At 40.8% G+C, this 60948-nt stretch overlaps 2 protein-coding genes across 8 annotated transcripts; one reads left to right on the top strand and one right to left on the bottom strand.

Moving 5' to 3' along the window:
- Positions 1-597: 597 nt before the first annotated feature.
- On the top strand, positions 598-36286 carry LOC129514537 (suppressor of cytokine signaling 6). 7 transcript variants are annotated; one of them, XM_055333182.1, is made up of 4 exons: positions 602-715; positions 6062-6254; positions 6380-6566; positions 33823-36286. In XM_055333182.1, the coding sequence occupies exon 4, from the start codon at positions 33948-33950 to the stop codon at positions 35553-35555; it is 1608 nt and encodes a 535-aa protein (XP_055189157.1). In that variant the 5' UTR covers positions 602-715; positions 6062-6254; positions 6380-6566; positions 33823-33947; the 3' UTR covers positions 35556-36286. The 7 variants fall into 7 exon arrangements, with proteins under 7 accessions (XP_055189164.1, XP_055189157.1, XP_055189162.1 ...); XM_055333187.1 differs by having other exon boundaries at positions 6058-6254; XM_055333184.1 differs by lacking the exon at positions 602-715 and adding an exon at positions 1191-1311 and having other exon boundaries at positions 6058-6254.
- Positions 36287-40391: 4105 nt separating this feature from the next.
- Positions 40392-40763, bottom strand: LOC129514462 (60S ribosomal protein L31-like). The gene is made up of 2 exons (XM_055333038.1): positions 40587-40763; positions 40392-40508 (listed from the first exon to the last, which is right to left on the bottom strand). Exons 1-2 carry the CDS (start codon positions 40761-40763, stop codon positions 40392-40394), a joined length of 294 nt encoding a protein of 97 aa, XP_055189013.1.
- Positions 40764-60948: the final 20185 nt, after the last annotated feature.

Below are 60948 nucleotides of genomic sequence, written 5' to 3'. Positions count from 1 at the left end.
ACGCAACTTTCCATCGCAACGACCCTGAGATCCAGCGGCGAACGGCCGCGCACCGCGGGGTGGAACGTTCGAGCCCCGGACGGAAAGCAGCGGGCTGGGGGCCAGCGGTGAGCTCCCGCCGGGCAGGGACTTCGCCATGGAGCCGGAGCAGGGGCGGGGAGGGAAGGGCCTCCCTCCCGAGGCCCCGGTCCCGCCGGGAGCCCGCTGCGCCCGGGCCAGGGCCGCCGCCAGGTGCGCATCGCCCCCGCGCCGAGGGGGAGCCGGCGCCCCGGGCCCCGAGGGCTTCCCCGCGCTGGGAGGGGGAGGGGGAGGGGGAGGGGGAGGGGGACGGGGGAGAGGGAGGGGGAGGGGGGGCGCCGGGCCGGACGCCGCTCCGACCCCCGCGCGCCCTCGGCCGCCCCCGCCCCGCCCCGCCCCCCGCGCCCCCGCGCGCCCTCGGCCGCCCCCGCGCCCCCGCTCGGCCCGCCCCGGCCCGCCCCCCGCGCCCGGACGCCCGCCTGCGCCGCGGGCCGAGTGCAGGGCGCGGGGCGGCCCGCTCGGCTCCTCCGCTCCCGCCCGGCGCTCGGGCCCAGCCGCCGCCGCCGCCGCGCGCGCCCCTCCTGGAGGAGGAGGAGGAGGAGGAGGAAGGAGGCGGGAGGAGGAGTTGCGGGAGAGGAGGGACGAGCGCGGCAGTCGCGCCGGCGCTGGGCGAGGAAGCGGAGCGGGCCGCCGCCGGGTGAGCGTCCGCGGAGCCGCGTCGGAGGCTGCGTCTGGGCTTCGCTTTCCGCTGCGTCGGCCGCGAGGCCGGGGCGGGGGCCGCTTCTCCCGTCGCGCGGCCCGGGGGCTGGGGAGGCCGCCCCGCGCGCCTGCAGCCGAGGTCCCCGCGCGGGGCCCGGCCGGGTGCGCGGGCGGGGGGGGGCCGGCCGGCGGGGAGCGGCGCGCGGGGGGCCGGGCCGGGCGGGGGCCGGGCGGGGGCCGGGCGCGGAGGGCCGAGGCCTGCTTCCGCCGAGCGCCGCGCGCCCCCTCGGCCTCCCGGTCCGCCGCGCGCCGCCCGGGCCTCCGCCTTTGTTGCCCGCGGCCCCGCCGGCGAGAGGCCGGGGCTCGGCGAGGCCTGGGACGGCGGCGCGGGGCCTGCGCGGCTCCCCCCCGCCCCCCGCCCCCCGGGAGGTCGCGCGGGCCGGGGGGAGCCGGGGGAGCGGGGGGAGCCGGGGGGAGCCGGGGGAGCGGCGAGGGCGGCGCGTGACGGGGCCGCGGGACCCACAGGCCTTGGTTTTCAGTCCGCTCCCGGAGTTGGCGACTTGGTGCCACCGTGGTGGCTCGTCTCGGGCGCAGGTACCGACGTTCCCCGGCGGCGGGTCCCGGCGCAAAACTTGGGCTGCGCGCGGCCGGCCGGGCGCCAACTTCCCGCGTGGGGGTGCGCACCCCGGCGTCGCCGGCCCCGCTTCCCGGGATTAGGGGCCGGGCGGGCTGTGGGGTGAACCTCGGGCTTCCGGGAGCGGCGCGCGTAGCGTTGAGGCCGGCCCCACCGTGTTTCCCGGTGTCTGCCTGGACGAGGCAGCCCGCGGCGCCGTGAGGACCCGAGGACCGAGCGGTGACCACCGAGCGGTGACACCGAGGGACACCCGGGCGCTGCCAGACGCGGCTCCCGTCGTCCGTGTCTTGGAATCACGGTCCGTTCGCGACCCGACAAAGTGGGCGCCACCGCCTTCGGGACCCCACGTCTGAGGTGCTCGCCACCGTGGGAGGCCGGCCTGGATCCTGACTTAGAAGCCCAGCACGGTGCAGCCTGAGATCCACCGCGCTCACTTGAATGAATGGATTCTAAAGGGAACACCTAGTGCCGTGGGGAGTCGTTATTTATTTCATTTTGTGAAGGTTTCATTTATTCATGAGACGCCCAGAGACACGGGCAGAGGGAGAAGCAGGCTCCGTGCAGGGAGCCCGGTGCGGGACTCGATCCCGGGACCCCAGGATCATGCCCTGGGCCGAAGGCGGGCGCTCAGCCGCGGAGCCACCCAGGCCTCCCGAGTTATCATCGTTGTTTGAAAGCATCAGTGGGGGCAGCCCGGGTGCCCCGGCGCTTGAGCACCTGCCTTCGGCCCAGGGCCTGGTCCTGGAGACCCGGGATCGAGCCCCACATCGGGCTCCCTGCATGCAGCCTGCTTCTCCCTCTGCCTCTCTCATGGATAAATAAGTAAAATCTTTAAGAAGAGAAATAAAAGCATCAGTGGTATTGTTTACAAGCTTCCCAGGTAGCCTGTGGTACTTCTCTTTTCCTGTGTGCTTTCTAGTTTTCCTCACTGCTGCATCACCTGGCAGTGGATGCGGTTGACTTTCACCGTCTGCCCCTGTTCTAAGCCCCGCGGGTCACCCCAGCCCCTTCTGTACCTTCCCTGGTGTTTTCTCCTTGTCTTTGGGGAAGCTGGCTCACCCACCGTCCCTTGATAACGGTTCTCAGAAGAACTTACTCTCTGGGGTTTTTTTTTTTTTATTTATTTATGATAGAGAGAGAGAGAGAGAGAGAGAGAGAGGCGGAGACACAGGCAGAGGGAGAAGCAGGCTCCATGCACCGGGAGCCCGACGTGGGATTCGATCCCGGGTCTCCAGGATCGCGCCCTGGGCCAAAGGCAGGCGCCAAACCGCTGCGCCACCCAGGGATCCCACTCTCTGGGGTTTGACAAGTACTTTCCACTGTTTGTTTTGGTTAAGGATGAACCTTTACCCTTTAAGGGTCTCCAGGGAACATCTCTTTTGAAATACTTTTCCCTTTTATTAGGCTCTTTAGATGCCACCTAAATTGGTACCTGGCACTGCCCATTTCCCCATCTTTTAGTGACAAGATAGGGGCTCCCCAGGACTTAGGGGCTCACCCTCAGTGTCACGTGGTACCCTCCCAAGGCAGCACCTTCCAGGGAGTGAGAGGGAAAGGGTTTGGGTGTCCCTGACCTAGGTCGCACCATGACCTGGGAGGACAAGGTCTGCTGTGCTGCCTGGGGTCCTACTCATTTTGCCATCTGAGTATCCCTTTCAGTGGCCTTTTTGGGGAACAGAAACAAGGGTCTGCCTAAGACTGTCTTGTGTAACTTCTCAGAGAAAACTCTGGTAGTTTTCTCCGTTGTGATCAGTTTTCAGGAAACGTTTGTGTTATTAATAGTAAATATCAGGTGCCTGCATGGCTCACAGTTGAGCATCTGCCTTTGGCTTGCATGATCCCAGGGTCCTGGGATCGAACCCTGTGTTAGGCTTCCTCTCCCTCTGCCTGCTGCTCCCCCTGCTTGTGTTTTCTCTCTGTCCAATGAGTGAGTAAAATCTTTAAAAAAAATAGTAAATATTTTTTATTTTGCTCGTAGAAGTAATTGCATGATCTTATTTAAAAGTCACAATATAGTCTGAAAAAAGGAAACGTTATGTCCATTTCTGAATTTGTGGTAGTTACTGTCTTTCTCTCAAGAATATACCGTCATGTGGAATGGGTTGATAAACAAGTATGTTGACTGTGAGGTCAGGCACCCCATGTTATTTATATGTAGTATAACTAGTAGTGTGCATGCATTGATTTTGACGTTTAATAGGGTAGGTAGGTAAGTAAATGACCAAGCTAAGATCACCTTTTTCTGTTTTGTTTGTTGCATCTTTTATGGGAAGTGAAGATTATTTCAGTTCTTGGTCCTCATCCCTAATCTTTTTCCAGTTTTGGAAATGGCACATCTGTGGTGCCTGAGTATTTTTGTAAAATTACTGCTTTTACAAGGGAGACATTTATAATACTAGTGTATGTCATAGAAAGGGGGAACTTTCTTGTATGACTAGACAGATCGAAAGAGGAGTTCAGGGGATCCCTCGGTGGCGCAGCGGTTTGGCGCCTGCCTTTGGCCCAGGGCGCGATCCTGGAGACCCGGGATCGAGTCCCACGTCGGGCTCCCGGTGCATGGAGCCTGCTTCTCCCTCTGCCTGTGTCTCTGCCTCTCTCTCTCTCTCTGTGACTATCATAAATAAATAAAAATTAAAAAAAAATTAAAAAAAAAAAAAAAAAAAAAAAAAAAAAAGAAAGAGGAGTTCACACAGTAAAAGTGAAACCGCATTGGGACATATTTTAAATTGTATTGACAGTGAAATTGTCATTAATGTTTTTGTGGTTAATTTGGTATTCTGTAGAGTACACTGGTTTAGCAAACAAAAAAGTGAAGGCATTAGAACCAAGGGCACATTTTACTTGAAACCCACTTGAGGGTCTCTGATGACACATACAAACATGAAATTTTTCTTGATTATTTTTTGGTGGCTGTTGGTCTTACTGATGTTTGAAGAGTAGACATATTCAGATAAAGTCCTTTAAGGTTTGAATTCTTGTGTTGCATACTGAGGACTTTTTGGAGGTGTTTGATCTTCAGTATACATTACTAGCTTTGTGACCTTGCACACATTCTACCTCCTCTCCGAGCCTTAACTTCTTCTGTGGGGCTCAAGTGAGGGTATTAAATCTGCCTGACAGAGTTGTTGTGAGCATATATTGTGTTTAAAGTAAAATCCAGGGCAGCCCTGGTGGCTTAGCGGTTTAGGGCCGCCTTCTGCCCAGGGCGTGATCCTGGAGACCCGGGATCAAGTCCTACGTCAGGCTCCCTGCATGGAGCCTGCTTCTCCCTCTGCCTGTGTGTCTGCCTCTCTCTCTCTCTCTCTCTCTCTCTCTCTCTGTCTCTGTCTCTGTCTGTCTCTCTCTGTCTCTAATAAATAAATAAAAAATCTTAAAAAAAAAAATAAAGTAAAATCCAAACTCTCCGCCATGGGCCATGTGATTTCTGCCTAGTTCTTCAGTTCATCTTGACCAACTCTCTCTTCCTCACCACGGAGTCACCCTGTAGCCCTTCTGCGTTCTCTCACATTCCGGGCTGCTGCTGGCTTCCTCATCTTTGATAGGGTAGTTCTGTTTGCCTGGAACATTCTTATGGTTGATTCCTTCTCAGATCTTAATGCCAGGTTCACTGCATCAGGGAAGTCTCTCCTGGCTACTCCTCATACAGCTCCTTCAGTGGTCCCATCTTCCCTGTTTGTATGTTTTCATCATAACATTTACCGCAGTCTGTATTTTTTCTTTTGGTCTTTCTCCTTATGTAAGTCCTACGTGGGCAGAATGTGGTCCGCGGTTCTTCTGTGTCTCCCTAACACATCCTGTGGGGACACGATGTACAGAAAGTTGTATTTACGTTATTATCTACACATTAAAGGCAGGGATGTGCTGTGTAGATGGTGAGAAATCTGTTGGTTTTTTTGTGTTGCTTATTTATGCCATTCTGAGCTGATCTGCTCACCTGAATAAATCACAGCATGAATAAGACCAAAATTATTATAACTTTAGGCCCCAAGTCACCCTACCTACACGCAGAGAACTGTTGTGTTTTTTGTTTTGTTTTGTTTTGTTTTTTAAGTCAGCTCTGCTTCCGGCAGGGCTCCCAAATTCACGACCCCAAGAGCAAGAGTTGCATGCTCAACTGATGGAGCCAGCCAGATATGGCCAATCAGACATGGGGCTGATTGATTTACATGTCCAACTGGCCGTTCACGAAGACCCACAGGCCTTTGTCACTTCTGGAAGCATAGTTATCTATAGCGTGTGGAGAGTCACAGCTCCAAAGCACATTTCCCTTGATGTTAGCTCACATAGCTTGGTAAGGCAAACCCTCGGTTATCTGGAACCTCTGGCATCCTCAGCTACATGTTGCGGAATTCAGCAGGAGGAAAAAAGCCTCGAGAAACCTCAGTTGGAATCAGACAAGTCGGAAGCTTAGATAACTGACTGGCTAGTGAAGGCAGTCTTGAGAAGGCTGCAGATCTAGCTCTGTGACTTCATAGGGTAGGTTTTTAAAATATATTCTGTCCAATTGCTTTATCCATAAAATAATAATGCCTTTCTCAGCATTGTTGTGGAAATTAAATGAGAAAATGCATGTAAATGTATGGGTTCAGTGCCTGGAATATAGTAAATGCTAATAGTAATAATTAGTTTAAAATAAACTGAATAGTTAAAGGGAGCAGTCTGGGTAATCGGTAACATGTGTGTAAGACTTGGTTTTTCTTGTTAAGGTAGTCTTGTGTGGGGAAAGTGCATAAGACCAAGGGGACAAGAAAAACGAAAATAAAGGAGGAAAGACAATGGGAGCCCACAGAAGTATTAACGGCGCCAGCTACTAAAATCGGGAAGGTTACAAATGTGAGCAGCTATTGAGTTGCTTGGCACTGGGTCACTGCAGTCAGGTGATGGAAGATGTAGAACAAAAAAGGTACTGCTCTCAGCCTTCTGCAAAGCCTCAGGCTCTTGTTTTCACACTCTTGTGATATATATGTATTTTTTTTTATCACTGTTAACAGCCATCACACTGAAATGTTCTCTTAAAATTATTAAAAGGGCATCACACTTGGAGACTATGTTTGGGGAGCGGTGGCTATCCCATTGTCCTTGGGAGCAGACTGTTTAGTAGAGAAGAAAGAAAGAAGAAAAGACGGCATATCTCTGAAGGCCCGGGAGACAAACCGTTATCTGAGCATCAGTAAACCTGAAGACGTCACTATGCCATCCTGAAATTTTCCAACAGGTAAATTTGGTCATTTGTAGAGGCATCTGTCTATATATAGCACTTCAGTGACAGCATGAGATTATATTGGATACACATGCTTGTGTTTAAGGGTTCCCTTTGAAGAGAACAGAGGAATATATGGCTCCTAATAGGAAAGATTTCCATCAAAAACAATTTTAAGAATTTGATGTTATTCTGTAGGATGATTTAGAAAAGGTGTATTTGTCACGTGCTCTGGATAGCCTATTATTTGGCAGTGCTGATGGTGGTTCTCCTAGCGATAGGTGTTATTCTGGGTACCCCAGAAGCACTGGATGGTTGAAGCAGCAAGGTGAATACACCTGGAAGTAAGATGAATTCTCTTGGGGAGACTGTTACTTTGTATGATTTTCCTTTTGCAAATTTTGTTTTGGTGTTTCTAGTAATGAGATGATTCTTACTAAAGCTTAATTTTGGTTTTAAAGGAAATGTCATCCCCGCGACAACAGTCATTTTTATCTGTTGACATTGCGTTTGAAAGTGGGAAAAAATATACTTGGGGAATAATATTATTACCAAATGTCACAGACTGTCAGGATATGTAAGCATGTAACACACATAGAATTGTTTTAGGATTTTAGGATTGTTTAGGATTTGCAGAATTATTGCATCTTAGAATTATAAGGAAGCTTCTGATTCATCCTTATATAGATGTTGGGGAAAGAGACTAAGGGTGATTAAGTAATCAGCCCAAAGTCCTATTCCACATTCTAGCAGGTTTTAGAATGGAGCCTGAATGTGCAGCTCTTCTTGTGGTTGGTGCGGATGTTTTCATTTACTCCTTGGAGGTGGGGAATTTGGGTTTGTGTCTTCATGGAGGAGGTCACCATTGACCTGTGTTTGGGAAGAGCCGTGGGCGGCAGGGACTGTATCTCAAACAGGCTGAGCAGCTGGAACTGTAACATCAACCTACAGATTCTTTTCTCCTCTTTCCTAAGTGAGGTGAACTACATTCTGTTTCTTACTTTACTTCCTTGATTTGATGGAGCTCATTCTCTTAGTAACTTCCTGAGAAACGTGATGAAGAAGTTGGGTTTTTTTTAGACCTTGTCAGAAAACATGTATGTTCCAAATGTGTAACTTACAGTCTGGCTGTGTATAGAAATCTAGATTATTGTTTCAGTCAGGATGGAATAGGTGATGCTGTGACAGATTAACTCTGAAATTTTAGTGTGGAAAGAGAGGTTATTTCTTGCTTTCACCAAGTCTGCACTAGGCCTGAGGCTCCTCTGGCGTCTTCCTCGGAATCTGGTCTGCTTTCACCTAGAGTTCACCCCATGACGAGGAGTCGCTGTGAGTGCGTGCCATATTGAAAATAAATTTTCTCTTGGTATTTTGAAGACGTTGTACCACCGACTTCCAGCTTTCAGTATTACTAAGTTAGTAATGCTGTCTGTTTCCTAATCATTTGTATGTTATTTTTTTCTCTTTTTGGAGAAGCTTTTAGTACCATTTTATTATCTCCTAAAAATTTCATCACGGCATGCCTGATTATCGTTTGTTCTCTGTATTGAGCCTTCCATGGATCCTTTCAGTCTTGAGCTTTGTTGTTCAGTTACAGGAAAATTTTCAAGGTTTCTTTTATCATTTCTTCTCTTTCATTTTCTTCTCTTGACTGAAGCTCTTCTTCATCAGATATTGGACCTCTTGGATCAATATCTTGATTTTTTTTTTTTTTTAAGTTTTTTCCCTCAATGTGTAAAGCCAGATGAAAAAAAGCAACAGACATAGATCTTTGGGCCTTACTTGTTACTAGTTTTTTAAAAAAAGAAAAATTTCAAAGGGTCTTTTCTACTGGGTACTTTAACCAATGAGTCCATTCTGTGTCATAGGCAGTAAGAGTTGTGAAATTGTTTAGGAACTTGCTCAGTTTTTAGCTGTTACATCGGTAAGTGTCTAGACAGGTATAAAAAGGTACACGCTAAAAATTTAGTATGTATATACCTAATAGTGATAAACTGGTATATAAGTCTGCTACCTTTTTTCAGTTTTTAAATAATATTTTATTTTATGTATTTATTTTTTAAAAGATTTTATTTATTCATGAGAGACCGAGAGAGAGAGAGAGGCAGAGGGAGAAGCAGGCTTCATGCAGGGAGCCTGATGTGGGACTCGATCCCGGGACTCCAGGATCATGCCCTGGGTCGAAGGCAGATGCTCAACCACTGAGCCACCCAGGCATCCCAATATTTTATTTTTTATTTAATCTCTGCACCCAATATGGGGCTTGACCTTATGACCTAAGATCAAGAGTCACATGCTCCACCACCTGAACCAGCCAGGTACCCCAAGTGTGCTTTTTAAATCTTTAAATGTTAGGGCAGCCCGGGTGGTTCAGCGGTTTAGCGCCGCCTTCAGCCCAGGGCCTGATCCTGGAGACCCGGGATCGAGTCCCATGTTGGGCTCCCTGCATGGAACCTGCTTCTGTCTCTGCCTCTCTCTCTCTCTCTTGAATGAATAAATAAAGTCTTTAATAAATAAATAAATAAATAAATCTTTAAATGTTAAAATCTGAATTAAAAAATTAAGGAGGAGTGAATTTATTTTCATTAGTCAATTCTTATAAGCCAGTTCCCTTAACATTTTGAATGATTGGATTTATAAACATTTTCATGCTCAGCTTAATAGAAATGTATTGAACACAGTTAAAAAGATGCTTAGAAATGCTCATGTAAAATTTTGTGCTCTGCAGGTTAAAAAGTCTGCATATTTTTATTTCTGCTGAATCAGATACTTTTAGAGCTAGACATGCTTTAGATGTCTACCTCTTTATTTTATGTAGGAAAACAGACTCACCAAGGAGATAGTCAGTGTCAAACAGCAAACTAGTGCTATCCTATATTTTTGTGTCAGTAGCCTACAGAGTGGGAGAGAATCACCTGAAAATTTATTAGAGCTGTAATTATAAATTTATTCTTAATTCATTAACTTTTAAATTAAATAACAATTTTAAGTCCATTTTTCTTAACTTGGTTATCTTTGAATTTCTTTATTTACCTTTGTAACCATGCAAATATTCATGTTTTAGTTTACTTTTTATTTTTATTATTTCTTAAAGATTTTATTTATTCATGAGAGATAGAGAGGCAGAGACGTAGGCAGAGGGAGAAAGGAAGCTCCATGTGGGGAGCCTGATGTGGGATTCAATCCCAGAACCCAGGGATCAGGACCTGAGCCAAAGGCGACGTCAACCACTGAGTCACCCAGGTGTCCCCAAGATTTTATTTATTTGAGAGAGAGACAGAGATAGCGAGAGCATGAGCATGGAGGAGAGGAAGCCTGACACTGGGCTTGTTCCCAGGACCCTGGGATCTTGACCTTAGCCAAAGGCAGATGCTTAACTGACTGAGCTACCCAGGCACACCTCATTACTTTTTAAAATAACACTTATGTAAGATTTGGAGACCCTAAAAAGAAGTCAAAGCAATTCTATTACACTTACTATTTTTCATTTATTTTTATTTGCATGTAGTTGTTAAGAACTGTGATGAGTAGGAGATTTCACCCAGTGTGCAAGCCTGGCAGTTTCATGATGTTGCCAGAAGATAAGATGCTCCTGGGTCAGAGAGATGGGACTTCATTACTCGGCACTATCAGCATTTGTGCCAATTCCCTAAGCACCAGTGCCATGTGGAGAAAAGCATGGAGGGGCCAAAGGAAGAAGCAAGGAAACAAATTGGGAGGCAGTTAAGTGATGCAGATGAGAGAGGATGGTAGCATGGGGCGGCGTGCTGGCAGCCACAAGTGATTGGACTCTGTGTGGTACATGAGACAGGACACTGGGTGTGATGTGTGAGAGAGAGGAGCCATGGATGATTGTGGAGGTTTTGATCTGAGCCGTTGGAAGAACGGAGTAACCATAGACTGAAGTGGGAAAGGCTGCAAGTAGAGCAGGTGTGGGGCTCGGATGGAAAAGATCCAGAGTGTAGTATTGAGCGTGTTTAGGCTCAGGTATCCCGAAGACCATGAAGACCATGGCAGTGTCAGGAAGGGAGTGGACTTAAAACTAGTCTAACTAGAGATGTGGATTTGGGAGTAGAGGACACATCAGTGCTATTTCAGGCATGAGATTGAGTGAGGTCACTGGGGCGTGAGTGTAGTTGGGGAAAAAATGTCCAGACATGAGTGCTGGGCTGTCCTGCGTGTCGTCTGAGAAGGACTGATGAGCTGTGTCCCATGCTGCTGGGAGAGCATCTCAGGTAAGACCCGAGAATCGTTGCCAGATTGGCAGTGGACACGTCACTGGGGACCTTGACTCGAGTAGTTCCTGTCTCTGATGTGGGCAGAAGGGAAAACAGGAGGAAAGGAAGAGTAGGCCTCCAGTAAGCACGTCTTTCCCAAGGTGTTTTGTTGCAAAGGGGATTAAAGAGACAGAACCAGAGTTGGCAGGGAAGGTAGGGTTGAGACAGGTTTGTTCGTGTATCTGAGAAATGATGTTTTTAGAAGCGATACAGTAGAGAGGGGGCCTTGGGAGGTGAGGGAGATCTAGTACATGAATGGAGGGGGCCCCGAGGAGAGGGGCATGGATCGCTAGAGCAGCGGGATGGTTTTGTCCAAAGTTGTCTTCCCGTGTCCTGATTTTCTCAGTGAAGTAGGAAGCGAGGCCACGGGCTGAGATTAAACAGAGAGGGGATCAGTGTTACGGCGCCAGCAAACACGTAGAACGGGACGGTGGATGCATCAGGGAGATGTGGTTTGACTTCCAGGCAGCCTGAAGGCTCCACCTGACGTGGAGCCATGGTCATGACTTTCAGTGAGACCAGGCAGAGTGGTGTGTGTTTGTGCAGCCACACTTCCCTGTGCGGGGCAGGCGTGGTGTGGGCAGAGCCGGAGTTCAGCGGTGTTGTCGTTTTGCCAAGACAGTATTTCAGAGTAAGAGTGGGAAAGGGAATTGAGGGTACTTGCTAGGGAATGAAGACAATTGAGCGTGGAATAGAAGCTGAACAGGGAGTAAAGATGGTCATTGAAAAGCTGGTGAGTTTATTACTCTTTTAGGGTTAATATTTAAATAGTAAGTCTGTATTAATTAGCTCTATGTTGATGTCATACTTAGACTGAGTATTTCAGGCCAGGCCCTGACTATATACACACCAATCAAAATAAAATGTCAGATTGGCAAAGACTAGTTTTGGGTGGAGTGAGGAGAAAGAAGGCTGCCTAGGTTCTCCTGAAAAAGAGAAAATACAGAATTCTTAACTATTGATTTATATTTCTGTTCAGCCGTGGCCTAATTGAAAGCCAAGAAAAGGCCTTGCATTTTGCTTTAACCTGATGGATTTACTCAGCTATTCCCTTTAGCAAAGTAACTAAAGAACAAACAAACTCACAGACCTCCTTCTTATAAAACCTCCATATTTACAGATTATTTTGAAAATAAAGTATTGAAAGTAGTATTTACAGAGCATTCTGTGGCCCAGATGGTGGTTCTGCTGCATTTCTTTCTGGTCTGGTGTGCCTCCCTATTCTTCCTACATAATCGAGACCACACTGTACATATGATTTTGTTTCCTGTGTTTGCACTTAACAAATGAACAATATGAACTTTTCCCTCATGTTATTTATAACCGTGTATAAATATCAATTTTAGTGGTTCCCTAAGGTTCCATTGTGTAGATGTGCTGGCATTTTGTTGACAGTTCTCAGACTGTTGGAAATTAGAATGTTTCTTTCTTTCTTTTTTTTTTTTTTAAAGATTTTATTTATTCATGAGAGAGACAGAGAGAGGCAGAGACAGGCAGAGGAAGAAGCAGGCCCCATGCAGGGAGCCCCATGTGGGATTCGATCCCGAGTCTCCAGGATCACGCCCTGGGCTGAAGGCAGACGCTTAACCGTTGAGCCACCCAGGAGTCCCATGAATATTTTCTAATTCTTAAAATGAAAATTTATTTTTGTATCATATGTGATAATGTGGGGGACATTGTTATGCTTTTGTTTTGTGTTATTTCTTTAAGAGTTACAAAAACAGCATTATTGGGTCAAAGAGTATGAATATTTTTAAGAGTTGCATAGAACCAAGTTTTTTTTTTAAACTATATTAAGACATTTTCAAGTCATCATTTAGAAGAATCTCTGCTAATTTGAGTTGTGAAAAGTCATTTCTATTTTAATTTGCATTTTTTTAAATTCTTATCAGGGTCAGTATTTTTTTTTTTAAGGTTGATTTATTAATTTTGGAGAAGGAGGGAGAGTGTGTGTGAGTGAAGGGGGCGGGGCAGAGGGCGAGAATCTTTCATGCAGACCCCCGTGAGCTGGGAGCCTTGGGCAGGGCTCGATCTTAGGGCCCATAGGATCATGACCTGAGCTGAAACCAAAACTGAGGTTTGGAGGCTTCACCGATTGAGCCCCTAGGCGCCTCAGGGTCAGTATTTGTGTGTATGTGTGTGACTGTGTTAGGCCAGTTGGTTGTCCACGTGAAAAGATGGGAATTAACCCTTACCTTCTATAAATCAATACTAAATTAATCAAGGGCTTACATGTGAAAAGCAAAACTTCAGTACTTTTATAGGACATACGGAAGAGTTTATGATTTCAGTATTGGGAAGATATCTTAAGAAAAAGCGCAAACAATAAAAGGCTGAGAGTCAGCTAAAATAAAATGAGAAACTTCTCAAGGAAGAGTAAAGTTATTATACCAGCACCAGGCAGCTGGAGACAAAGGAAGTGGGTTACCTGCACAGATTCCTAGGAGTCTGACATGGACCTGCTATATCTTAGATCTCTTTGTTCTATGTATTTAGCCACATATTTTAACTTTTTTATCAGAGTAAGGAAAACAGAAAAAAATGTGTAAAAGTCAAACTGTTCTGCATTCCCTGCAGCGATGTACGGAGGTTCCAGTTTCTCTAGTACTTGTCAACATGAGGTGTGGTCTTTCGAGTGGGTGTGTAGTGGCGTCTCTACAAATTAGCTTGTACAACTTCTTTGGTAAAAGATCTATTCATGTCTTTTGCCCATTTAAAAAATTAGGTTGTCTTAGTTCATTTGTAAGAGTTCTTTATTTGTTCTGCATAAGGATATTATATCAGATATGTGATATATGAGTATGTTTTCCTAGTCTGTGACTTGCTTTCTCTTGATATGTTTTGGATCGTAAAAATTTGTAATTTTAATGAAGTTCCAAAGTTGAGTGGTTTTCACGAATATGTTTCTTAGTTCTTACATGCTGTTAGTTTATCTCCAAAGTGCTAAACTGGTTGCTTTTGACACAATTTTGTGGTCGCCTTTTGCAGAGAGGATTTATCAACCTTCTCATGCCATCGTGCCTTCTCATGCCATCATGCCAGAAGGGAGTTCCCCTGGGTAGTTAAATGTTTGATTTCCATGTTCAGGTGATAAAACTGAGGCATGGATGCCCACGGTCATTAGGGAAATGCTGGCTGAGATTGGAACTCAAGACGGTGTGGCTGCAGGATTTGCATTAAGCTCTGCCCTGCCTTTCCCCATGTTAAGCTCATCATCAGAAAAGGAGGCCGTTTCTAGATCATTCACCATGGGTCAGCATTCGTGTCTGTTTCTTGGCCCCTTCCCTTGTGACTTTGGACATATTGTTAAACTTTCTTTTTCTAAGATTTTATTTATATATTAATTTTAGAGAGAGCATGCTCACGAGTGGGGGAGGGGAAGAGGGAGGGAATCCTCGGGGAGACTCTGCACTATGCGCAGAGCCTGATGTGGGGTTTGAACTCATGACACTGAGATCATGACCTGAGCCAAAACTGAGTCAGATGCTTACCTGACTGAGCCACCCAGGTACCCTAAATTGTTAAGCTTTCTAAGATTTAGTTTCCTCTTCTATAAAATGGAGATAGAGATATAAAGATAGTATCTTCCAGAAAGAGTTCTTATGAAGATTCAAGAAGATTAATGTACATTTTTTAGGATGTAGTCACCTCTGAATGGGCGGTGGTTGTGCTGATATTGGTAGTAGAAGTCGTATGGGAGCAGAGGTAGTAACTGGTGGCAGGACACCTCCCTCTTTTTGGGTTTCTGTCCTCTGAATGGGGGTAGCATCCTAAATAACTCTGTGCCTTTGCAGCCTTTTCCTCCGTCTTCAGCAAATGTCTGCTTATAGTCTGTCCTAGATCTGAGGTCCTTGAGGGTAAGGACTTTGTCTTTCATTGCTGTGATTTTACGGAGGGGTGGCAGCATCCCCTTATAATTTTCAAGGAAGTGCTGTTGTTTTATCAGTGTCAAGACAAGGGTGTCTCCTGGAATGATAAATAAGGCGGGAGAGGAAGGCACAGAGGTGGTATGAGTTCAGGAAGCTTACGGAAATCCTAGTGAATGGTGAGAAGCACTTGCTGTATGGGTGAGCCCCAGGGTGCCAAGATGGCCAGACATCAGGGATTTGGGTTGCAAAGATGTCCATTCCCGGTACGCCTGGGGAACAGAGCTGCTGGAGGTGTCCCACTTACGAGCAGGGAAGCAAAGGACTGAAATAAGAGGGTGAGGTACATGAAATGGCACATCACGAGATGAACAGCTGGGGAGAATTGAGAACAGTTTGGGAAGGTTTAGGGAGAGATGGGTTTAGGAAAACTGTTGAGACCTTTGACCCTGAGCGTATCAGAGTCTCCTGCTTTTCCAGATAAGAGGTGACTGAAACACACAGGTGCATATTTTACCTACATTGCCTGTTTCCTTTTCTCTGTGTGCGGTGGGGTGGTGGTTTTGTAGTAAAGTGAAGTGCGCTTGCTGGTTACGGAAAGATCTAACACAGGATTCCCCCAGTCTGAAAGCAGAGCGTTCCTGTGAAACCCTTTAGGAACCAAAGCCTCTTCTGGTACGTACAGGAAAGAAAGTTACTGATCTATATGGATAATGTTTTAAGCAGTTCCAGACCCAAAAAATAACCTGTTTTAGGCTTTTCTGAGACCTTAGAACACATCTTGCAAACGGATGCCCAGAATACACCGGGATAAAGCACACACACTCCGAGACACGGTTCAAAGTGCTGGCGGCTGGATGCCCAGATGCCGCGTGCAGTTCCGGGGAAGGAGCTGCTCGGGGTTGGTGTGGCCTCCCACCTGCTCGCTGCAAAGCAAACACTGAATGCTGTTTTTTGCTTTTTGCCTTTTCCATACAAGCAAAAATCCTCTTTGGATTTCTTTCGGTCTTCAAAAACAGGTACTGACGTCGGTCTTTTTGTCAAAGCAACATGGCATAAGGCGCAGTCCAACAGGCAGAGGATGCCTGGGTAGGAAACAGGCTATTAGGCGTCCTGACTCGTCTCCTTACCCACTAGGGTTGCAGTCATTGATAGTTGGTTATTCTTTGAGACATTTACTATGTATATGCAGGGAAATAAATTCACAAACGGGATCATGTTTGCATTGCATTTTGTTTTGTAGCTTGTACTTTACCAACAATGCATCTTGGACCTCTTTATCTACGTGGTAGTCCGTCGTATTGGTAGATGATAATTTATCAAACTAGTCCACTGGTTTTTGTTGTGTATCATTTTTGTTTCCTGATATTAAGGTTAACTCCGCATTTTTGCCAAAATAAATTATTTAGTAAATGTCTGAATAGTGAATAAATGGGCCCATTTTGTAGAATCAGTTCTTTGATCTTAAGCGTACCCTTAATCTCTGCCTTAGCTTCCCATCTTTACAGCGGTAATATTACTGGTTTTATTACTATTTTAGCTGCAAACACATATATAGCCTAATATGTGCTAGGTGGTGTTGTGAGAACATCACATATATTACCACATTTAAACTTGCAACTAATTTAAGTGGTACATACCGGTATTTAGAAGATCACACAGCTGTTAAATCATGGACCCAGGAAATACATGAACTCATGCTTTCTGGTTCCAGAGAAATGCTTCCCACTATGTTGTACTGCTTTGTTCATAGTACCAAATTTAGAGTTATAAGGATTCAAAGAGATGCAATATTTTCAGAAGGCTTAAACCAAACCTGGCATATACTAGATCCATATGTGACCTGTATTTACCAGTACTAGGTAAATGGTCAAGTAATACTAGCTTTTAAAAATTTTAATGCTGTAGGGAACATCATTTTCCATATATCCTTGTTTTTGGCATGAGTATAGATCCAAAACACAAATCCCTGATCACATAATTATATCGTTAAAGCATATGTGAATTCAAAATTTTGATAAATATTTCCAAATAATTCTTCACAAATTGTACCAATTTATACTTCAGTAATGAGTTACGAGTGCTCAGTTTTTCATACCCTTGCCAACATTGTTATTAACTTTTTCAAACTCATAGATAAGAGATATTATCATTTTGTTTTCCTTTTCAGTGCATTTTTAAAGTTGGGATAGAAAATACCTACAGGGAGGGAGGGGCACCTGGGTAGCACCTGACTTCTCTTGATTTCAGGTCAGGTCACAATCGATTGCAGGGTCATGAGTTTGAGTCTTGTATTGGGCTCGCGCTGGGTGTGGAGTCTGCTTGTCCCTCTCCTGCCCCCCACATTCCTGAGTGTATGTGCTCTCTCTCTCAAATAAAAATCTTAGAATATACCTACATGAAAGTCAACCTTTTTAGCTTGTAGTCTGTTGAGTTTTAACAAGTGTATTCAGTCATGTAAACACTACCACAATCAAGATACAGAACAGTTCCCAGCACCCCAGATTCCCTTTGTTATGAATGAATTGAGAATCTTTTCGGTGATGATTGGACACTTGAATTTGTTTTCTTCCTTGTTTGCTTGATTTCTCATTTTCTTGCCTTTCTTCCTTCTTTCCTTCCTTTCTCCCGTTATTCTTTTTGTGTGAACTGTTCTTTATATTGTGGCCTTTTGCTTATAGGATTGTGTGCCTGTCTCATACTGATTTCTAAAAGCACAGTATGTGTGACAGAAATTAATCCTTTGTCATATGTTTGCAGTTTTCCTCCAGTTTATCTTTTGGCTTTAAGTTATGCCATTCTTCTGGTTCTCCAGAAATTTATAAATTTTGCATTGTTAGATTGTCAGTCTTTTCCTTTGTGGTTTCAGGGCTTTATGTTATGCATTAAAAAGGCTTTCTGAAGTGTAAAGGTTTGTTTAAAGATTTTTCTCCAACTTTTATATTTTTTAATGTTTGCATATTTGATCCTTCTACACAGTATTTTTATATAAGAAAATAAAAGCCTTGCTTTCTCCACCATTCTCAAATGGTTATGCAACCTGCTCTTCATCATTTCTTGAATAATCCATCTTTCCCTCCAGTCAGTCGTCTAATGTGTCCTCTTGGACACATACACTTTTCATATGTGTTTTGGTCTATTTCTTGACTTGCAAGTTTTTTTTTCCCCCCTCCAGTTTTAAGCTGTGTGTTTTCATATCTTGGATCACTCATTCTCCCTCAGTTGTCCTTTAGATTTTTTTCTTACCCTACCCTTTTCATTGTTTTCATGTCCAAATTAATTTCAGTATCACTTTATCTGGTTTCTTTTTTTTTTAAATTATTTTATCTAGTTTCTTGCAAAAGTGTCATAGATGTTTTCTTGAGATCTTGAGTTAATGTTTCGACAGGATTTGTTTTATATAGGAATAAGATGTATCTTTTTATGTATGGAAGACTGTTATGGTCCTCTGAGGAGTTTTAAAGTTTTTCATGTAGTTCTGGACATTTAAAAAAAATTAATGTCATCTTTTTTTGGAAACTATTATAAGTTGAATCCGGTCTCTTATTTGCCTGCAAGCTTTTTAAAAATAATTACTAGTGATTTTTACATATGAATTTTGTAAGCAGTCACTAGAATGAATTTTTTTTTCTTTTTTTCCCCTAGTAGTTGTTCATCTGCATCTGTTGTATTTTAGGTATTCACTCCTGTCATCTGTAAATAATGACAATTTGTATCCTCCTTTCCAATATTTATACTTACTTCTTACTCTTGCCTAATTAATTAGCTACTGTGTTGAAAATAATGCTAATTAATACTTGTTAATTGGCATCTTTGTTGCTGTCTTTCAGCATTTCTTTATTATTCATATGACTGTTAATTTTGTTATATGTTCCATGTTAAATGTCCATGTTTTTCTATTTTATAGAACTTTTTTGAGGGGGTTAGGATTGATGTTTTTTTTTTTTTTCTGATCTTTTTTTTGTGATTTATAGCTGTGGCCGTATAATTTTGCTCCTTTACCATAAATTATGGTAAATTTACAAATAATCAGCTGTGCTGGCAATTCTGGGATGTACCTCACCTGGTTGAATGATTTCCCCACACCACTCCAATGTTTGCTGATATTTAAGATTTGTTTTCAGCATTCATAAGTGAGATCAGTGGAATTTTGTTTTGTTTTTAACGTGTTGTCTTTGTCCAGTGGTGGTATCAGTATTCTTTGGCTTCAGAAATAAATTTGGGAGATTTCTTTTTCTATGTCCTAAAGTATAGCTTAGTAAGTATTGTATTTAATGTCTTTAGTGACTTGTCCCTTTTTCTCTCTAAAGGAAGAAGGAGCCATGGTGGTTCCTTGAGGACCTTCTCAGGTTATTTGACAACTATTCATCACTTTTGGGTTCCTGCCTCTTCTGAGGCAAATTTTAGTAATATATATTTTGCCACAAAATTACCCATTTCATCTGAATTTCACATTTTTTAAAAAGGATTTTATTTATTTATTCATGACAGACACACAGAGAGAGAAGCAGAGACCCAGGCAGAGGGAGAAGCAGGTTCCCTACAGGGAGCCTGATGTGGGACTCGATCCCGGGTCTCCAGGATCACACTCTGGGCTGAAGGGGGTGCTAAACCGCTGAGCTACTCGGGCTGCCCTGAATTTCACATTTTTACTGAGTTTTCAAAGTACTCCTATATTTTGACTTCTTGACTTCTTGTGGATCTGTTACTTCATTTCTAATTCATATAAATGCATTGTCCCTTTTTCTTGATTAAATGACAGCTAGTTCATTGATTTTTTGTGCTCTGATCAAAGAATTAACTCTTAACTCTTGTAATGTTTACTACTGCTGTTTTTTTTTTTTACTGCTGGGTTTTTTATTTATTTTTTATTTTTGGTTCTCATTACTGACTTCTGGAATTGAATGCATACTTTAATCTTTAATTCCTTACTGTTTACTTTTGTAAACCTTTAAGGCTTCGAAGTTTTCTGTGAGTTTTAGGGTCTTGCAGAATTGCATAGATTTTCATCTGTAGCATATCCATTATTAATATTAGTTTAAAATGTACCATTTTCCCTTTGAGACTTCATCTCTTTGATTCAAAAGGATGTTCAGTGATTTTTATTTTTGTTTTCCTTTTCAGTTTTATTAAAATCATTTGGTGAAATATTTTCTTTCTTTTTTTTAAAAGGTGGGTAAGGGTCAGAGGGAGAGGGAGAAAGAATCTCAAACAGGCTCATTGCTCAGTGGAGCCCATGATCCTGAGATGACCTGATCCAAAACCAAGAGTCTGACGCCTCTTGAACCAACTGAACCACTCAGACATTCCCTAATGAGATACTTTTCATTATGAGATATCATTATGAGATATTAAATTTACTGATATCTTCATTGTGACTTAACATATTGTCACATTTAGTAACTATTCCATAAGCTCTTGAAAAGCAGATGTGTTTTCAGTTTTTTTTTAAAGATTTTATTTATTCATGAGAGAGAGACAGAGAAGCGGAGACACAGGCAGAGAGGGAGGAGAAGCAGGCTCTATGCAGGGAGCCTGCTGTGGGACTTGATCCCGGGTCTCCAGGATCATGCCTTGGGCCAAAGGCAGGCGCTAAACTACTGAGCCACCCAGGGATCCCATATTTTCAGTTTTTAAAAAAGTTTACAGAGTCCCATATAGCTAAAAGATAAAATTATATAATTTAAATCTGCTATATTCTTCATTTTTGTTTATTTTCTTGGGCTGAAAGCAGTATTTTAATATTCCATCTCGTGTGTAAAGTTTTTTTTTTTTTAAAGATATATTTATCTTGGAGGGAGAGAGCAAAACCGGGAGAGGCAGAGGGGGAGAGAGAGAGAGAATCTCAAGTAGACTGTGCTTAGCATGGATCCGGTCATGGAGCTCAGTGTCCCGACCCTGACTGAGATCATGACCTGAGCTGAAACCAAGAGTCGGATGCTAAACTGTCTTTGCCACCAAAGCACCCCTGTGTGTAAAGATTTTGGGCACTTTTATTTTCTTTGTGGATTATACCTTATGTGTGATATGCCCCTTTTTATTTGTATGACCATTTTTCTTGAATGTAACACTATCTTACTGTTACACTAGGTTTCTTGTGTTTTTGTTAGCATACTCCTCTTTTCATTCTTTTCTGTTAGAGGATTTTTCTTTCTTTTTAAAAAAATCTTTTTTTATTTATTCGTGAGAGACAGAGAGAGAGGCAGAGGCACAGGCAGAGGGAGAAGCAGACCCCATGCAGGGAGCCTGATGTGGGACTCGATTACAGGACCCCAGGATCACACCCTGAGCCAAAGGCAGACGCTTTAACCGCTGAGCCACCCAGGGGTCCCTGTTAGAGGATTTTTCCTGAAGCAATTAAGATTGGTGTTCATCAGTTAATTTAAAAACTTCACCTAACTATGGACTCATGTATTTTTAAATATTTCATTTTTAATTGAAAGAAGTAAATATGTGCTCTTTCATTAATTTCCATATATAGGACCAGTGTCTTTTTTTTTTTTTTTAAGGTCTTATTTATTCACGAGAGACACACAGAGAGAGGCAGAGACATAGGCAGAGGGAGAAGCAGGCTCCCCATGGGGAGCCCAATGCAGGACTTGATCCTAGGACCCTGGGATCATGACCTGAGCCAAAGGCAGAAGCTCAACCACTGAGCCATCCAGGTGCCCTACCAGTGTCTTTTATTTAAATATCCATTGACTGAACTCTTACCAGTCTGAATTATGTAAAATCTGCCCTTAAATAATGCATTATATGTGATTTCCAACTTGGCACTTTTTAAGTAGAATTAGAAGTTAATCACACTTGCAAAGCAATCTTTCTACAAAGGCCTAGATTTTTTTTTTTTTTTTTTTAGATTTTACTTATTCATGAGAGACACACACAGAGAGAGGCAGAGACATAGAGAGAAGCAGGCTCCATGTAGAGAGCCCAATGTGGGACTCGATCCCAGGACTCTAGGAGCACGCTCTGGGCTGAAGGCAGGTGCTAAACCCCTGAGCCATCCAGGCGTCCCAGGCCTAGATTTTTATTTAAAAGTCAAATTTTCCTAGGCTTTTAGAGTGATTTTATTTATACTTAAATGCAGATGTCTAAAAAAATTTTCTGTGGAATTATTTAGTGTTTATAAATCAGCTCACTATTTTTGTAGGAAGAACTTAAAAAAATAAAACTTACCTGTTTGCATGTTTAAAACATGCAGTGAATTTAAATTCAGAAAAGTTTGGATGAGCATCAGCCATATGTAGGAGGTACCTTATGTGATGGAGACATAGCCAGGGGTGATGACTAATAATATTCCTGATTTCAAGGAGAATAGATGTAAATATGATTCACTTGATGGACTAGGATAATCACAGGAAAGCTGAAGAAGAGGGTCGTTCAGTAGTGGCTAATAGAGATTTTATGGTATTTTGAAGCTTTCTGAGACCACTGTTTTTAGTGTGTTTCCATATATGATAGGATTTTTAACACCAGACCTGAAAATCTTTTTTCTAATAGTTGAGTTTATCCCATTCGTATTTATTGGCATAACAAACCCTGGGACCTTATTTCTATCATATTTCATGTTATATTGGCCATTGCCCATCTTTGCTTTTCTAGTATATGATCTCTTTTCCCTCTTTCTCCTCCCTTTCTGGAAGGATTTTTGTATCTGTCCTTTATTTTTCCTTATTTTATAAAGTTAATGGTGAGTTATACACTGACAGATTCAGGAACAATGGAGTAGAATAGAAGGAACTGAAATGGAAGGGCATCAACGGTGGCTTGCTAAGAAACTGGCAACATTCAGGGCAGAGACAATAGTGAAACTCATCTTGCTAATTCTTCTGTGGATGTCTTACTTGCCTTAAAGTCTTGCTCTTTGTTCTTTTAAACTGTCTTCACAGATAGTTTAAGCTGGTGGTTCTAAGTATGGTCTGTGGATCCCCTTTGATAATGATGCTAAAACATGATTTGCCATTCCTTGAGGGTGCAGAAGCAATGGTGGATAGAATTGGTGGTGCCCTTCCCCTGCCAGTCAGTGGCACCAGCTGTGGTTGCTTGAACTTGCACAGCAGTCTTCTGTTCTTTACCTCTAAGCACTTGTAAAAAGAAAATCACAGTTACATTTAAGGATGTCATTGAATGAGGCACCTGGGTGGCTCAGTCTGCTGTCAGCTTATGTCATGATCCCAGGGTCCTGGGATCAGGCCCCGCGTCGGCCTCCCTGCTCAGTGGGCAGGCTGCTTCTCCCTCTCCCTCTGTCGCTCCCCCTGCTTGTGCTCCCTCTCTAGTTCTCTCTCAAATAAATAAAATCTTAAAACTAATGCCATCAAAGAGGCTGTAAAAATTGTTACATTTATTAAATCCTGGCCTGGAATACACACCTTCTCAGAATCCTTATGATATTCAAGTGTATAGAGCGTGCTTTTTACCACATGCTAATGGAAGAAGGTTGTCTCAGGGGAAGTGCTTGTGCTGTTGGAGATGCTGAGATAGCTATTTTTTTCATGAAAGGTCACTTTTACCTAAAACAACAGTTGATGGGACTCCTGGCTGGCTCAGTCGGCAGAGCACATGACTCTTGATCTCAGGGTCATGAGTTCAAGCCCCATATTGGGCAAACTTACTTTAAAAAAAAAAAAAAAAAAAAAACAACTAAATAAATAAAAGAACCGTTGACAAACTATGGTTTTTCAGCCCGGGTTTTCAGTAGACAGTATGATATATTCATTGATGGTATTGATGTTGATAAATTCAAGTGCTCAAGCAGAAATTAGAATTGTGGAGAATGCGTGTCTACCACTATTAGCTTAACTGCCTCCCAGGGTTTATTAGTGTTTTCTGATGAGGTCAGTGGTAGTGATGTTAACATAGGTGATTTCTTTTTTTTGATATTGTATAATGAAGTCACTGATGCATGGTGTTATAGAATCACACATGCATACATAGATACCTGGAAGATTGATTCAAAACTAGACCAATGGATTAGAGTATAATAGAATAAAGAAGTCATTGAAAGGGTTTCTGACTTCCCAGTGCAGCTAACTTTTTAAGATATTACTTGTTGATTTTTGGTATAATATCACAGGAAAGAATATCCATGGTTGTATGAAAAGATTATTAAAGAAAATATTTCTCCCTTTCCCAGCTATATATCTGTAGGAGGTTGGATTCTCTAATTACACTGAAACAGCATATTGTAACAGATTGAATGCAGATGGAAACAAGAGAGTCCAGCTGTCTTAAGTCAGACAGAAAAAAGATTTACAATAAAGTAAAACAGTGCTACTTCTCTCACTGAATTTTTATTGTTTGGGTAAATATATTTTTCAGGAAAATGTTATTTATATTAACATGTAATGAGTATATTGTCATTTAAAAATGAATAAATAGGGCAGCCTTGGTGGCTCAGCATTATAGCACCGCCTTCAGCCCAGGGTCTGATCCTGAAAACCTGGGGTCGAGTCCCATGTCAGGCTCCCTGCATGGAGCCTGCTTCTCCCTCTGCCTGTGTCTCTGCCTCTCTCTCTCTCTGTCTCTCATGAATAAATAAAATCTTTTAAAAAAAATGAATAAATGTTTTAAAATCTCAGTTTTAATTTCTACCAGGGTAAATTTCAGTATATATAACCCACATAGATAGAGCTTTTTGTGGTCTTAAGTAATTTGTAAGACGATGAAGAGATCCCCAGACCGGAAAGTTGGGAACCACGGATTTAGCAACAGGCTGACTGACTCTCGGCTGCCTGTCAACAGGGGAGGCAGCCAGGTTCAGATTCCACATCTCCTATCTCCTGGTGACAAGTTACTTCATTTTGTTGGGCAAATTCTAATCTCTTTGGGACCTGATTTCCTCACTTGTAAACTGGCAATAATAAAGCTGTTTTATTTGTTGAATGTGAAGTAGTTGATACTGTATTTTAAAGGTTTTCATTAGGTGTTTTAATGACAAGCATGACTGTCTCCGGTCAGCCCTTAAAAAAACAGGCTGTGAAATTGTTTGAAGATGTTATCTTCTGCCTATATGAATAAAGTATTCATGTCTAAAACCTTTTCCCATGAATCTTTATACACATTCTCAAGTATATGTGTAAACTTAAAATTTTACAATTAGAAAAGCAGTAAAACTAATTCAGAACATTTACTTGGGCATGATGAGACAGATGGTAATCCTATAAAAAGAAGGCATATATTTTTGGAAGTGGAAACAGAAAAACAGATACTCTTAAAACTTACAGAATGATCTTTGCCTAGCAAAAAAGGGAAGAGATAAAAGGCCATATGGCCTAATAGAACTTTTTATAGTTTTTTAATGTTTAGGATTGATTTTTGTTTATTTAATGTTGAGTTGCATATGGATTGGTAGTTGAAAAAGGAATAATTACCAAGTAGATAATTAGGTATTTTTACTGTGGTTGTCAGTATCTTGTTTTCTGTGAAATGGATGCACTAGTGGGAAGCTTAAGCTTAGGGAACCCTAAGCTTAAACGTGAATATGTATCTGCTCAGAGTCAGTTCCCAGTTCTGCTGGGGCAGTTGTATACATCATGTTGCTTGTCACTGTGGAGCAGTGTTCTTCATTTTGCTGCTGTGTTCACGCAACACATTTTTATTGAGTGCCCTGTTTTGGGCCAGGTATGTGCTAGGTGCTGGGGATAAAATGTAAAAAAAAAAAAAAAAAAAAAAAAAATCGACTGATCTTTGCTTTCATGTAGAATATAGAATCTACTGGGGTGATAGTCCTTAATCACATGGGTGTTTTTTTGTTTTGTTTTGTTTTTAAGATTTTATTTATTCATGAGAGAGAGAGAGAGAGAGAGAGAGAGAGAGAGAGAGGGGCAGAGACGCAGGCAGAGGGAGAAGCAGGCTCCATGCAGGGATCCCGACATGGGACTCAGTCCCAGGACTCCAGGATCACACCCTGGGCCGAAGGCAGCGGTAAACCGCTGAGCCACCCCAGGGATCCCCCTTAATCACGTAGTTAATACAGACAGATCTGAGTATTTCCATTCCAAATGAAAAATCCAGGCGGGAGAGCTATGTAGTGTTCTGAGGTCTTGTACTTGGGGTTTTCACCTACTCAGGAAGAGCAGGATGTGGTTCCTTGAGGAATTGATAGATAAGCTGAAGTGTGAAGGAATTAGTTGGAGATGAGAATGAAAACAAAATTTCATATCAGAGGAGCAATATGTTAAAAGTTGTGTTGAATTGAGAATATGGTAAACACAAATGCTTTCTGTGATTAGAGCAGAAATCACCAAGTAATGGCCACCCTATGTTAAGGAGTTTTCTAACTATTGTAAATAATGGCAAATTATGGCTCGAGGTGGCAGTGTGGGAGGTGAAAGTGGGCAAGTTACCTGATCACCATACCTGAGTAGGTTTGTGTGTCTAAAATTGGTTTACTCACAAGTACTGAGCACCTCCTACACCCTTGGTGTGGTCCTAGTCTCTTGGGAGACATGGGTGAATGATCCCTGCTTTTGTGAAGCTTATGTTCTTTAACAAAGTCTGAGGAGGGGAAGAAAAAGCAACATAATAGGAGAACTGTTATCGTGTGCTAGAAAAAAAGAAATGTGATGCAGTAAGGTGGTTTGTATTGCAATCACATGCCCAGTCAGGGCAGATCTCACCGAGAAGGTGACAGCTGGGCAAAGACTTGAAGGAAGTGAGGGATTGGTGGGGTTGGTGGTGTGGTATTTGCAGCAGCACCAGTGCCTTAAATGGAGCATGTTTGTGGTATTCACCGAGCATCAGGTGGAGTGGAGAGAGCGGCCAAGTAGAGAACGGGAGAGTAACGTTATGTGGGCTCTCACCACTGTAAAAACTTGTGTTTTTACTGAGGCAAATGAAAAGCATTTGGGGTTTTACTTTTCCCGCAGTTTGTCGATTGAATTCGAGAAAGAGCAGAGTGTATGTGGACAGATTGGGCTTTATTGCCTCTGTATGGGCTGCCCTTATCCTCCCCCCTGCTCTTTCGTTGCTCAGGTCTGCTTTCCACATCATGTTCTGGAGCTTTCTTCATCTTCTGTACCTACTTTTCAAAACTTAACCTAATTGTAGATCTCTAAAGCTTAGTCTCACAGCATGTGGCATATCCTCCACGTATTTTCCACCCAACCCCTAGATGAGTCTATGTGTATTTCTACTGTATTATCTCTGTCTGCACACCTACAGGAACAGGTATACAGGTTTCTTTTTTCTTTTCTTTTTTTTTTTTTTTAAGATTTTATTTACTTACTCCTGAGAGAGGCAGAGAGAGAGAGAGAGGGAGGGAGGGAGAGAGGCAGACACACAGCAGAGGAAGAAGCAGGCTCCATGCAGGGAACCCGACATGGGACTCGATCCTGAGTCTCCAGGATCACACCCTGGGCTGAAGCAGTGCTAAACCGCTGAGCCACCCCGGGCTGCCCCGGTACACAGGTTTCTAACGTAATGACTAGTATATTCAAAACTGCGGACCCAGAAGGGTTTGCAACTGTGTTTCCTATCAGAGATCATGTTTTAGCCAATTAACAGTTTTTAATTGAAGTTGAATGTTAATGTCACTAAAATTATATTGCAAAGTGGGGCATTTAGCAAGAATGATTTGTAAATGGAAATTAGATATTAATAAAACCTTTGCATGCAGTTGATTCATTTCTGGCTCTCTCCAGTGTTCATATATTAAACCTGAAATTCAACTCAACCATTGTTAAAAAAATTTATGGGGAGTGTGGTCTACCAGGGAAACTTGGATGGTCCTCTCCTAGAACTAGAGGTAGTTCCAGGTGATTGTTTTAATATCTTAAATTTTATGAAGAAATTGTTCATCTATTTTTTGGGTAAGGTTAAGTGGAGACCTCTGGGTTTTTGTTTTTGAATTTGGTTTTGCCATCCACCTTATAGCCCTCGTGGGTTTGTATATATATGGTGGTATGCTGGAGAGGACGATGTGTGGGCTCAAAACTGGGAAGTGCATATTCAAACTAGAACATGGTGATATTTGAAATCTTTTAATTGTTTTTTTTTAATATTTATTTATTTTTAGAGCATGCATGTGGTGGGGGGGCAAAGGGAGAGGGAGAGAGAATCTGAAACAGACTCTGTGGTGAGCGTGGAGCCCCACGTGGGGCTCGATTTCACGACCCTGAGATAATGACCTGAGCTGAAATCAAGAGTCAGATGCTTCACAGACTGGGCCACCTGGGCGCCCCCGAAACCTTTCATGCTTCTGAATGTGCTTAGAATGAGACCCGTATCCCTCAACATACCGCCTCAGGCCCCCTGCCCCCGCCCCCCCCCCACACACACACCATTCACCTCAGGTACAGCGGGCTTCTCAGGGTTTGCATCTGCAGTTCCCACCTCAGCCTGTGAGCTTAGCCTTCCCTCGGTCTCTCCACCTTAGCCTTCCTTTGCATGACTGGCTTGTCAGAGAGCCGGGGAGGGGGGCCTAGGTGTTATGGAGTCCAGAGTAGGAACCCCAGTATTCTCTGATTGCTGCCTTCTCCTCATGGTATCTCTCACACTCACTAATTATGTCTTCCTGGGCTTACTTGTTTCCTGTCTGTACGGCCCAGACAGCCTCTCCCAAAATAGTGACCCCCGTTGGCTGTGTTGCTACCCAGGGGTGTTCTTCTTTCCACTTACAAGGTTTTCTCTGAAGACAGACTTTTTGTGAGTCGAGACTCCTCAAGGATCTGATGATAGTGATAAAAAGAACAAGGACAAAATATTTGGTCTGAGTCCAAGGCCTTCTCAAAGCCACTAGGACCTGCCCGTGGGTTTATCCACACCCTGCCATGTGGACGGTCAGGGGCAATGGGAAAGCAAAGCTAGGAGTCCATGAACCCTCCCCTGTCTCTTTGTTTACAGTCTAGTCTGACTTAAAGCTTTTAATTGTTGGTCGTGTTCAGAGTTTACTGCTCAAGAATATGATCTCAGACTGCCTCTGTCCAGCTTTTTCCTGTCATTTCTTTGACCTGTCTTGGAGCTTACAGATGTCATCTCTTAGTTTTGTTTCAAACAGCATAACTTCTCTTGGATCCAATGGAGTATCTTACACATGGAGGAGGAAGGGACTTTATGAAAAATAGCTTACTGCAGAAAGCACGTTCTGAGTACCTGCTGTAAGATTCATATACTCAGCACCACTTTTATTTCCTGAGATAGCATCATTCATATATATGTAATACCATGAGTGCTCTGTTTTTCACCCATGCTCACCTGTTCAAAAGCAAAAAGATTTTTATTTCTAGATGTACTTCTGTAACTATGTGGAGGTAAGTGATGAGGGGGAGGGTGGCACTTTATATTTTTATTTCTTTCTCTTCGCTCGTGTTTATCTGATTGAATTTCTTCAGTAGTCTTACATACCTGAGCACAGAACACATGCCACATGAAAGTCCGGGGATAGATTCTGTGTGGTGGAACTCGCTCACCGACAGGCAGGTGTTCTTCTCCTTGGCCTGTTTCATTTGTAGCAATGACTTTTGATTTTGTAGGAGATAGACTGCTCCGTTTTGATAAGAGGAGACTTAGCCAGTTTTGCACAGTATGGTTCTCCTATCTCATCATTCCTATTATGTACTTAATAGTCAAGGAATATTTACTTGGTATCAAAGAATTTAGGCAGTACATATTAAATATGTAATGGTAGTTCCTGGTTAGGAATATAAAAATGAATGAGACGTGTCTCTTATCTTCAAACACTACAATCTGGGGAGATAAGATATGAATAGAATGCAAGCAGTTCTAGGTCACTCTGTGACATACTATTAAGTAAGTGCAGGTTGAGTATTTGGAGTTCAGACAAGGGGGAGAGAGCTCCCTTCAGGCCGGATGATTAGAGCAGACTTCAGGAAGAAGTATAATTTTTTAAGGAGTTCTCTGAAACATGGATTAGGAAAAAGAAAGGAAATATTTATCAGGAGGAGGGAATAGCATTAGCAGGCACAGAAGCAGGAAAACAAAAGCCTTTGTAATTATGACTGAAATTGAACTAACATTTTATTCCAGCCCTAGCTAGTTAACTGGGCTTGACCCTATGGGTCAGGCTTTAGGTTGGCTGACATGCTTGAGTTTGACAGATGTTGGAATGACAACTCCAGACAGACCATATATGAGCCATTCTGGATGTTGACCAATTGATCTAGTGCGTCAAGAATTTGCTGATTTTCAGTGATTATTGTAAATACTTTCTTTGTAACATCTCTGTTACTGGGGCTGAACATGTTTGTTTTGTCTCATGTTTATATCCTTTAGTTTTCTATTTTATAGCTATTGGTAATTAAGTTTTCTTATTCTCTATGTGAATTAATGCTCAGTTCTTTTATGAACAAAATTGGATTTGTTGCTAGTGAGCCAGAAAATTATCACTAACACAGGAGGTTTTATTAGTCTTCAGGTCACTATTTCAGCCTGTTAAGGCAAATAAATGCAATTTCTACTGCTATGAGGAATTGTACTTAAAAGTTCTCTCTGATTGAGAGAAGTTAATGGACCTTCTGGTATACTTAGGTTATCCTGTTTTTCTCAGCTCCACAAAAGAATTTGACAGATGAGATCTCAGTCCCTTTGTAGTATCTTTTGAACTGAAGTCTTATTCTTTTATTTTTTTTTAAGTTTTTACTTTTTAAAGTAACCTCTGTAGCCAGCATGGGACTCAAACTCACAACCCCAAGATCAGGAGTCGCATGCTTTTCCAACAGAGCCAACCAGACGCCCCTGCAGTTTTATTCTTTATCCTTTCGGTGCCGGGTTTAAGACATTTATTTCTATCTCAAAGTCTTAAAGATATTTTGTATTTTATTCTAACTAAACTGAGATTTTCACTATTAGATTTTTAATCTACTTATCATCTATTTTCACTGCTGGTGTGAGGTATGGAGTCCAGTTTTCTCATTTTTCCAGATGTATAACCAGTTGTCTTAGCACTGTGGAGAAACTGTGTCCTTTGCTGTTGGTTTGCCTTCTGTTATATGTCAGCTTCCCATGTATGCCTGGGCCTGCTTCTGTGTGTGATAGTGTTTCTTTATTTGCAAAGATTTCTGCAAATATTTCCATGGTACACACATATGTAATACTACAGAATTATTTCATGTTACTCTTGAGTAGTATTTAGTTGCAGCAGAATGTATAACTGACTTTTTAGGCATTTGAAAAACTTGTTTGTGTCATGGAGTGTGCACATGCAATGTACAGATTTTCATGAAGGTACTTTTGCCTTCCTAAAATACTTCTGTAGAAAGGCAAGTTGATATGGAATTAGTATGTAAATGCTAAGTATAGTAGGTTATGTGACCTCATTGGTTGACGACCCCAGGAGCAGGTGCATAGTTTGTTGGGGTGCAGGGTGCTGCGGCCAGGGCTGGGGCTTGCTCATCTGCCAGGCCCATGGATTGGGCTCATGTGATGCAAACACATTATACTGATTTTTACCAGAAAGCCACTTTGTTCATTTTTTTTAAAAAAAAGATTATTTATTAATTTATTCACAAGAGACACGGGGTGGGGGGTGGGGCAGAGACACAAACAGATGGAGAAGCAGGCTCCATGCAGGGAGCCTGACTTGGGACTCGATCCTGGGTCTCCAGGATCACACCCTGGGCCAAAGGTGGCGCTGAACCACTGAGCCACTTGGGCTGTCCTACTTTGTTCATTTTTACTTGCTGTTTATTTCCATGATGTACAGGATATTGGCTCCTTTCTACTTATTTTTTTCTTACTCATTGACCTTTTAAAATTTCTTTTTTTTTTTTTTTTTTTAAATTTTATTTATTTATTTATTTATGATAGTCACGGAGAGAGAGAGAGAGGCAGAGACACAGGCAGAGGGAGAAGCAGGCTCCATGCACCGGGAGCCTGATGTGGGATTCGATCCCGGGTCTCCAGGATCGCGCCCTGGGCCAAAGGCAGGCGCCAAACCGCTGCGCCACCCAGGGATCCTAAAATTTCAACGTAATTTTACACACACTGTTATTCCCAAGGGAACAGCTTATTTTGCTTACATTTTATATCAGCCTCTTTCTAATGGCAGGTCCTAATTCATCTCAATCACATATCAACAAAATATCTAAATTCTACGGCATGGTGGTTTTACATTTACAAATGTACCTGTCACAACCGCAGTGTGAGCAGGGATTGTTCTTCTTGTCAGTAGAGATTAGATATTGGAATCTGTCTTTGGCTACAAACCTATCATGTCTACTCAAAAGGAGTGACTTTGCCAGCTAAAGCATGTGGTCATTCTCTGTTTCATGTTTATGAATGGCCATATTTTTGTCAAATTAAGAATGTTAATAACTTAAATATTACATGTTCATACTTAAGTAGATGATAATGGTACTTGGGGAGTGTGTTAATCTAATACACAACTTGTTTAAAAATGACTGGGACTCCAAATACTTATATGTGTTTTACTTTTTACAACTTGCTCAAAAACATAGTACATGACAGTGGACTTTAAAATTGCTTTTTCCTTTATGGAGATGATATTGCTGATCCCCTGACAGATTGTCTGATCTGAGTGGTTTTTATTAAAAATGATTTCATGCAGATTCTATGTCCACAGTAACCAAATCCTATCTGTAAAGTAAGTGTTGGTAAGATACCTCTCCCTTCATTTGCCACCGTGTTATCATCAGTATATTACTAATAGGTTTGTCTTATAAATTATCCATTCATACATCTCTCTCAGCTCCTGGATTATGAGGCCATAAACGATTTATTAACCTGCGTATGACCATACATTGCTAGGTATGTAGCAGGGACTTGGTAAACGCATAATGAATTACTGAATGTCATCGAGCTTAGGGCTCTGCGTATGACCATACATTGCTAGGTATGTAGCAGGGACTTGGTAAACGCATAATGAATTACTGAATGTCATCGAGCTTAGGGCTCCAGTCTTTTGCCAAGAAACAGAGTGATGCTAAACTGATGGGTGGGGAGATTGGAATCTTGCTCTTTTATTAGCATTTTGCATGAGTTGAGCTAATCATCCTGTTAGGGCATTGTAGATACTCTGATGGTTGCAGAAACTGCAGAGCACAGATAGAGAGGAAATAAAACATGATGTGTAGTTTCAACAGAATGTTTTTGCAATGTAGTTATGACTGTTATGAGCATTACTTCTGGGACCAAAGTTTTTCCTATAAAATGACATTCAGAAAGTCTTTACAGGGACGGCTCAGTAGTTGAGTGTCTGCCTTTGGCGCAGGGTGTGATCTCCGGGGGTCCTGGGATCGAGTCCCACATCGGGCTCCCTGCAGGGAGCCTGCTTCTCCCTCGGCCTGTGTCTCTGCTTCTCTCTCTGTGTCTCTCATGCATAAATAAAATCTTTTAAAAAAAAAAGTCTTTACAGAATTAAAATCCTCTTTTCAACAATGGAATGTTGTACAAGATAGTTTAGAAAATATATTTTTGGACATAGAAGTAAAAATTTGTCAGGGAAACTACAAAAATAAAGATGAAGAAATAATAATTCTGGAAATAGGCTTCATAATCTTCTTTAAAATAGACCCACACATTGACATATCTACTTTCCTGGGCGTACCCCCAGACGAGCAGGCCGCAGGCTGTGCTCGGCGCTGCAAATATGAAGGTGAAAGAACCTTCTTGTCAAGGAACCCACAAGTATGAGGGGACATGTCTAGACTTTTTTCCCAGGTTATTACAGATTTTGGGATTGTTTCTGTGTATTTTTACAGATGTTTAAATATTTGAAAGTGTGTATAAATTGTTGAGCAATCAACCAGACTCGCTACACGGCCACTTCGCCTTGGCGGCATCCTCTAGAGCGTGCGTGGCTGGTGACACAGGCAGCGGCGGGGCCCGTGCGAGTTCGTGCAGAGGCTGAGTGTCGGCTGGTAGAAGAGCGTTAGGAGAGACAAGGACATGAACTCATACTCAAAAGCAAGGTGCAGAGAGGAAGGAGGAAGACTCGGGTTTGTTGTAGTGTTACGAGATGTTTGGAGTGGACAGTGAGCTTCTCGTGTGCCGGCGGTGAGTGGAAAGCACCCCGGCCCCAGTGGGGCTGACCTCGTTGTCCACGCGCTTGCGTGTCCTTGTTCCGGAGCTCAAGGAGCAAAATAAAACTTCTGTGGAAATATTTTTTAATGTGGCTTCTTTTTTTAACTGTATGTTTTATTTTTTTAGAGCATGGCTCCAAAGGGTCTATGAAGCTGGAAGAGTACCTAGATGCAGCATTGCAGCCCCTCCAGATGTGTGAGGAGAGTCTTCTGGAGAGAAAGTGATCCTCTTGCAGTAGGTAACTAGTCATAATGAAGAAAATCAGTCTTAAAACCTTCCGAAAATCTTTCAACTTGAATAAAAGTAAAGAAGAAACGGATTTCATGGTCGTACAGCAACCATCGCTAGGCAGTGATTTTGGAAAAGATGATTCCTTGTTTGGTAGCTGCTACGGGAAAGATATGGCCAGCTGTGATATCACTAATGAAGACGAGAAAGGTGGGAAGGGCAGATCGAAAAGCGAAAGCCTAATGGGTACGTTAAAACGACGGCTGTCTGCGAAACAAAAGCAGAAAGGCAAGGGCAGCACACCGTCCGGGAGCTCTGCCGACGAGGACACCTTCTCCTCCTCCTCGGCACCCCTGGTCTTCAAGGACGTGCGAGCGCAGAGGCCCATCAGGTCCACGTCGCTCCGCAGCCATCACTACAGTCCCACACCGTGGCCTCTGCGACCCACAAACTCTGAGGAGACATGCATCAAAATGGAGGTGAGAGTCAAAGCCTTGGTTCACTCTTCCAGTCCGAGCCCAGCCCTGAATGGGGTCCGGAAGGATTTTCACGACCTTCAGGCTGACACCGTGTGCCAGGAACAGAGCAATTCCCTGAAGAATTCGGAATCTCAGAATGGAGACTTGCATCTTCACCTTGACGAACATGTGCCTGTAGTTATCGGACTTATGCCTCAGGACTACATTCAGTACACCGTGCCTTTAGATGAGGGGATGTACCCTTTGGAAGGACCGCGTAGCTATTGTCTGGACGGTTCTTCTCCCATGGAAGTGTCTGCAGTCCCCCCGCAAGTGGGAGGGAGCTCCTTCGCCGAAGACGAGAATCAGGTAGAGCAGGACCTCGTGGTGGCCCCGGAGATCTTTGTGGATCAGGCGGTGAACGGCTTGTTGATTGGCACCACAGGAGTCATGTTGCAGAGCCCCAGAGCGAGTCATGACGACGCCCCCCCACTCTCACCGTTGCTACCTCCAATGCAGACCAGTCAAATCCAAAGGAACTTCAGTGGGCTCACCGGCACAGATGCCCACGTGGCTGAAAGTATGCGCTGTCATTTGAATTTTGACCCTAATTCTGCCCCTGGGGTCGCTAGAGTGTATGACTCCGTGCAGAGCAGTGGTCCCATGGTCGTGACAAGCCTTACAGAGGAGCTGAAAAAACTTGCGAAACAAGGATGGTACTGGGGACCGATCACACGCTGGGAGGCAGAAGGGAAACTAGCAAACGTGCCGGATGGCTCTTTTCTTGTTCGGGATAGTTCTGACGACCGTTACCTTTTAAGCTTGAGCTTTCGCTCCCATGGCAAAACACTTCACACGAGAATTGAACACTCAAATGGTAGGTTTAGCTTTTATGAACAACCAGATGTGGAAGGACATACGTCTATAGTTGATCTAATTGAGCATTCGATCAGGGACTCTGAAAACGGAGCTTTTTGTTATTCACGATCTCGGTTGCCTGGATCTGCGACTTACCCGGTCAGGCTGACCAATCCAGTATCACGGTTCATGCAGGTGCGCTCGTTGCAGTACCTGTGTCGGTTTGTTATACGTCAGTACACCAGGATAGACTTGATTCAGAAACTGCCTTTGCCAAACAAAATGAAGGATTACTTACAGGAGAAGCACTACTGAAAGATTATGAGAACCCTGCATCTTGCACTTTGGGATTTAGAAAAAGAGTTTGAAATACAGTTTACAAACTTTCATTGCTATCAAAATCTTTTGCTGCCATACTATTTCAGTTTTATGTGTAAAAGTAATGAATTTGTTTAGGGGTGGGGAAACGTGTCAGCAAGGTGTCTTGGGTTTATTTTGGTTCTTTAAAAAGGGAAGTCTTGAGGTTTTGGAAGTGTGAATTATCTTTCATAAATGTGCAGAATAAATCACAATGTGAATTATCAGATTCTCCTTAACCACCCCCCCAAGTCCTTTGCTGCTATCCACTGTGATTTTTATGCATTAAAAGCACATTTCATGTGTATTTGACCCTAAGTAAAGTTGAATGAAACTTACAGAATGAATATTGTTATGTCTCTTTAAATGGCCTGTTTTCAAAGATCGTGTTGAATAAACATACCCGTACGATAAAACGCAGGATTTACACATACACTGAAAATGATTTTTAATCTCATACTTTAGAAAGATTTATTTAGAATTATGATTTGACATAATCTTGGGTATTGGAATGCAGAACTGCAACATGTCTTTTATGACATTTCTAAATTGTTTTTGAGGTTGTGCTGTTTTTGGTTGTGAAAAGTTGAATTTTTCTGTTGCCTTCATTTTCATCTTGTGGTTTGTCTCTTAATAAATGGCCTTACATTAAAAAAAAAAAAAAAACATAAAGAAGTGTATACCACCAATTTAGAAATTGTTGCCTTTTCTGTCATTAAGCTCTGGTACAAATTGGCATAACATAAAGACCCATGAGACTGGAACTATTATTGAAGAGATGTTAGATGATCATAGTTTCCTGTGATAGTAATGTTTTTGCGTTAATTATACTTTCCTTTGGTAAGGTGTTTTCTCTGTGATTCCTTTAGCTTAGCCAGCATTTTCTTTGGGTGAACTTGATGTAGAACAGATTTTCATAAAAGGACTAGATTCTCTTGCAAAATTTAAGTTTATATAAAGTTTTAAATTGATTTGAGTAGAAACATTGTTTTAGAGTTGGATTTATATTCTTTTACATAGTCACTATTAAGATGTGCTAGATTTGACCCTCCCTTTTCTCCACCAAAATCACAAAAAAAAACCCCAATGACTCTAGTCGAAAAATTGTGGAAATTGCAGAGCATCATGTAAGAAGAATATTGAGACCTTATCAGATGTATGGAAGTCTTGTTGCCTACCGTATATACTGCCATTTAAAACTAGTTTTTTTGTTTTGTTTTAGATTTAGCTAAGTCTTAAGTAAACTGGCAGGCATCCTTAGTTATTTTATCTGAATCAGTTTCTTGGGTTGAGGGGCAAAGAGGAGTGTGTTATCCCCAGGACTTTATAGTTATTTTGAAATTCAGTGTTTATTTGCTTCAGTGAGTATTTTGGAAGCACCCCATCTAGAAAATGTTTCCATGTCAGATGAAACCTATGATTTAAGACATTTCTTCCCTTGTCATTCAGTTTTCCTATCTTTTACCCCTCAATTAAAAAGATGAGTAAAGGTCTTAGGTCAACCTTAATGGCTTTGTAATTCAGACACACCAGTATCCCTGTTTTTTTTTTTTTTTTTTTTTGTGGTTGTTGTTATTGTTTTTTTCTGTTTTCTAGGGTCAGAACTAAGAAATACGAAGAAAAGGCACAATAATATCGTGTTCTGGTATTTTGACTTAAAGGGGAAAAGGTACTTAATTTTGGTGGAATGTTGATTGTACCTTGTCACAAAGACTCCTCTTTCATTTTCTGATATGTTTTCAACTAATAAGATGGATTATGGAGTATACTGTAATAATATAATTTAAGTGTTCACTATAAGCTATTTGGATTAAGAACTATTACAGAGTTGTAAACTTATCAAATTAATGCAAGACATTTAAACTATTTTTTTGCAAAACTATTTATTTTTAAACAATTTAAAATATATCTAGGGTGAGTTAAAAGTCCCTGTGCATCTATATTAGATGGCAGGTATTGTCACAGAGTCACTGTGTGTTAATAATAAGTGTTGAAATGGCTTCTCCATGTTTCTAGAAGCATTTACATGAACTCTTCGTGAGATCATGGTGCACAGAGGTCTTTGGACCGCCCTGAACCCTGTCTTCTCATGTGGGTGTAACCTGTTCCCCATGTTTTCCTCATGATACCATGTGTTCAAGATCTAACTGTTAGTTTCAAGTTATTATTTTGATTTTTCATCTAAACGTTTTTAAAATTGTATTTTGTGTTTTATGGGGGGCAAGTCTTGATGCTGTTCTAATTCAGAAAGCCAGTTTTTTACGTGCTTTTGTATATCCATAATATAAAATACTTTAAGGTGAAATGCCCTATCCTAATCCAGTTTGAAATTGCTAGGGTCTGATAGTATATTGATAAACATAAAAGTATTTGCCAAGATATTATTTACAAATAAAGGAGTATTGCAATATTTTCTGCTTTTTTGTAGAGAGAACTGTTTGGCATACGCAGCACAACAGAATGTGAAAGATTGGCTAAATAAATAGTCTGTTTAAAAATGGAAAGGGGAAGAGATCAATCTCCATCCTATAATTTGGTCTAGATACCGTTTGGGTGAATTTCTGGATTCGACTGAATGGCAGTTTAGATGGCGTTGGCACAACCTGTACGTGATTTTTAAATACGTGCTTCTAAAAATCTGAGCTCAAGGCAAGAAAGAGAAAACAGGAAAGCTGTATCCTTTTGCCATCGTACATGAATCAGAGTAATTTTTTTGAATCAACTATTTCATCATAAAACTCGATGGAGGCCAGAAGCAATTCTAGGCTTATCAAGACACTAATATGCATTTGTATAAATAGTAAGAAAGCATAGAAAGTACTTGAAAGATATCTCACTCTTTCTCTAAGGAAAACTGTTCTCTTTCTACTTGGTGCAATAATCTGAAAGCCTAGGAGGTCAAAAATATATCACAGGAAATGATCATGGAGCTAAAAATAGTTTTTGAGGAAACCAGCTACAAGGGCAACCATCTTGCTGTTGAAGAAAATCAAGTGCCAAAAGGTTAAATCATTGGCATATAGGAAATAAACATCAAGTATACATTATAATTTCTGAGCCAGTATTACTGAAACAGGATAAAAAAATTACTAAAATCTTAAATAGGTGATATACAGTGTCCCTGCTAACTATAAATCTACATATCTTAACAATGCTTTCAGAAATGCCAATTTTAATCATTGTACATTTCACATTATATATGAAAGATAATTTGCTTTGTGAATGATTCAAAATAATGAAATTAAATCTTAATGGCTTTTCATCGAATATGAAGTCTTAATTTGAAAATGAAATCGCACTACCAGCAACAGACAGTTTTGTTGAAAACTCTAATAAGGAACAATTGCCAGTTCCATAAATAACTTTAAAATTCCAAAATAAAGTATTGGTATGCTAGTAATCACAAATTTGGTTTCTTTTAATACTTTTTAAAATCCTATTAAGGTTTTTTTTTAAACATTCTTTTTATTAGTCATAACATGGTGACTGTGTAGTTGCTGTTTCTGAAAAGTGATCCAAACTCTACATCCAGAGATGAAAAATTCTTATAGAATTTTGTAATAAGTATACATGTTGGGTTAAAGAAATTTTATAGTCGTTGGAGTGCCATGAAATTAATACTTGCAATCCAGATTGCTGTAGTTTACACTTTTTCTGTATGTTTCAAATCAGGTGTGTACCATTTGTACTGAGAACACCACAGAATGAATTATCCAAAGTCCATTGATTTTACTATGTGTTTTGGTTTGTAAACAAATTATAGTAATTTCTTGCACATTTTTGGAAATTAATTGTATAAGAATTTATGTATCTGCTTCTAGATACAGTATGTAAATAAAAATTTCGTTCACAAGATCTGCCTTGTAGTCCATTTAATACCTGGATACAGAGTCTGATTTTTTTTTAAAGATTTTATTTATTTATTCATGAGAATACAGAGAGAGAGGAGAGAGAGAGAGAGAGAGTCAGAGACACAGGCAGAGGGAGAAGCAGGCTCCATGCAGGGAGCCCGATGTGGGACTTGATCCTGGGTCTCCGGGATCACACACTGAGCTGAAGGCAGACACTTAACCACTGAGCCACCCAGGCATCCCACAGAATCTGATTTTAACTAAATCAGGTTAACTGGGTAGTTTTTGGATGCCCCATAAACTGGGCAGAGACTAGAGGGAAGGTACCAGCAAATTTAGTAAAAAAAAAAAAAAAAAAAAAAATTGAACTAGTATTGGTCATGGGAGACAGGAAATGAATGACGAATCAGCTAATGTTACTACTGTTCTAAAGCCTTCAACATACAGGAGTGAGCTGAAGAACACCTACTAGACAAAGACTGCTTAAAATTAGCATAATAAAACTTCACTACAGGAAGGTAGTGCTGAATGATGAAATGTTTAGAGTGTGATAATTTTTAAAAATGTCCCTATTACTTAATAGTATTTAGTAGAAATAGGAGATGATCAAATTTTCTTTAATTCTTTTAACTTTCTCATCTTGCAGTTACCAGTTTTAAGGGTTTCTTAACCTTCTGAAATGTCTTTAAGAAAAATTGTTTTCTTTCTCTTTGTGACTTGTCTTGCTAATGGATGATTTATGCCAGTTGCTCTGTTCCCATTCTCCTTCCCCCCAGAGCAGCCTTCTCCCCAAAGTCCATGGCTCAATAACACCTGGGCCTGACGCTGGCAGAGAACCCAGTAGTAGTGGCGTCTGAATAAAGTATCCATTTCTTTCTTTTCTTTTCTTTTTCTTTTTTTTTTTTTTTTTGGCAGTTTTATACCTTTATTTGACAATCAGCAATTAGTTCTCATCCACATTAACAGTCTGAAGATATTTGAAAGTGGTGACAGGTATGTAGGTAACCAGCGTGTAGAGCTTGTTTGGTGAATCTTCATCCTCGTTCCGTTTTCTGGATGACTGCACATGGATACGGTATGGAACATTCCTTATTCATTTGGCCCAGACAGCTTTGTTGAGCCTGGTGTCAGTGCGCACATCTGGAGTTCCCATCTCCTTCACGGCAAACTTCCGGATCTCTTTGCGTGCCCAAGGGGCACGCTTCTTGAAACCCACTCCATGGATACGTTTGTGAATGTTGATGGTGTATTCTCTGGTTATTACCTCGTTAATAGCAGAACGGCCCTTCTCACCACCCGTTTTTGCAGGAGCCATTCTGCTGGGCCCTACTTGGAAAGGACAAAGTATCCGTTTCTGAACACAGTTGACTTCGCACCCAAACTCCTGGAGTTATACTTTTTTCTTCAACTGTATTTTCCCTACTCAATACCAGGCAGCTTTGCCACCTAAGGAGTCAGAAGAGAGTCCTCTTGGGAAAGGCTGCCTTAGGTTGTGAGAGCCAAAGAGAGGTTGGCCAGAGCAGGGACTAGAGAAATAAAGGGTTTATGAGCAGGGCCAGTTGCTTTGCCTAGAGGTCACCTCAGGCCATCAAATCCTGCCCTTGGTGACTGGCTTGCAAATAATGGTAAATCATAAAAGGGAGACTCTCTTTGATCTTAAGAGGTGGTTTTCCTCACAACAAGAAACTTCTAGGAAGTTCGGGTCCATATAAGAGGCTGCCTTTTTTCTGGTCTCTGCCTTGCTTCTGTGAGTCAGACACTTAATGTAGGACTTGATCACACCAGCTTAGGTCACAAGTGAATTTATAAAATGTTCTCTTAAATACATGGAATTCAAGGTACCTGGGTGGCTCAGTGGGTTAAGTGTCCAACTCTAATTTTAGCTCAGGTCATGATCTCAAGGTTGGAAGATCAAGCCCCCGTGTTGAGCTCTGTGCTGAGCGTGAAGTCTACTTAAGATTCTCTGCCTTTCCCTCTGCTTCTGCATCTCCCCCTGCTCTCACACTCATGCATGCTCTCAAAAAATTTATCTATTGATCGATCTATGAAATTCTACTGAAGAAACCTATGGGAGAAAGCCTTTCTTCCCTTCTGCAAATAATCTCTCTCTGGCCCTTCCTTATCCCTAACAATGTTTGTTTGTTTGTGTTTGTTTTGGAGCCCAGTGTGGGACTTGAACTCAATGACCCTCAGACCAAGACCTGTGCTGAGTTCAAGAGTCAGACACTTAACTGAGCTATCCAGGTGTCCCGCCCCTAAAAATTTTAAGAGGTGGCATCTCTGCACCCTTCCACTGGGAACTCATCCTGAAGCCACCTGTTTTGTTTGTTTTTTTTTTTAAAGATTTTATTTATTTATTCATGAGAGACACAGGGAGACAGACGCAGAGACACAGGCAGAGGGAGAAGCAGGCTCCATGTAGGGAGCCAGATGTGGGACTTGATCCCGGGACTCCAGGATCATGCCCTGGGTCAAAGGCAGGCGCTAAACTGCTGAGCCACCCAGGGATCCCCTGAAGTCACCTGTTTACCTACTGCCTTTGCCACAGCCCATTTCCCTCTCCTCACTAGTCCTTGGCATTCTTGTTTTCTTACAATTGACAAGGGTTGAGCTTCATTTGTCCCGGAGAATTTCCATCCTAATAGTGGCTGTGGGGTGTAACAATTGCCTAGAAAACCAATGGATGGATGTGGATCTTTTAGTACAGAAGAATCCATTGCTCTGCAATACACAGTTTCTTCTGGAATCTCCTGGAATCAACAGATGAAACTGGAGAGCTGAATTTTACATCATTCATCTCTTAATAATCATACCAAACATTAATTTTGCTAATATGTATTTTACATCTTCAAAACAGCCCACTGTAAGGCAGGCGCCTTAGCATCATAAAGAAAAAAACAGACACATGGTGAACCTCACAAGGTCACAAAGATACTAAGTGACAGAACCAGGTTATAGGCTCATACAGTTTGGTTCCATGCTATCGTCCAATATGATACACTTTCTCTACTTGGTGGTTTCTGTTATTTAGAGTGTTTATCTCTGATTGTCACAGGGAATCTTTAACAGAAGCAAATGAATTTCTACTGCTTTCTACTCCAGGGGACTACTCCAGCTCAAACCAAAGATGCTGGGACACTTGGGTTGCTCAGCGGTTGAGCATCTGCCTTCAGCTTGGGCCATGATCCTGGGTCTGGGGATGGAGTCCCACATCTGGCTCCCTGCATGGAGCCTGTTTCTCCCTCTGCCTGTGTCTCTGCCTCTCTCTCTCTCTCTCTTTCTCTCTCTCTCTCTGTGTGTGTCTCATGAATAAATAAATAAAATCTTTAAGAAAAATACATAAACCAAGGATATCCTGACTAGGCATTGGTGGGTAACCATTTCCGGGGCCTGACTTGTGGTGTACCTTATGGGCTTCATCTTTGAATCCTGAAGAAGGGAACACAGCTCTCTCTTGCATGGCCTTGGAAAGGTTCACTTAAAAGAAAACTGCCTAATATACGAATAGAGGAACATGATTAGGTAGAATTGAATTGTAATTCTTGGGAGGCCTTCTCCACATGTTTGGTGCATAAAGGAAAATGTTACTTCTACTTTTTGGCTAATGTGTTGGATCAGATTGCCACAGACATTCATTGTGCCCTCTTGTGCTTGGAGCCACAACCACAATTTTGTGCTTTATAGCAGACAAAGGAATCCACCCTTTCTCATTTCCTATGTCCATGCTCAGCCAGTTCTCTTAAACTTCCTGTCATTTTGTAGTAAGCATATCCTGAACAAGAACTTCCTTCTGGAAGTAGTTCTAACTATACTTATACTCTACATTCTAGCTTCTTTGCCTGCACCTACGTGGATAGAAAAAAAAAAATCACCACCTCTGTTCCTCTGGTAATCGTCATGATGAATTCAAGGTAAATTCCCTTCCCCCCTTCTGTTCTGGGAAATAGCCATTTAATTTATACCTAGCCCATATAATTAAAATGGAAATAACCTTTTTGTTATAGACTTTGAATAGTCTTCCTAAACCCTATCAGCATATGACTAGCCTGGAAATTTTAGAGACCATTTTAGGACAATTAAGTGAACCTGAAAGTAACTAAATCCTATTTAAAACACATTTCAAGAGGCACCTGGGTGGCTCAGTTTGGTGTCTACTCCTAGTTTTGGCTCAGGTCATGGTCTCAGGATCCTGAGATCAAGCCCTGTGTTGAATTCTGTAATCAGCAGAGAGTCTGCTTGAAGATTTTCTTCCTCTGCCCCTCCCATCACTTGCACACACAACCTCTCTCTCTGTAAAAGAAATAAATCTTAAAAAAAACAAAAACAAAACAACCCACACATTTCAATGTTTCCAGTGGTATAAGTCTGAGGGCAATTAATTCTCTCACCTTTTGTTTAATTGAATTATCTTTATTTTACCCTTTGTTTTTGAAAGATACTTTCACTAGATATAGAATTCTAGGTTGACTTTTTCTTTTGCTTGTAACTATTTCAGAATATCATTCCATTGTCTTCTGGACCCTTTTGTTCCTGATGCTGCCATTTGCACTGTCCTTTCTCTGTAAATTATGTGTAATCCTATCACTCCCCCCCACCACACAGCTTTTCAGATTTTTTCCTTTCTCTTTATTATTTTATTTTTTTATTTATTCATGAGAAACACAAAGAGAGGGAGAGACACAGGCAGAGGGAGAAACAGGTTCCAGGGAGCCCAATGTGGGACTCAATCCCAGGACCCCGGGACCACGACCTGAGCCCAAGGCAGATGCTCAACCACTGAGCCACCAGGCATCCCTCTCTTTATTATTTTATATTTTAGTTTTTCTATGTCTTTTTTTTTTTCAGCAGTCCAATTAATGATGTGCTGATGTATGGTTCTCTTTGTATTTATCCTACTCAGGATTTGTTGTACTTCTTGGATCTGTAAGTCTTTTTGCCAACTTTAGGAAATTTTTAGTCATTATGTCTTTAATTTCTTTTTCTATCTCTTTCTTGTTCTGCTGTCCCTGTAGAATTCCAATTTCATATGTTCGATATTTTCTTTTTTTTTTTTTTGGATTTTTTATTTATTTATGATAGGCACACAGTGAGAGAGAGAGAGAGGCAGAGACACAGGCAGAGGGAGAAGCAGGCTCCATGCACCGGGAGCCCGACGTGGGACTCGATCCCGGGTCTCCAGGATCGCGCCCTGGGCCAAAGGCAGGCGCCAAACCGCTGCGCCACCCAGGGATCCCATGCGCCACCCAGGGATCCCCGATATTTTCCTAAATATCAATGAAGCTCTTTATTTTTTCGACCATTCTCTCACCTTTTCAGATGTATTTTGAGTTATCTAATCCTCCCACCTGTGATTTCCAATTTGTGGTTAGGCCTTGTTAATTTTTAATGATATTCTTTGATTCCGGGTTCCATTTTGTTCCCTTTGGTAGTTTCTATTTTTCAGCTGAGATTTTTCATCTGGGCCCATCTCTATTGCCTGTTCTTTCCTTATTGCCTGGTTTGGGATTCTTTGGGTCTTTTTTGCTGTTTCTTTGTTGTTGTTTTTAAGCACTCCTGATCATTTTTGATTGGTTGATGAATATCATGGATGAAACATTTTAAGGACTCTGGACTGTTACTATCTTCCTCTGAAGAGGGATAATTTTCTTCTGGAAGTCAGCTAGAAAATTGACAGATTTTCTTGATTCTTTTGAAACATGATTGTGAGCATTGTTAAGTCTGGGTGTTTATTGTCTCCTTAGTTTTATGACATAGCCATTGCTCCTTGGCCACTCTAGGATCTCAACTTCAAACTTGAGTGTTTACCAAGATCAGTCCCCCTTGAACTCTGACCTCTCCTTCCCCAGTAATTCTTAGCTGTTAAAGGCTTTGTTTGTTTCTTTAGACACCCTGTTGCTATTTTTTTTCAGGGTTCTTTATTTATTTTCTTCTTCAGGAAGGTTTACACTGTCCATGAAAAATTTAAGTGTCAGACAATGACTTAAGGGGAATTTGTATGAAGATCTTTAGGCTTTTTCTCTGTGATTCTCTTCCTTCTTTGGTTTTGCCTCTCAAGTCCAAAATGCTTTGACAGCTCCAAATACTGATTGTTGTCTCTTTACCTGGTAAGACTGCCAGATGCTTTTCCTATGTGCTGCCTTTTAGAAAATGTGCTTAGGGAAAATGCCAGGGTAAATGTGAATCTTCTGTGTTCTCCTGCTTTGATCATTGTAATCTGTCAAAATTGGTTGCTCACCACTGCCTTCTTCATGTTTTCCTATAGTTGTTTTTGATGAGATAGTTAATCAGATATGAAATGGTTTGTCATGGCCAGAACTGGAGGCCCTGTCTGACAGAGTACATGTTTATTTGTTGACATGTTTATTGTCTGTCTACCCCCGTCTCTTTTCTTTGATAAGAAAATCTGTCTTAACTTGGGCTGCTATAACCAAATACCAGAGACTTAATGGCTTAAACAACAGGCATTTATTTCTCACAGTTTTGGTGTCTAACAGTTCAAGACCAAGGTGCCCGCAGGATCCATGTCTGGCAAGGCTTCTTTTGTTGGGTTGCTCACAGCACTTTCTTGCTGCATCCTCACATGGCTTTTCCTCCATATGTACAGGCAGAGGAAGCAAGCTCCCTGGGGGTCTTTTCTTGTAAGGACACTAATCCCATCATGAGAGCCCACCCTCATGACCTCACCTAAATCTGTTTAACACCCAAAGTTCTCACCTCCAAATACCATCACTTTGGGTAACGTTAGGGTTCCAACATTGGAGTTTTAGGGGGGCACAGACATTCAGTCCATAACAGTTGGGGTGGCTCATATCCCGCTTGGTAGCTGGGAGACCCATTTTTCCAGCTTTTTTTACCCAAAATCTCTTGCCCCATTTGTGTAGTCCCCTCTCTCCACAGGACCTTCACTTTCTTTGGGTGTTAGGTGCTTAAAGAAGTGCTTAAAGACACCTCTCAAAGTGAGCTCTAAATTACTGTGTTCCTGTGTCTACTTATTCACCTTCACTAACTGTATGGTACAGTTCAGTGTTAATGAATTCATCGATTCATTCATTCATTCACTCAGAAAATGTTTATTTATTGAGCTCATATTATGCATCAGGACTGTAAGTAATTGTAAGGGAGATGAATGTCAAGGAAAGGTAGGGTTTGGTAAGACCTAACTTGATTTTGTGGGGAGTGGTGGAGATCAGGAAACGGAATGTAGCTTAGTCCATCTTTAAAGACAGAATGCCCTTATTTTCCCAAACATAGATTCTAATTTGTGGCTTGGTGGGTGGGTCTCGGGAACTCAAACTGGGAAGTTTGTGTTGTCCTGAGCCTGTGGTTTGCACATCAATTTTATTATCTCAAGCTGTTCCATGTGGTGGGGAGGCTAGCTACTGGCAGCCCTGGGGTCACATTGTTAGAGTTGTGCAATCAGCAGAGAACAGGAATTTCTTTCCACTAAGGTCCAGCAGGGAGATTCTAGCCAAGACTCCACATTGCTTAACTGGATCACATGTTTATGCTTCACTGTGGCCAGAATGATGGGTCATATGGCTACTCCTGTGGTTGGGAGACAGGAGTCTATTCCAAGAATTGCTCCCTTCTTACTCAGAGTAGGAAAGGTGGTATCTGAATGTGTCAGTCAAGGTAGATACGTTAATGAATAAAGAAAATCTGCTAATAAAATAACATTTAATATTTAAATGTATATAAAAAGGTAGGCAGTTTACCACTAATGGTTTTATATTAAATAGGATCATTTTATATGAATATATTTAAATATTGTGGCATGCTTCCCATTAATTTTTTCTGAGGCGATGAAGTTGCCTACTTACAGGCATACTTAATTTTTTTTTTTTTGTAGAATAGATAAATTATCTGGCCTATTGAATAAAATATCTGGAATGTAGAGATGTGAGACAGTATATCAGTTTTGACTGTTTCTTGGAAAATTATGTGAAACATTTGAAATCTTTTAAGTGTTATGTGATTTTAAAAAAACTTTATTGATTCATTAATGGCTGAAAAAAGCTTACTGATTGAGAAGTTTCCTTTCTGTGCTCATTCTGAGAGAGCTCACTTCTAGTCAGAGATTGTTTTGTTATATCTCCAACTACTATTTATTAACTTTGTAAATCTGTTGATTATATCACTCAGAGCACATGAGTTTGATAGAGATCAAAGAAAATGTAAAAATCACGTAAAAATAAAGCCTTTTCTAATTGTTTGGGCCAAGGGAGTGAGAAGAAAAAGGAATGCGCTATTTAGAATTCTTAATCTAAAAAATCAGTGCTTTGTGCAGCGCTGGTGGCCCAGAGGTTTAGCGCCGCCTTTGACCCGGGGTGTGATCCTGGAGACCCGGAATCGAGTCCCACATCAGGCTCCCTGCATGGAGCCTGCTTCTCCCTCTGTCTGTGTTTCTGCCTCTGTCTCTCATGAATAAATAAATAAAATCTTTAAAAAAAAATCAGTGCTTTTTAAGGAGCAGTAAGATGAGGAACAGAGAGGGGAGATTATTTGAACTTTGCTATTGGATTTACTACATTTAAATTTTAGTAAATATTGTCTAAAGTAAAACATTTAAAAAATCAAAAGTATCTTAATTAAGTACAATTCTGATTAACAGTCTTTCAATAGCTAGCAATTTTCAGATATATGAATTGCCGAAAATTTCCTATAGCATCTGCCCAGAATCAACTCTATAGAACAATATCAGATAACGTTTGTACCTGTTGACCCATTTATGGAAACAAAGAAAAGTATTTGTTTTACTAGATTATTTAAGCTGGCGATGTTTATGATAACAATTTTTAAGAGTTTAGTATTGTCTGATGGGAAGAACTTAATTTTTTTTCCTCCTCTAGTTAAATATCTCGTAGTGATGATATTTTTCACGGGCATATGACCATATAATGGTATTTTGGTTGTTTAAAAATTGTAGACAAACCCAATTCAGAACCAAGAGAACTTTTTCCCCTTTCATTGTCAGTAGATGAATCCACTTTGGATGGAAAACATCCTGTAGTTAATTTGCTTTTACTGCACTCTTGTGGCCTCCATCCCAGGAGTCTTTCAACCATAACCCAGCCTTTGTTTTTATTCCAGAGATAGCATTTTTACTCATTCTGTTCACACTCGTGCATAATATTCCAGTATCTAACAAAAGTCCCTTTTCAAAAACAAGAATTGATTTTTTGGGAGTAGAAATTCAATCCCAAAATATTTCCTCTGGTTTTAGCATATGAATAGATTAAAAGCTAAAAGGAAATTTAAGTTGCTGAAATTATTCCATTAAAGGTTAAAATATACAACCCCTTTTCCCTTCCTTTGGTACACCACTGTTCTTCCTTATGGATCTCCAAATGAAACGATTGTAATGGAAAAAAAATATATATGGCAAAGCACAAGGCAACAATATACAACTTTGCTATGACCTTGGGACTCTCAATAAAATGTACTTGCATGTCCTTAAATAATTTGCAAAATGAGTTTTTTCATGGCTTTGATCACCTTCTGAGCTGGTTTCTCAATTTACCCAGGCGATGGCCTCATTGTCACAAGAGAATACCTCTTCAGGAGGCTACAAGATTGTGAAACCATACTTTGATCTGCATCCTTTGATTATGGAAAAATATAAGTATAATTCACTTATTAGAAACCATGTAATTTTAGAAGACTTCAGTTGGGAAGTAGAGCCAAGGCATGGAATACAGAAGTTGATATTTATACTTTGAGGTTTCACTCAAATCCTGACTGCTTATTTCCCCAGCAATGATGTTTGATGGTTGGCTTTGATTGCTTTAAAGAGATTTAGTTTCTTTTCTTTTCTTTTTTTTTTCCCACTACTTCTGAGGAAGCAGTTTTTCACTGTTTAGAATTTAAAGACAATTGGTGGAATCCAGAAATTCAGCAAATGCCAAATGGAAAGGGAAATCTGAACTTTAGTTTTTAGAACAATTTGGACCAGATCTTGATTTTTTTTCCTTGCTGCTTTCTATACTGAAATTCCTGCACATTTACATTGTTTCTACATTTATGCTTTTCAAGCTGTCTACATTTGCTATGTGATAGGGAGGTCGAATGTGAATTCTGCATTTAACTAAATGAAAATGAGTTGTTATTAGTTCAAGGACATGAAAGTGTTCATCCATGTTCATTAAATATGTAACATTGATAAAACTATTAAATTGCCAAACTTCATCATTAATTGATGGAATCTGGATTTTAATCATGTTAACTGTTTTTAGTTGAAAGGATTTCTCTATAGAACTGGGTGATAAGGCTGTAACAGGGTGGGAATATATTTCTATTGTTCTCAGAGGAAGTTAAAATGCAAGAGGTCTAAATGTACAAATAAAACCCTTAGTAAAAATCTGGGTAAAAGAAATGAATATACTTATTTTCTTCAGTTTTCATTTCCATGTTAGCTTTAGGGTAAAAATTCAATTTTAATATCATAATGTTTGCTTCTATTCAGAACTTGTGGTAAAAATGAATAGGCTTGCACCCAGAGGTTGAATACATATTAAGATAATCTGTTTGAGTTTTACACTCTATTTTTCAATTGCATTTCTTACCAACTTACAGCTTAGTAACTTTTATTTTTTATTTAAGAAGATTATAGAATAAAGTTCTGGAGCACATTTGCTAATAACTTAGGTCTTCCATGATACTGAGTCACATATGTTTATAACTCTCATTTTAGCAATTAATCATAGACTGCTTAACTATTTATTGTAAGACTGTCTGGTTTCCCCAAAAGATTATAAAAACCTAGAAGGTAAGGTTATAACATTGCCATAATATCCAGTGTCTAGGACTTGATTACTTTCTTTAAAACTTGACTAAAATTAATAGTAATTCTCATTAACAGAAACATATGCCAAAATTGTTCACGATAAAGATAAAGGTTAGAAAATCATTGAAGTCTTTCTTTTTTTCTCTTATCTTGAATCTTTAAAAATCATCTTTCAAAAAATTATATATATTTATTAAATTATTCATATATTGCAAAGGGGACCATATAACTCTGCTATAAATTTTAAAAGAAAAAATAAATGAAAATTGTGATTATTGGTGATTTTATTTGAGTATTCTAGACTCTCAGGAAATTTAGTTTATTAAGCACAGACTCATAAAGAAGCCATTAAACCACTTTTATGGGGTGGAAGGAGGATGTGATATAGAAGAAAGAAATAACTTTTTTTTTTTCTTTTCCTAAAGCTTTTTGTTTCGGATCTTGAGGCATGGTAAGAGAAAAAGAAAGAGTGAGACAACCAGTATTTTTTTTAAAAAGACTTTACTTATTCATGAGAGACACACACACACACAGAGGCACAGACACAGGCAGAGGGAGAAGCAGGTTCCATGCAGGGAGCCTGATATGGGACTTGATCCTGGGTCTCCAGGATCACACCCTGGGCTGAAGGTGGTGCTAAACCACTGAGCCACCCAGGCTGCCCACAACCAGTATTTTTTGTCTCTACTCATTGGGTCCCACATTTCCAGGAAGAGTTGATGCTTTAGAACAGCAGATTTCAAATTGGTTAAGTATATGAAAGTCTAGAGTTCAAGTACATAAAAACTATTTGAAAATATGGAAGCATAGATGGTTTAAAGGAATCATTTCCCAGATCCTCAAATACCATCTGCTCTTTTCTAAAAATGATGTGCCTGAGAACATACTTGTGGTGGAGATCCCATGCCAGTTAACTCCTCCTTCTCTGTTACTCCATTGCTGTAAGGTAACTATATAGGCCATTCCCCCATGCTATCCTCACTCAAATCTTGAGATCATTTTAGAGATGGAGGAGCAAGATTTCCAACCCAGCATAGTACACAAAGCCTAAACATTAAGTAAGTGTGAGGATAGAATTAAAAAAAAAAGATTTTTAAGATGTGCAAACTAAAAAAAATAAAAATAAAAAAAATTATGCACCTTTCTCAGAGAGTTACTGGAGCATGTGCTCCAGCAAAAAGAGGGAGTAGACCAAGAGACAGGTGATCTTCAATATAGGAGAAATGAAAAGGCAATCCTGAAAGTGGTACTAAGAGAATATTTCCAGTTCAATAACTATAAAGATTGGAGAACAATCAAAGTTCGAATGAAAGGGAATAAAGCCAAGGACTGATGTTTTCAAGCAAGGAGAAATATTGATAGGTTTCTTGCTGTGTTCAAATGTATTAAGAAATGATTTCCAATTCTGATGAAAACTTCCAAGATGATCAATATGTAGAAAATTAAGTGACTGAAAGAAAGGCTACAAATAGTGACTGTAATTCTACAGGAAAAAAATAATCATTGCATGATACATGTTTTTAGTTATAAAAATATTTACTTGCTTAGGGGTGCCTGGGTAGCTCAGTCAACTGAGTGTCTGGCTCAGATCACTATCTTGGGGTCCTGGGATCAAGTCCCATGCTGTGCTCCCTGCTCAGCAAGGAGTCTGCTTCTCTTCCCTCTGTTTCTCCCCCAAGCTTGTGCCCCCCCAACCTCAAATAAATAAATGAAATATTTAAAAAAAATTTACTTGCTTATAATACTGCAAACTGCTGGATAATGATTTATTTTTTATTTTTATTTATTTTTTAAATGATTTATTTTTTAAAGGTTTTATTTATTCGAGAGAGAGAGAGAGAGAGGCAGAGACACAGGCAGAGACACAGGCAGAAGGAGAAAGGAGCCACATGCAGGGAGCCTGATGTGGGACTCGATCCCAGGTCTTCAAGATCATGCCCTGGGCTGAAGGTGGTGCTAAAATGGTGGGCCACCCGGGCTTCCCTGAATAATGCTTTAACCAAAAATTGTGGTATAACTCTTCATAGGAGAATGGGAGAAGGAGGAATATGTATGTGTATGAATGTGTGGACACATAAAAGAGTTAAATCGTTATCTCTATCCTAATGGTAAGGCTTAAATTAAATAATAAAATACAGAAATAATGGCATACACTGGTAATATAACAAAAAAAGACTTTGGAATTGGTAATACAACAACAAAAAAGACTTTGAAATGGAGAGTAGTGAGTGTGGTAGACGGAACCTCCCAGAGATGCTCCTGTTGTTATTCCCAGAAAACATGACTATGTTAAGTAGCATGGCAAAAATGACTTTGTAGATGTGATTTAATTAAGGATTTAGAGATTGGGAGATTATCCTGGATTATTTGAGTGAATCCAATCACATGAACCTTTGATTTCAGAGAGATGTGACCACAGGGGTGGTCATGACCCTAGGAGCGTGGGTATCCACTACAAGGCAAGAACAACCCTCATCAAAGAAACAGGGACCTCAGTTCTACAACCTTAAGGATTAAATGTTGCCAACAACCTAAAGGAACAAGAAAACAGATTCTCCCCTAGAGCCACCAAAAAGGAAATGCCTTGTGGACATTGAGATTTTAGCTTGCAAGGCCTATGCCAGACTTTGATCTACAGAGTAACTGTAATATAATATGTGTTTTTTGAAGCCACTGATTTTGTGGTATGTGTTATAGCAGCTAATAGAAAACTAATACAGTGAGGATGAGATATTTTATTTAAGCTTTGTGGAACATTTTACTGTTGACAGGAATAAATTTGTTTTAAATATATAACATTTTTAAAGCTTTGGTAAAATAAGAGTTGATATTTTCTTTTCTCTTTTTAAAAAAGGTTTAATTTATTTATTTTAGAGGGAGAAAGAGAGCATAAGCAGGGAGGGGATAGAGGGAGAAGGAGAAGCAGACTCCCCATGGAGCAGGGAGTGGTCAGCCTCTTTCTGGCTCCCTTTCGGTTAGACATGTTATGTATGAATTCTGGTGGCTTTTGCAGTTCCTGAAATTGGGGAAAGAACCATGATTTTCAGTCCATTTTGGATGCTCCCAGTGACTAAGCCCATGTCTATATAGTTGTGGTGTTTTAAAATAGTGACTGTTAAGTTTTTGGCACAGCCACTATTCAGAGATGGGAGTTTATGTGCACTTTGCTTTTACCTGGGCTGGCTTGCGATGGTTTTTACCAATCAATAGTAGAAGTGACACAAGGTGACATGTGGGCCTAGGTTATAAAAGACCATGCTGCTTTTGTCTTATTCACTCCTGGAGTCCTGAACCACCAGGTACAATGTCTGGTTACACTGACATCACATGTTGGGAGGTCACATACGGTGCTCTACTTAATACACCCAGCTTTACTGGTTCTTCAGCCATCCTTGTCCAGGCATGCATGCAAGAGTCTTCATGCACAAGAAGCCATCCTGGGACCCTCTAGGCCAGCCCATCTGCTAACTGAATACCAGGATCATTTTTGTCAAACCCCCTTGGAACAGAAGAATCACCCAGTTGATCCCTATTCACATTCCAGACCCACAAAACTATGAGATACGATAAAATGATTCTTGTCTTAAGTCAACAGCAATTTAAAGTTTGGGGATAGTTTATTATGTAATAATAGATGACTATAAATATTTTATTAGAAAGCATCTTCTAATAGTAACTTCCACACCCTCAATATTAAATTTGGTCTTGCAGATCCTCCAAAACCCATGGTGTTTGGTTCCTTACTGGAGGCCAAGGAGCCAGCCCACAACCAAGTCCTGCAAAAGTCCCCAAGCCTTCATCTATGAAATCCAGCAGTGTCTCTAAGAAGGGTCACCTTCTTCTATTAATTTCCAAGGCAAACTTATTTCCCTGAATACATCTCAAAACAAAGTTAACCTTCTTCTAGGCAAGGAAATCCAAAACTCAAGGACTTTAAGACCAACTATCTCCCTTAAAAAAAAAAAAAAAAAGGACGAGGGGATTTCTCATGTTTCCATGGCAGGGTAAACACTATCACTGGGCAGCCCTGGTGGCTTAGCGGTTTAGTGCCGCCTTCAGCCCAGGGTGTGATCCTGGAGACCCGGGATCGAGTCCCACATCAGGCTCCCTGCATGCAGCCTGCTTCTCCCTCTGCCTGTGTCTCTGCCTCTCTCTCTCTTTCTGTCTCTAATAAATAAACAAAATCTTTAAAAAATGAAAATAAATAAATAAAAATTTTAAAAAAACCACTATCACCAATAATCAACCAACTCCCACCTTCATAAAACAAGATGTCTAGGGTTAAAATTAGGGTTAGGTGGTCAGGAGAGGATTTTTTTTTTCCATAATGTAATCACAACTTTATTACGTTTTGCCCTTTGTTCCTTATGTTCCTTTTTTTATATATAAATTTATTTTTTATTGGTGTTCAATTTGCCAACATATAGAATACCACCCAGTGCTCATCCCATCAAGTGCCCCCTTCAGTGCCTTCAATCAACCCCACCGCCCACCTACCTCCCTTTCTACTACCTCTAGTTCATTTCCCAGAGTTAGGAGTCTCTCATGTTCTGGGAGAGGATGTTTAAATGTTACCAATTAAAGAAAATTACTGGGGGATGCTTGGGTGGCTCACTGGTTGAGTGTCTGCCTTCAGCTCAGGGCATGATCCCAGAGTCCTGGGATTGGATCCCATACCGGGCTTCTTGCATAGAACTGGCTCCTCCTGTCTCTGCCTCTCTCTCTGCCTCTCTCTGTGTCTCTCATGAATAAGTAAATAACATATATTTTTAAAAAATTATTGCTTACTTATCGTGCTGTATAGCCAGAAAGCATGTTCTACAACTGTGTAATTTTTAGAATCTATTGAGAATCTATTGAGATGTTCTTAATATCTTAAAGTATGATCAATTCTTTAACTCTTCCAAATGTTTATATTAAATTTATATTGAATATATTTTTTACAATCTGTTAATTATATTAATGAATTCTTCCCATAATAATAAACAGTTACATAGTATTTACTCTGGGCGAATAGTATATTTATAGTAGTAAACCATAGTATTACTAAATATCAAATATTAAACAGTAAACCATACTATTACTCTGGTTTCTTTACTTCTAGAGTAAAGAAGTTCCTAGAACTTCAGATAAATTAACTCTTCATTCATTTACTATTTATTTATTTTTAAAGATTTTATTTATTATTCATGGGAGAGAGAGAGAGACAGACAGACAGACAGACAGGCAGAGGGAGAAGCAGACTCCATGCAGGTAGCCTGATGTGGGACTTGATCCTGCGTCTCCAGGATCGTGCCCTGGGCTGAAGGCAATGCTAAGCTGCTGAGCCACCCAGGCTGCCCCATTTATTTACTTTTAATCTATTTGTGTGTTTATATTTAAAATGGGTTTCTTGTAGACAACATATAGTTGGGTCTTGCTTTTGATCCACTTTGACAATCTGTCTTCTAATGGTGTATTTAGACCATCGACATTCAAAGTGACAATTGAAAAGTTGGATTAATATCTACCATATTTATTATTATTTTTTAAGATTTTATTTATTTATTCAAGAGAGACAGAGAGAGGGGGTGGCGGCAGACACAGGCAGAGGGAGAAGCAGGCTCCATGCAGAGAGCCCGACGTGGGACTTGAACCCAGGCCTCCAGGATCACGCCCTGGGCTAAAGGTGGTGCTAAACCGCTGAGCCACCCAGTCTGCCCTGTTACTCCTTTTTTATACCTATTTTTGTCTTCCATTCTTTTTCTGCCTTTTGTGGTTTTGATTGAGCATTTTATATAATTCCATTTTTGCTTCACTCTTAGCATATCAGTTGTGCTTTTATTTATATTATTTTTACTTTTTATTAGTGGTTGCTCTAGAGTTTGCAGTGTACCATTACAACTAACCTGAGTTCACTTTTAAATAACACTGAATTGCTTACTGCTTCCTGGGCGGTGTGAGTACTTAACGCAACCAAATAATCCTAATCTTCCCTCTTATCCCTTGAATCATTGCTGTCCTTCACTTCAGCTATATGTAAGGATATACAGGCATATATATATGTACAAGGTATAGACATGAGCACACATAGTTGAATACAATGTTGCTCTTATTATTTTGAACAAACTTTTATTTGTTAGATCAATGAAGAAAAGTTTTTATTTTACCTCTACTTACTCATTATTCATTCTTTGATGCCCTTCTATTCTTTAGTAGGTCTGAGTTTCTGGCCTACATCATTTTCCTTCCCCCTGAAGAACTTCTTTTAACATTTCTTGCAAGGCTGATTTGCTGGCAACTAATTCCCTCAATCGTTGTTTGTCTGAGAGTCTTTATTTGTCCTTTACTTTTGAAGGACATTTCTCAAGGTACAGAATTCTAGCTTGGTGGTTTCTTTCTTTCAATACTTTAAGTATTTCATTTCATTCTCTTCTTGCTTGCCTGATTTCTAAGGGCAAGATGGATGTGATTTTTCTTTGTTCCTCTATAGGTAATGTGTTTTTTCCTCGAATTTCTTTCAGGCTTTTATTCTTTTTTATCTGTGATTTTCTGTAATTTAAAAATGATATATAAAATGTAGTTTTGGGGGCATTTATCCTGCTTGGTGTTCTCCAAGCTTCCTCACCTAAATGAAGTAAGAATGCTTTGAGATTGGTGCCATTATAGCTCCCATAATAAACTTGATCAGCAAGGCTGAGACAGTGAGAGGTTAAATCGCATAGCTAGCACAAGGCCAGGCAAGGGTTTGCACTGAAGCAGTATTATTTATATTCTAAAGGCTCTCTAGTTTATATAGAGTATTTCAAGCTACCTCACATCATTTTGAAAAAGCCTTGGCATGCCTTATTAGCAAATGAAAATAAAATGCTGACTGAACCCCAGTTAACTTGTGAATAATAAATATATTTCTAAAGCATTTCTTCTCTGCTACTTCTAGATACTCCATTTTTTGCTTACTTTGTAGACACTATTTGAAAGTCACTCTGACTTTTAATGTTCTCATATATTCTTTTATATTGATGTCTTCTTTCATATGTTTTTCTCAGGTCTTTTTATTCTAAATGTTTAAGAGTAAAAAAATGACTAGAGTACTTTAATTACAATAATTTGAATGAGCTGGTTTGATTTGCCTTTTTAATCCATTTTTCTCTCTGTATCCTGGCCTAGCTTCTGGGAGGCTCAAAGAATGGAGTGACTCATCATAGCGTCTGCTGCGTCATCAGGAAAGAGGGTGCCCAAGGGACAGAGGCTAGACTGGGATTTGAAGTTTCTGGATTCTAACCCCACTGGCTGTCTCTACATGGGGCTGCATCTTGATTGTGGTTTATAGGTAATCACTTAATTTCACGATCTTTGTACCTTTTCCTTTCAAAAATGGCAACAATTATCCTTTATTCTTCCATCTCCCTTCTAGGATATGGCAAAGAGTCATTATTATTAAAAAAAAAAAAAGAAATTGAAAAAAAAAAAAGAAATTGCCAACCTGTCCAGAGGTATTTGCTATATAAATACAGAAAACAATTCTCATGATTTCCTTTGCCTTCGGGGCTGTGCATGTAGGGTAAGTAGGCACTTTCTCAATGAAGGGGGCGTTTTGAAATTCCTTCCAAAGAAGTCTGGCATTCATTCTAAATTGACCTGGAGGCTGAGGAGCCCTGGAGTTTTTCCAGCTAGTTCAAACTCTGCCAGGTAAATATTTCCATGAACTAACAAGCTGTGGTAGACTGGTTATTCATGGACTTGGCTGTTACTGTTGCATTGTTCTTGAGTTACTTTTGTGTTATATTTTTAGAATCCCTATAATTTTACAGGTCCTGATGCTTAATCTGAGTCAGTATGTGTTCTTTTAGATGTACAATACTAGAGCTGGGTGGAACAATCTACCTTTTAAGAAAGGACATTTATTGTAAATTTAGTAAGATGTTTAGAGGTAGGTGTTTTGAGATTGGCTAGTGACAATATCATGTGGATACCATGCTTTCTTCCCTTTTGCTCCAACCTCTAGAAAGTTTAGCTTTTATTCTTAGGATTAATGCTTCCTAGTCACCAAGTGGTTGCCATGCATACAGACCATAAGACTTCACATGACGTTGTATGACTGCAGAAGTAGGGTGTCGATCAAGATGGCAAGAGAAAGACCTTCTCATATACTTGTATTCTTTTACCCAGGAACAAAAATCTATCCCCAGAGTCCCTCTACCTCACATCTATTTGGGCAGGAGGAGATATTATGGCCTCTCTGAGCAGCAAGGGTGGCTGGAAAAGGGAGTATTTTGCTTTTTCAGTATCTGCATTGAAGGGTGGACAAGGAGAAGGCATGAGGACTGACCAGCTGAAGTGTTTGCCACAACTAACAAGTTCTTTTTCTTTACTTCCCTTCTATTCTATTCACAGAAGTCATTGCCTGCAAACAGCCTACCACAGTCTTGGGAATGAACTCTGACAAACTGACCATCATAACAGTTGATGCTTCCCATTGAGGATGGAAGAATGGGGCTCCAAACTTTGTTATACTGTTCCTGAAAGGTAATCAGCTTCTTTGCATGAGTAGATGGAACAGGTCTGTTTATGTTACTTTGAGGTTTACCAGTAAAGCACCACAACCTGTGTAAGCTGAGGAATTGAGGGGAAAGATTGCATGAGTCTTGGTCTGTTTCTTACAATTGCCTTGTGAAGGTGGCATGCAGCCATTAATAGTGCTGATTTTATAAATACAGGATGAACAATTAAAGGGGTAGCAGTTCTAATTCTAGGAACTGGGTGTGAACAATTTTATTTCCAGGCTCTGAATGATCAAAGGTTTTCTGTTCAAAACATGGTTGGTATAGGTCCAGTGATAGTTGAAGTTTATCATCTAAAATAGATGAATCTCTCTTTTAAAATTAGTATTTTTTTCATTTCCATGCATTTATATTAAAATTTCTTGTATTTTTTTTCTCTAAATAGTTGGAGAATGGCATGGGATGACCTTGTAGTAGGCAATATATAATACAATCAAGTCTATGTACTAATTCAAGAATAGTTTCCCATTGGCAAGAATATAGAAAGTCTATACTGGCATCATTATCATGGACATGTTTCTTTGTTTTTATTGTATTCAATAAGATATGCAATTCATCAGTTTACCTTGGAAGAAAAGTGTGATGAAGTTTGACTGTCTTTTAGTTTTATCACTAAGATGACAGGAGGCCAAACCTCTTAGTGTGATCAGGTTGTTGTAATGATGTGCAAAGGCAGCCAGCATACCATTCTGAACATGATCTCCTTCATCTGGAAACAAAGTGAACAACCTTTGATATTGATAAAACCCAAAGAACTTTGGAAAATTTTAGTGTTTCTTGATTGATACTCTCTATTTGGGATGGATTTAGCTGAGAATCCCTGATACTGTTTAAATAAATAAAGGATTTACTTTTTTTTTTTTTTTTTTTCAAGGAGTATGGAGGTGGTCATTTCAGGGTCCAGTATACTGCTCCATGGTCAGGCTCATTTTGCCTTTATGCTCTGCTGTCCTTCAAAAAGAACTGCTGAGCACCTATGAATTATGTAAGCATTCCAGGAACAAGAAGAGAAACAAAGAAAGAAGGATAAATGGTCATATCAGGACTTGGGACATTCTCAGAAATACCAGTCAATGTGAATCTTGTTGCTGTGAACCATGTCCCACAGCCACTATTAGCTGCAAGAGAGTCTGGTGATTATAGTTTCTTAGCTGAACACATTGCTGTTGTTGGAAAAGTGGAGGTTCTCTTAATGAGAGTGAAATAGAGAAATGACATTGTCTAAAGAACTAGCAACCAATGCAATGCCCATTATCATCGGCAAACTACGGTGTCTGTGATTCCACCTGTTAAGCATTACTTTCATGTCGATTGCCATTGTAAATGTAGGTGAAAGTGATCAGATATTTAAAAAGAATCTGCTATTTTATATTCTTTTTCAAGTAAGTAATAGTAGTCTTCTCATTCATATGTACTTTGTTTTCTAGTTTATGTGCATAGTTTTACATATGTTTCCGTTTCTTGGCAAGGAAGTGAAGGTTCATGCTTGGATGATAAAGTGAATTCTGGAAAGGCCAAATTCATTCGATTTTTAGAGTGGTCTAGGATGTGTTTTGGGACTGCTCTGCTCCCTGGATGGTCCTGGGATCCTGGCTTCCCCTTTGGAACCAGCCCCTCAACTCTGAGTAGACCTGGAGGTGTTTTGAGCCTCAGGCTGAGGAGTAGATTCTGAGTCATCAGGTGGCCCATTTTCTGCTTTGCCCAATCCAGCTATCTATCTGGATCTGTAGGAACACTTTCAGTGGCGTCAGAGACAATAGGTAAGCAGTATATGTAAACAGAGCCAGAGAAATGCTGTAGTGGGGCCCAGCTGCGTCACCCGTCCCAGGCTTTTATCCTAGGAGCCTGAAGTGTAACATGCATTCCCAACCAATGGACTCAGTACAGAGTCAGCCTTTTGCAAACATAATGCAAATTGAAACATTTTTTTTCTCCTTTTTCCCTCCCTATTCTTTCCTCCCCTCCCCCCTCTATTTAGGTTTTGTCTTGGAGAACTTATTTGAATTTTCAAGTTAGCAAGACTTAAAGAAGTCACCTTTCCTCACTGCCCACCTGTAGGAACCCTGGAGGACCTTAGATAGGTTCTGCATGTAGACATTCAAAGATGAAGCACTCGTGATCCCACACATCGGCTAGCTCTGAATAACATATCAGAAAGCTGTTGGCTCGTAGTA

The sequence above is a fragment of the Nyctereutes procyonoides genome, unplaced genomic scaffold, assembly GCF_905146905.1.
Source record: "Nyctereutes procyonoides isolate TBG_1078 unplaced genomic scaffold, NYPRO_anot_genome, whole genome shotgun sequence".
In the NCBI taxonomy this organism is placed as follows: domain Eukaryota; kingdom Metazoa; phylum Chordata; class Mammalia; order Carnivora; family Canidae; genus Nyctereutes; species Nyctereutes procyonoides.
This window is presented reverse-complemented; position numbering and strand designations above follow the sequence as displayed.

Excerpts from the sequence above, each read along its gene's own strand:
- LOC129514537 (XM_055333189.1), top strand. The coding sequence starts at position 33,948 with ATGAAGAAAATCAGTCTTAAAACCTTCCGAAAATCTTTCAACTTGAAT.
- LOC129514462 (XM_055333038.1), bottom strand. The coding sequence starts at position 40,763 with ATGGCTCCTGCAAAAACGGGTGGTGAGAAGGGCCGTTCTGCTATTAAC. Across the intron at positions 40,509-40,586 it reads AGGAGATGGGAACTCCAGAT|TCATCCAGAAAACGGAACGA; the intron begins GTGCGCACTGAC and ends ATCCATGTGCAG.